Source organism: Squalius cephalus, assembly GCF_949319135.1.
Source record: "Squalius cephalus genome assembly, chromosome: 20".
NCBI classification, from domain to species: Eukaryota; Metazoa; Chordata; class Actinopteri; order Cypriniformes; family Leuciscidae; genus Squalius; species Squalius cephalus.
The window spans coordinates 6,899,169-6,971,257 of record NC_137141.1 but is presented as its reverse complement, the minus strand read 5'-3'; the positions used below and the strand labels follow the sequence as shown (position 1 = coordinate 6,971,257).

General features: G+C 38.9%; 1 protein-coding gene across 1 annotated transcript; it reads left to right on the top strand.

Annotated features, from left to right (window-relative positions):
• Positions 1-38,979: 38,979 nt before the first annotated feature.
• Positions 38,980-41,619, top strand: LOC307148270 (uncharacterized protein). The gene is made up of 2 exons (XM_079853668.1): positions 38,980-39,279; positions 39,911-41,619. Exons 1-2 carry the CDS (start codon positions 39,045-39,047, stop codon positions 41,125-41,127), a joined length of 1,452 nt encoding a protein of 483 aa, XP_079709794.1. The 5' UTR covers positions 38,980-39,044; the 3' UTR covers positions 41,128-41,619.
• Positions 41,620-72,089: the final 30,470 nt, after the last annotated feature.

The window sequence follows — 72,089 nt, the reverse complement described above, 5'->3', positions numbered from 1 at the left end:
TCATTAAAGTTGTTTGAATTGGAGCCCTATAGTGTTTGGTTAAGAGGGCAAATGCAAATTTGATGAAAGAATAAGGCTAAATTTACATATCTGCCTCAGCTCACACGGGGAGGGTAAACATTCTGTTTATCTCGAGTGTCATTTTATGATTTCAGTAGAATATAAAACTGACCTTGGCCTCGACCACAGCAAAAGACATCAGTGAAATATACTGTTGTCCAAATACAATTTGTTGAAGAGGAAATTGTCAACAGATCCTCAATAACTCAGCAAACACAAGACCAATTTGTTGGTATGGAAATACACCAGAACCAGTTAGACCAATCTTACTCTTATGGGTTTGTTGTATCTATATAACAACAACAACAATAATAATAGTGATATTGATAATAATAAAAACAATAAACCAATTGTATTTATATAGTGCTTTTTTTCCTCATATTCAAAGTACTTTCCAAAGTGAGTGACCATACGATAGCCCAGTAGGCATGGATTTTAACAGACAAAATACTAATTACTATGTAAATTATTAATGCACAGGGCAATTATAATAATATTATTTTTAAAAACAATAACAACAACACTAATAAACAATAATAATATAATAATAATGTGATGACTAGTTATGCTGATTACAACTTGTGCATGTCAATGCAGAAAAGGGAAAAGGGAGATACATAACAGGATAGCATTATCATGGAAAGAAAAGGAAATTTGAAGTGAAAACCAAATCTAACATCAATTACATCTCTTATAAACTCATTCAAAAGCAGCAGTAATTACACTGCAATTACTGTCCCTTTCTAACCACTATACTAACAAAGCATAACTTTGTAGATCCCTTCCTGAGTGGAAAAGCATACAATTTTAAGAAGGCATGAAAAAAGATGAGAATTTATGTAAATCATTATATTCAAATTCATATTTTGTTTTGAATTTCCAAAATGTATGGAATCTCATAAAATGTAGACAATTCTATCTGTTAATCTGCATATTATTGTTTCTTGTTTTCAACACATAATTGACGACCGACTATATGACTATAATCACTAAATCAAGTTTGAAACATGTTTGCTGTTTGATCAGCATCTTCAAATCAACCTCAATACATCTGAGACAAGCCTGAGGACAAACATCTTCCTAATAACTTGCAGTTCTTTAAAAATTTATTCCAAATAGCGGGACGAGTGAATGACTTTCACATGACTAAACAGGTCTTGTTGTGTTTTCACTTTATGCTCCAGAGTGAACTTCAAAGTAATGTTGCTCCGGTTCTTCAACCTCAGAATAGACACAATGACTGCAGGTGCAGTTCCATTATGAATCATATTCATGCTGACAGGGCGGTATGAGGTAACAGGTAAAAAGGTTCTATCACATTTACCTTCATTTGTCAGGAGAAATCTGACAAAAGCAGTTTCCAACAAAGCAAGAAAACAGAAAAAGCGAAACACAACAGCTGCTATTGTGCAGGTGTGTAAAGAATCTAATGCACCCATCTTACAAGTAAACAGGGGTCGAGTAAAATGCTGCTATCAGCTTCTATGTGTAGAACAGAAGTGTCATGTCTACTCAAACTAAGGACCCCCTAAGATTTCTTAGCCAAGATGATTTGGTAAACTCCACAAAACAATTATGTTTACAAAAATTAATAAATTCTGTCATCCCTCAAAAAAGTGTATAATAACCTTTGTCAAGGATATTTGGGATTTCATCATACACAAATAAGATATAATCACATATTATGCAAGTAGTTGTCAAGTAAGGTCACCTTTATTTTTTTTTTTTACAGTACTTATTGTTTCAAAGCAGATTTACAGTGATAACAGGAAAATAATGCAACAAAGTTTATTTCTGCTGTACAAAAGATCTAGAAGAAAATAGCGTTATAGTCCAGCTTAAGTAAGTTCAGTGATGGTTCATTTTTGTTGTAAAAAAGTTATTCATTTAATTAATTTAAATATATATATAGCCGCTATGGAGATAATAGTGATGTCATCGTCCAGCTCAGTTCAGTTCTCATATAATGGTGTCAATGCAGGCAGATCAGTAATATTGTTGAATATTATTAGTACAACACTGTCTGACGATAACCAGAATTGCATGTTCTTGAAAACATTAGCTATGTTTCCATCCACCTATTTTTATGCACATTTTTGGATATCGCATTAAAAAAAAGAAAAGCTGCACGGAAATGCTAAGATGCGCATAAATTCAAAAAATGCGCATAAAAACTGATGCGGATAAATGTTTTATCCGATAAGAAGACGTGCATAAACTACGGTGGAAACACAATTAACGAATAAACAAAAAACTCATCTGACTTCGCCTCAACAATGGATGTGATTGGATAACTGGACTAACCAGTGGAGCAATCACATTGCACCACATCTGAAATGTTGGTTTGGTCATTCTGAAATGCCTGAGCCAAATTCTGTCATCAAAATGATTTTGGAATAATGACCTACGAGAACTATCACACGATTGTGTTCCCAAGCACCAAGTATCTGAACGCAAGAGAACATGACAGCGTTTATTGGGTTTCGTCTACCTGCTCTGAGACGCAAGACATTAATTATGTAGGATAAAAGAGACACAGTGGTTTCCCCGATTGCAGCAACTTGAAGTACAGATATTTTGCACCAATTTCTCAGGAAGTAATGATCTTGTCTTGAACACATGGGATGGAAATGGTGAAACATTTTTTTTGGATGGAAACATATTGTCCCATTAATTGTTCCCAACAGTTATAATGATTACGCCCTTATATTTTTGCTGCAGTATGTAATCCAAATCACATGCATAATGACATATGCATGTGGAGGATTGGCATACCCATGTCTGGTGAAAAAAACGAAGAAAAAACCTTCACGAGAGCAAGTATAACACAGAAGACTGAGGGTAAAAAGTTCATTGTGTGATTCAAAGCCATAGACCACCCCTGGAAGAGCATGAGCTTGCTGTCATTCTGCTCTAATCAATCATGTAAGTAAAGACTTTTCATCAGTCTTGTTTTCATTTACTGCGTGAGTCATCTGCAGGTCATGACATTCTTTACAATATGACAAATACCTTCCAATGATACTGACAGTGGCAAATGTGTCATTCTTTTTTGTCATTTTCTTTTTCATTCTCAGACAATTCAACTCTGACAACAATTTGCAATTTCAGCATCATCTTTCTGTCTGAAATCTCACGGTAGTCAGAAGGCTCTTCTCTGCCTGTGGAATCCATTTGGAATTTTTAGAAAGATTAGAAACTTAACTTTCCTTCCAAATTACCATCTGGTCGCAATATCCTTTAAGTAACACAATTCAGCACACAATTGGGCACAGGGATTCTGGTGGGGCTTTCTAAGCCACCTGCTACACCCTATCACAAATTCACATCCCATAATTGCACCTATAATGACATGACCAAATTCTCTATCCCAGCAGTCAAGCTCTAAAACAATCTTGTAAAACAACAACAAAAAAGTCAAGGCAACGAAAAAATCTGGGTGTTTTCAACCATGAGAAACACCAGTAATGTGCCGCATCAATGTGCCAATTTACAGAAGAACGACTAAATAAAACTGTACCCCCCCCCCCCCCCCCCCCTCCCAAAAAAAATAAATAAAAAAAATAATAAAATAAAATAAAATAAAAATGTATGGACAAAGTTTGCATGTCAGGATAAATTACGAGAGTAAAGTAATTTAAATTTCTCAGAACTGCATTATTCTAAGCTATTATTTATTGAGGCTAACAGACACAATCAATTCTAATAACCTCAGACCTAAAACTTGAAGTCTGTACGTCTGTCAAAATATCTCCCAGGGGTCCCAAGCTTTACTTCCAATGTGTTGCAGTCTGTTCCGTCTGTCATTGTGTCTGTTAGCTTTAGTCACTCATAACTTTCCTTGACACATGCAGTCACAAAGCCAGCAATGAGTCCATTTCTCCAGGGTTATGGCTGGCAGGATTCAGTGCCTGCTGCTCTCAGTAGCACACAATGCTTGGCACACAGATGCATATAATAGCAAACTACAGCAATTACATTTATATTGTATACCAAACATTTTGCTTTAAACTATTTCTTATTTTAACCATCCTAACTTGTCAAAGACTTCAAAAAGTTCATATGTGGTTTGTTTAGATAAACTTTTACTGTAGTTGGGTTGAGTGTGTCAAAATGCAATGCCCAAAAGACATGTCAATTATGCATTTGGCCTAGTTGATAAAGAATTCGATTGGGAAAAACCAAGTCGTTAAATTGATGTCTTAAATACATATCCACAGGTCTTACAGTAACATATTTCAAAGGTCTCTATTAACTGTGTATATTTTTCTTTATTGTGCTTACAAATAAAATACATAAAGAGTTTGTGTATTTAATTCATTTAAACATTGCCTAAGATATAAGCAAATACTCAGTGTTTTGGTATTCTTTACTCTGCAAACATGTCTTTTAATAGATTAAGTCAGACAAAGTTATCAAAGCAAACCAGCTCAGTGACTGACAAGAGTGTGTGACGTTATTTTCTTTCCCTCTGCCCTGCACTCTGTGGATCTAGTTCATTGTGAGTCTGTCAATGGGCTGTCAAGGTGTTGTTAGGAAGGAGCTCTATTATTTTCCCCTCTTAAAGAAACATCATTTTAACCTGAGAAAGTCAACCACCCCAACAGAGGGTCATTGCGAAAAATTTGACCCTTGGAGCTAGGCCTTGGAAATTCACTTAAAGACGCATTAATCAATTGTCAAGTGTGTCGCCATAGGTTTGAAGGTAGATGTACTTTTCATTTTGCCACAACCGACCTAAATAGATATGAATCTCAAAGAAAAGCCGCGATTTAGTTAACATTTGCACATATAACTCTAAAGGCCTGTTCACACCAAGAACAATAACTATATTAGTGTCCACACCAGCAGATGATAACATTGTTTATTCTAAGCACTTGCTGAGGTTATGTTGTCTGCCGCTTTAAATGCTTGAGATTCTGATTGGTTGTCATTTTTTTTAGCTGGAAAAAATTCTAAAAAAGTGATTCCAACGATATTGTTTCACTGTGCCTTTATTTTTATAGTTGTGATGTGGACTATATTTCTATATGTGGAAGTATATCTCTATCATTATCATTATAGTTATTGTCCTTGTTGTGAATGGGCCATTAAGGTGTCATCTTACATCCTGCAAGCACATACTGGATGTATCTTGTAATTCTAACAAACTGCAGTACAAATTAAGGACAACATTACTGACACAAAACATAGTACTGGGATGAATATGAATAGCAAACCTATAATGGGTATTCAGTTATCTGTGTTTCAATTAATTTACTAGGCCTAGAAAACCAGTTACAGACCCAGTAGAGGATCCTCACACCTGCCAAAAAAGTTCCTGAAAACACCACACATCTATAAAGGTTTGTTAATGACTAATTAATCCAACTGTAAATCCCTGATATTGGAAGGTTGCAGGTGTTTGGCATTACTTAGTGATTCACAGAAGTCTAAATAGCATCTTGGAAATCTGCCATTTGTGTTGAACAAAAGCAACATCCTATAAAAGTCCCGAACATCTGTTGGGTGAATCAAGGTAGTCATGTATCTCTTGTACTTCAGTAGCATTAAGAGGCTAAACACTGGGTATCTGAATTACTAGAGACATTCCCGTTAGCAACTGCTTACACGCATCCAAGGCAATGCAACAATAGAAAGAACAACAATGTCTGATTAAGGCAACCACATCTAAACCATGCCATGGCAATGCACCTGGCAAGCCACATTCCCATCAATCTCACAATGCAATTCAATGAGATGGTAAAAGTAAAAATTCCTTTTTGTTCGGCTTCCTTTAAAGATGAAAGTCAAACTGAAAGCATATTCTTAACACTAATACTGCATGTTTCACTCCTGTTCATTCCTAATAAAGTTCATATAGAATCCTTCCTCATACGAACCCGATAGGATTAACATATATAAGACACCCTCTCATTTTATTAAGATTTACATAATCATATAAACAGTATACATGGTTTATAATAATGGTTATAGAAGTTCTGAGACGTGTTAGAAGAGTTGCCACGTGCCGATGCAGATTGATGGTGTTGATGGACAATAGAATATGACTAAATCAGAGGTGGACAAATCATTTTGCGATTGGCTCTCCTATTGCAAAATAATATAATATAGTATAAAGGAATGTGTATGGACATGTCATATGGAAAAAGAGGCTGAAAGGAAAAAGAACGGTGTAACTGAATCTTTCCCATTCATCTCAATGGCAGCTGCTCAGCCATCTTTGCTCATGGGTACAGTTCAAAATGATATATTTCTCAGTTAATCATCTGATCTGTAAAAGGCACATTTATCTGCAAAACTAGAAACTGTCCTGGGCTGCGTTTCTCAAAAGCATCGTGAGCTAAGTTGATCATAGAGACTATTGGCGGCAATGGTTCTGCGGCCTACAATGTTTTTGGGAAACACAGCCATGAGCTGAGCAGTCAGTGGCAGAAAAAGTTCATTTTACGCTTTTATGATCCCTCCAAAAAGGGTCTGTTGCTAAAAATATACCATAATATAATAACATTTTGTTTCACCGGTATAAACGGTTACTTTTGAAGGGCTGTCAATAGAGAAACAAGGTTTCAGCTCCCAGAATGGTGTAGTTACGGCATTTACCAGCAGGGGTTTACTTGAACATACTAACCAGCCAAACCCTGACCCCTTGCATGCTTTTAGTTAAGCGTCCATGGGCATCAATATGCCAAATTCAGCTACAAGATTATTTGAGCCTCAAGTTCTAGGAGATGCTCTAAAATAACTTTTAAATGTCACAATGGAGAAGCGAGTACACCCTCTAAAACATCGTTTACTGGGTTCTTAGTAAACGTTCCAACTATGGATAATATTTTATGTTCTTCAAAAAACAGCAAAACTGTTCCTGAAATATCTTATGCACCATGCTCCACTACATTTTGAACAATTCACTAACAATTTAATCTTATGTGTTAGTTTAGCTCAGTTTGATTGGACACTTATGGCAGTTGACCACAATAGAGCAAAGCGCAAGGCAAGTCTAGTGGATTTTTTTTACAGCGTGCCTAATGCAGATTTCATATTGTAATGTCAAATTGTCCATTTTTTTGATGAACCCTTATAAGAAAAGCACTACCAACGGCCTTTTCCTGTAGCACCATCTGCAAAGGCTTAAACTTGTATTATCAGAGGCACGCAATATGGAAATAGATATTGATTTCATGAATACTATTTTTCACTGGTTACAATGGTTACAATTATGACAGATCCTTTTAAAAAGACAATACTGAATGGAATAAATTTACATCTCAGGCCAAGTCTTCACTAAATGGTTTTTGAAAACGTTTTACGTTAACGTATAATACAGACGTTACAGCTTATTTGACTGCTAATTTGTTTGGGCGATATTTAAGAGATGTATGTAAACGACCGTTTATGCTCATTTATTAGCAACCTAGCGAGGCTCATCTGAGCAATGTTCTCACCACCTGATTGGCTGACCAGATACTTTTAACGGCAACGCAAATAGCAGGTAAGAACTACCCACACACACAGTGAAATCAGTGGAACCTGTGTTTGTAAGTTCCTGTGTTGTCAAATGTTCCTGTTTTTAAGTCCCCTGTGTCTACTTATTCAAATTTCACGGGCTTAGCTTTGAATGCTATATCTTACAGTATTCTTGTTGCAATGCATTCGTAATCAAACTATTGTAGGTAATCAGTTATTATCTTATGTGTATCATAATCTGCTGTAATTGCATTTGATTTTCATGTTCATTAACATCTTCCTGATATATTTATGATGAAATTTGAAATGACATGCTACAAATTCAGTTCAGGAGTACAATGCAGAAGACAATCTGTTTTTTAAATGTCTCATTCAACCTACACATGCATTTTGTTAGAAAACTTACATCTGCATTTGCAATATTTCTGTATTAGAAGCTTTAATGGAAAGGCAGTGTGTTTTGTCTTTTGGCTTCTGTAGTTTCTGTTCTTAACAAATCATAATGTATGTCAAGATGTGTTCAATGATGTAAAGTTTTGCATCTTATTAGTGATAAAATAAGTTAAAATAATAAAAAGGTAGATAATCTAAGCTCAGGCAACATATACTGAGTTAACAATATTCTTAGATGAGAGGGATAGCAGACACCTACACTGATGCATCTTGATAACTTAGATGAGCTTCAGAGTCAAAATAACTATTAAAATGCATGCCAGAATCATGACCTTATATTGTCATCGTAGAAATCAAATAATTGATGCATTGGTGAATCATTACTTTCAAGAGTATCAGCCTGTCGTCATAAAAAGTGCAGAACTTTCCTTTGTACCTGGCAGGTGTGAGCAGTAACTCCAGTTCTCTGAGAGCAGAGGCAGAGGAGCTTGTGCGAAAGGTGTTGAAAGACACTAAAGCTTGGGTGTAAATCCTGGTACCTCCCTCTCTGTAAACACAGGACCATTGCTTAATGCTCAGAGTGTCATGAGCTGAAAAGGGCTCGACCATTGATTAATGAGCACATTCTGGGAACATGCAAGAAAAAGGCATCACTAAAGCTTATTCACAGTTTCAACCCAAGGCCTTCAGTGTTCTCTGACGTCTGAGCTGCCAACGCTCGGCAGAAAAACTGAAAGTTATTTGGAAAGCAATGAATCTGTACTAAATACATTTGGATGATTCCTGTACCCCAAAACCTAACCTACTGATATTACATTTGACCACAGGGAATTCATTTAATACTGGGTGGATATATTGTACTTGGCATGAAACACCTTCCACACTGCAGCGGTTCATCCATGGACACACAGCAGTGTTGAAAATGCCTCATAGCTCTAGGTCTTCTGACAACCTTCTGATATCTGTCATTATACAGATACAACTAGCTGTTTTGTGGAAGCATTAAAAAATATTCACATTCACAATAATCTGCAACATCCGTTATCAATATAACAATGTATATCGCTTTACCGACTGTTGCATAAACTCTCACTTCAATTAATAAATGTATACTATCTCTCACTCTCTCTCTCGGTTTAGTGTAGGGTTTTCTTTTGATCAACCTGAGCAGGGACATTTTGGCTGAATATGTTACATGTATGTTGTTCCTGAGTGTGCTCTGAATATCAGGCCAAAATCCCATAGCAAATATCACTTTCACATATTCATGAAGAAATAGGCAAGATGGAAAATTTAACAAATTGAAATTGAACATCCCTTTTGTCCAGCTTCCTAATTAAAAGCAGTTCAATTTAGTAGCATTAAAATGTATCTATATTGATAAGTTCTGTAGTGTATGCTTAGCATGTAGCTATTTTAACTGGAAAAGTGTCTAAAAAGTGTCCTTATTATGCTTAATCTGTAAAAAAAATGGCAAATATGGATCGATGCTGTAAACTCAGATTTGAGGGTGACACCAAAATAATAGAGAACATATGGAAAGCACAATGAACATCAAATGTCTGAATGTTTTATATGAATATTCAAAAAAAGATTTAACTTGTAGATTATATTTCTGTACACTCTGTATAGATGGTCTGTAGAGCCACACGTTTGATGAAGGAATACCAGAATGGCTTGAAGTCATTTCTCGTCTGGGTGTGATAAAAACTATTTGCAGAAGGATCTTCTGACTTAATGCATATTGCACTCCAATACAAGAGCACTTGTTGTTTGATGTCTATGGTGATGTCTTTCAGTGCAAGGTTGCTGAATCAATCCAATTTAATCAGCCTTATTTCTGCTGGTATAAATGCCATTCCACAGAGAAAAGTCATGCCTGAGATCATTTTCCACATATCATTCACTATTCACTATATAAAAAAATTAAAATTGACAACACAATTTACTGTTAACACATCTAACCAAACCAAATCATGAGGTAAACGGCAAAATGATCATTCATTTAGCTTTTAATGGCACATACTGTATAGCCAGTGTCTGTGCTACACTTCCAATATTCTCTTGTCTGTTTTTATATGACTGCTGATAAGGCAGGTGGCTTGGTCTGTGTGTTTTGATGGGGATACAGCAAAATAACAGCTATAATAAAGCCATAACTCAGCATAGTCATTAGAAGAACGTTACAGCGGTCGTCACACCTGCTGCTTTCCCCTTTTAAATCAGACACAGGCTGTCCTTTATGGCCCAGACTCTCAGTTTAGTTTGGTGAGAGCAGAGAGGGGGTTTACACTGTAAAAAGCTGCACTGCCAGACAGTTGTTGACACATGGCTCTATAGCAATCATCTATTTTAGCGAGTCAATCAAAATCATGTTGTAGTTAGCAAGGCCTCTGCTGAGATTATTTCTTACTTTTTGAGTATTACATAGTCTTTGCTATGCAATACTATTCTTTTTTTTTAGAACATTTGATAACTGTAGATATTCAACTGATAGGACCAGGCAATTGCATGTGATTTTTTAGAACCATTTAACTGTTCTTTCTACTTATGGTTCTATTATTATTATTATTATTATTATCTTTAGATAAAATATATCATGAATCTATAATTGTCCACCTGATGTAAACGCTTTGATAAGTGGAGCTCAAAGAAGCAAAGGTTTTTGGAGTTGTCCTGCCCTCTTGTGGTAAGATTGTAATGTCAAGGCAGAATATTCAAGCGAGCAATTAATTGTTTTCTCCATTGTCAGATCTGCAGATTGAGCTAAAAACAGAACTGAGTGCAAACTATGTCATGTACATTTTTCTGAAATATCTTTACATTGAAAATCAATGGCATTTAAGCAGATAACATGGTGGACTTTAAGAACAAACCAACCCATTCATACACCCACTCACTGAGTGATCATTGCCAGTATGCCACAAAAGTTCAGGAACAAACATGTTTTATTTTTTCTGTCACCATAGGTACCAGCATTTCAATAAATGAGTCAAGCAAGTGAAATACTCACAGGTGTTAGTAACAATGACAGGCTGAGATAGACAGGCATTTATCATGAATAAATTTGACAGGGGTTCACAGGTTATCTACTGTATGTTATTCTACAAGACTCAGAGCACACCACATATTCACTGGCTTTGAACATTATAGTTTAAACATTGGTAGGGACTATTTATTGGTGTTATTTGGGTCACTGACATAAGGATTTACAAGGTGATGAATATATTTGTGTGTGTGTGTGTGTGTGTGTGTGTCTGTGTGTGTACACACACTGTTCAAAAGTGTGGGGTCTGCAAGATTTTTTGTAAGAAGTCTCTTATGCTCACCAAAGCTGCATTGATTTGATCAAAAATACAGTTAAAAGAGTATTATTGTGAAATATTACAATTAGAAAAAGCTGTGTTTTTAATATATTTTAAAATGGAATTTATTCATGACATGGCAAAGCTGAATTTTCAGCAGCCATTACTCCAGTATCAGGGTTTTTCCTGGTTTAAAATTAGGTGGGGGTGGTAAAATCCTGATCACGTGCACATACAAGTGTACTGTCTTCAACTGGCTGAAGAAAACACTTTTTAAAATACTCATTTGAGGTATTTTAATAATAAGATCTTTTTTTTTTTTTTTGAAAATGAACACTATCATTTAGGCCTACAGTGTTTCCCATAGGATTTTATGAGACTGCGGTGGGTGGACCTTGGTCTGGAAACCAGTTGAGCTTTTATTTTGGTGGAAAACGTCTCAGGTTATACCTGTAACCATGGATCCATGAGAAGGAGAACGAGACACTGCGTCCAAAGACTCTCTGGGGAAGGCCCCCAGCATGACCGGTGTCTGAAGCATGTGATTCAAATGCGACAATGACAATGGCCTGGGACAGCCCGTGACATCATTCTAGTGTGATTTTGAGTGAATAAGAGTACACGTTATCAGAGTACACGTTATCAACATTTTTGTCTGAAGGAGACGTCACGTGACCAGGTATGCCTGAAGCATGGCAGCGAGAAGCAGTGTCTCGTTCCCCTTCTCAGGGAATCATGTTTGCGTGCATAATCTGAGACGTTCCCTTTTGAATGGCAACCAGTGATGCGCCGGTCAATGTATAAACAAACCGCACCCGACCGACGTTTTCAACTAACCCGCCCGCAACTCGGACCGCAAAAAAAGAAAAAGAAAATATTGTACCCGACCCGCTTCCTGACCCGCATTTTTTAAAAGTAGTAAATGCTCATCGTAGCGTCTTAATATAACTTAATATATTCTAATTTTGTCAAGAATTATAAAAAATCGTCAATAAGCGCATAATTTGTACTAAAATAGTCTATATGTTTAGTTTTAAAAACAATTTTAAAAAGCTGGCTATGTCTATTTTGATATTTCTGCGCAAGTTCAGCAGACAGTGAGGTTCGGGTTTGTTCCGATCAGAGCTTGTGAGCAGAGAGCGCATTTCTGAATATTACGCTCCGCTCACTCATTCCGTAGGGTCGCTCGCCCAACCCAGAATGGCCTGCTGGTTCAAAAATATGTGGAATAAGGGCTGCCTCCGACTAATTTTTTTTTCTAGTCGACTAGTAGTTGTTCATTTAAGCCATTCGTGGACAAATCGGCCCTTTCTATTAATGTAATTACTTAAATAGGCTATAGCCTACAGGATAATAAGCGTTATGACCGCACGCATAAGGCTTGCCACAAAGAACCGGTTAAATTAATGATTATGAATGTGTCTAAATTAGCAAGGAAACATTTAATTGTTTAGTAATAAACTGGTGTTTTCTGTGTCGCTGCAAAGATGAAGTTGACGATGCGGACTCGCCATGAACGCCAGAGAGAAATGCACATTTCGGATTACATAATCAGAGAGTAGCCTATTTATTTTGTTTTGAATATTTTCGTTTAAAAGTAGACATTTCAAGCTTTCTGTAATATATAGCCTATATTTCTCAAATCTGTGAGGCACAAGCTGAGTTTCGGCGCCCTCCAGTTCACATGCAATGCAAGTGATCGTGCCGGCGCCTTATTACATTGTCTGCTATATATTTGCTTCTTATTTATTAAATACGGGCAATTGATTGATAAAACATTGATCAAAATTAAGATACAATTTATACAAAACGAAAATCTTTTAAAAAGAGTTTTCTATAAAACAAAACTTAATGAAGTCGTCAAAATCATGTTTTACCAAAAACAGCGCCGTTGCTAGGAGGGCGCCAGCGCCTCTGCCTTTCAGCGCCTCTGCCTCGCGAGTGGATGATAGCCCTGAAGACGCCTAGCAATGATATACCTTTAGTGGTAGTATACTTTTAGTTAAGTTATACCTTAAGAGTCTTCGCAGCGCGCTAAGAGACAATGTTATCGGAAAATGCAGCCCAGGTATGATGCGTATGATGCGTATGATGCGTAATGGAGATTCCAAAGCGCTCTTCTTTGGTCAGAACCATGGAGAGCGATTGCGGATTTACTTTTAACAATGCAACAAAATATTTAAAGAGCATCAAGCTATTAAAATCTATATTATGTATAAGCACAGATAATATAACGAACACGTTCTCATCTCAGGGCGTCGCACACCACTAATCCTACCCAAACGTATAATACACACGCACCCCACATCACTACTAAACCTACCCTAACCAACCCATGCGTATCCTATACCTCAAAGACAGGTTATCACAGCGGCCCAAGAGAGCCAACACACTTAATGTCACTGTCTAGGTGGAGCTCAGGAGAACGGAGACCTCAGCAAAAGACTCTAATTTAAAGGCTAATAAAGGAGCTGCCTACTGTCAGTGACACTATTACCCAAGGCCACAACCTAAGCTGCATGCCCATGCAAGGAAGAACCAGAGCGTAAATTCCTCCTTACCGGGGTGAGTGTTCTTTTTTTACAGTGCCTGTCCAAATGGCAGAGCTCACGGTCTGTTAATGTCAGTCTCCCTGATGGGCATGACCTTTAAAGCCGAAAGTATACTTTATTTTTTTACGCGTATGCGCACAGATGAAAGCACAGCCATATAAATTATACTTTTTCTATACACAGGCATTTGATGCATGTGCAGTTTTTAGCAATCTCTTGCCACGAGTCACAACCCACGTAAATATCTTTGTATTCTTTCATGCTTTCATTCTTTCACTTGTACAAATGAGGGTACTTTCTAACCTCTTGGCACTGAAGGGGGTGGATTGGAATCCACTGCTGATTCAATGTATATGTAATGAGTGATTATAATCAAGGTATTAATCAATATTTTTCCTTCTAAATATCACATGAATTAAATGACTTCTCTGGAGATTTTACTTTGTTAAAGAAGTCACCAGTGTGATTATGGAAATGTTCTTTTCATGTATTTTTTAATGTCTGTATTTGATATCTGAATGCAGTAACAGTGCTTGCTTATTTAGCTCGGCTTCCAGAAATGAAATAGGGACTTGTTTTGTGTTTGAGAAAGGTCTTCAACGTGTTAAAACATATAGGGGTCATTGAAGCCACTAGTTTAAGGGACCATTTCTTTGTTAAAGCCTTACTTTCCAGTTAGACTAAAGTGTTGCTCTCCTTGAGAGAAAGAACGCATTATCTTGATGTTTTGAGAAGACTCTCCTGTTTATAGTTAGAGCCTGGCCAAATCCAACCTTGGAAAAGCTGTGTGTCGGTGTGTGTGTTAGTTTTTTTGGTTACAGGTTAAGGAACCATTGGCATTATTGGAGAATGACTGAGTTGTTGTTCTGGACATGCTGGCACCCAGCAACCCAAATCTGAGAACTGGAAGGTCACGACATGCCTAACAGCGTCAGAGTGTCAGCTGCATAATCGATGGAGATATGCTTCAGTCTATCTGTATGTGTGTGGAAAATTACTATGTTTATCTATTTCTTAGCCAATCAGAAACTGCAACATGAAGCAAGGTGTCACAGTGTCTGGGTTGTGTTCCCTGGGTCACCACTAGATGTCCTCCTTCCCCACGGTGTCTGTCACATTCGAACTACATTCCCCATGATCCTTGTCTCTTCATTGCACTCAGCTGTCCCTGGTCACTCATTATTACACTCAGCCAATTCCCCATTAGCATTGTCATTTACCTGTGTATTTATACCCTGTCTGTTTTAGCATGTGTTACGGAGTCCTTGTTGTATATCACGCCACTTCTGTGTTCTGTTCCTGCCTGTTCTTGTTTTTGTGTCTCATGTTGGATTGCTTATTTGGATTTTGGATTTCTGCCTGGAGGACTACGATTTGGATTACCCTTAAGCCGTCCCATTTCTGTAACAAGGGATATACACTCACCTAAAGGATTATTAGGAACACCTGTTCAATTTCTCATTAATGCAATTATCTAATCAACCAATCACATGGCAGTTGCTTCAATGCATTTAGGGGTGTGGTCCTGGTCAAGACAATCTCCTGAACTCCAAACTGAATGTCAGAATGGGAAAGAAAGGTGATTTAAGCAATTTTGAGCGTGGCATGGTTGTTGGTGCCAGACGGGCCGGTCTGAGTATTTCACAATCTGCTCAGTTACTGGGATTTTCACGCACAACCATTTCTAGGGTTTACAAAGAATGGTGTGAAAAGGGAAAAACATCAAGTATGCGGCAGTCCTGTGATCGAAAATGCCTTGTTGATGCTAGAGGTCAGAGGAGAATGGGCCGACTGATTCAAGATGATAGAAGAGCAACTTTGACTGAAATAACCACTCGTTACAACCGAGGTATGCAGCAAAGCATTTGTGAAGCCACAACACGTACAACCTTGAGGCGGATGGGCTACAACAGCAGAAGACCCCACCGGGTACCACTCATCTCCACTACAAATAGGAAAAAGAGGCTACAATTTGCACGAGCTCACCAAAATTGGACAGTTGAAGACTGGAAAAATGTTGCCTGGTCTGATGAGTCTCGATTTCTGTTGAGACATTCAGATGGTAGAGTCAGAATTTGGCGTAAACAGAATGAGAACATGGATCCATCATGCCTTGTTACCACTGTGCAGGCTGGTGGTGGTGGTGTAATGGTGTGGGGGATGTTTTCTTGGCACACTTTAGGCCCCTTAGTGCCAATTGGGCATCGTTTAAATGCCACGGCCTACCTGAGCATTGTTTCTGACCATGTCCATCCCTTTATGACCACCATGTACCCATCCTCTGATGGCTACTTCCAGCAGGATAATGCACCATGTCACAAAACTCGAATCATTTCAAATTGGTTTCTTGAACATGACAATGAGTTCACTGTACTAAAATGGCCCCCACAGTCACCAGATCTCAACCCAATAGAGCATCTTTGGGATGTGGTGGAACGGGAGCTTCGTGCCCTGGATGTGCATCCCACAAATCTCCATCAACTGCAAGATGCTATCCTATCAATATGAGCCAACATTTCTAAAGAATGCTTTCAGCACCTTGTTGAATCAATGCCACGTAGAATTAAGGCAGTTCTACCAGAAAGACTCAGGAGAATTATTCCAACAAATCATACATTTATTGAAAGCTCAGAAAGCTGATAATCTACAAAGTCATTTGGCGTAGGCCCCGTCCATAGTGCATAATCCGAGAGTATCGGATCTGCAAATCCTGCCTAAAGATGAAGGCAGGGGCGCAGCCGACCCCCCCGGGGGGTATGGACAGGACCATCCTGGTGGTGGTGGGGAGGATGGGGGTAATCGTCGCTTCAGTATCTGCAAACTCAAACATGTGTAAGTACCGAGCTTTTATACAGTGAGCATAAGAATATGATTGGATAGAAGGTTGACGTAGTAATTGAGTCTTCCCGGCAGAACTTATGCTAAAGCTTTCATTTCTGAAGGTGAAAGGGGGTCAAACACAGTATGAGTATGGTGTTCCTAATAATCCTTTAGGTGAGTGTAAGTCAAGGGTGTCCTTTATCAGGGCAACTATATAGTATAGCAATTGTACCTTTACTTTGTAAATTATGGGAAAAAAAGTCTGCTTTTATTATATCTGGTATTTTTAAGAACTCAAGAACAGTTTTAAGTGCTTATGCAGATGATATCACAGTATTTGTTAATAATACACAATATATTAAGGTTTTGTCTGATGCACTTACTGTTTATGAGAGGGCTTCATCTGAGAAAAGTGAAGCTCTCTGGGTAGTTAAAATTTTTTCAGAGAAACTCCCACAATTGTCTGGAAACCTCAAATGGAGATTAGAAGGTTTTAAGATACTAGGTATTTATTTTGATTCTAATGAATTTAAAAATTTAAATTGGCAGGGCATAGAGGAAAAAGTATGCACCCGATTGTCTAGGTGGAAATGGTTGCCACCCCAGTTGTCCTACAGGGGAAGAGTTTTGGTGGCCAACAATTTGATGGCATCCACTCTGTGGCATAAATTCAATGTGCTGCAACCACCAGCAGCTCTAATTCAAGTGATTCAAAGGCACTTTTTGACTTTTTGGTCAGGATACCATTGGTCCGATCTGCTGCACTATCTTCCTATACAAGAAGGGGGACAGAGCCTGGTGGACATTAAGGCGACAATAATGACTTTTAATTTACAAACAGCCCAAAGACTGTTATACAACAGGAATTTTGCTTGGATGAACACAGCATCAGCCCTTTTGCGAAGGGTAGGAGGAATGGGACTCGATAAACACTTTTTTTATGCATTTACAGGAGTCTGAGTTGGTAGATCTTACCACCTATTATAAATATAGAGGCTTGGAAAGTTTTTGCTGTGTCAAGATCACCTGATTTATCAGCTGAGCCTTGGCTGTTGGGAGAACCCTTTCTTTTTTAACCCTCTCTTTTCTTCAAGATTTTTATCATCTACATATTTCCGTTTATAGTTGCTGGCTGCTGGATATATGAAGCTGGGCCATGCATTGAGTAGCAATGTGGAAGTAATAAGCCAAAGGACTGAATTGAAATCTGCAAGAGTGACCAGTTTGTTGCCGACATACGTGGGGAGTAAAGAGAGGAGTACAGAGATCTTTAGGACAACACAAAGATGATTCATGAGTGGACAGAAGGGCATGATTAAGTTTTTCCTTCACTTATTAGTGCTGTGGAGAATTGGGAAGATGATGATCACTGTTTGCTGACCCCAGTTTTGGATTAAAACCCCAGTTTTGGATTGTTTCGATTCAACTGGGAAGAAGGCCTTGTACTTGACTTGTGTAAAAGTGTCAAATGCCACTGTTTTGACTAGTGTTTTTTCAACAAAATGAAGGGATTTTCTTGGACTTTACGGGTGCTTTGTGGAAATGGTCCCATGATGTCCATGCCAAGCATATATCCAGGCTTGACTATGGGCACACTTTGTAGCCCACCTGCAGGTTTTAAGTTAGCTGCTTATGCTGTTGACATTTCTCACACTTTTTGCAGTGCTGCCATACATCAGTATGTATCGATAGCTAATAAGCAAATTCTAAAAGTCGCATAAGAGTTTTAAATTTACCCAAGTGACCACTCAGAGGGCTGTCATGTGCATAAGTTAAAATTACTTCCTTCAATTTTGCAGGGACTACAATGTGAAATCATTGGCCTTCTTTAGAGTCTGGAACACTCCTAAATAAAACCTAATTTTTAAGGACGCAGTGCGTTCTCTTAAGATCTGTGGTTTTCTGGCTCTTGGCTTTAACCATGATCTCTTGGTACTCTGGGTCTTTTTTCTGTTCATCCGCTATTTGAGAAAAGTCCAATGGCAGATCACAAGTGACAGAAGTAAAACCATGCTTAGCTGGTGTGTGTAACAACACAGCCAGTGATTCAGCCGCATCTCTCCTGGATAAGACATCAGGCACTACATTACATTGTCCTCTCCGATACCGTATAGTAAAGTGATACCCTTGTAGTCTGTTCGTCCATCTTTCCAGTCTGGATGAGGGTTTTGGATTTTGGAAAAGCCAGACTAAGGATGCATGATCAGTGATCACCTCAAAAGCTCTGGCTTCTAGGTAATGGTGCCACTTCTCTACAGCCCACACTACCGCTAGACATTCCTTTTCTGATGCCGAATAGGACTTCTCAACACCTCTGAGCAAACGGGATGCATATGCAATTACTCTCTCTTGTCCATCCACTTCCTGTATCAATACAGCTCCTAAGCCCACATCACTCGTGTCAGTCTGTACATTAAAAGAAGAATCAAAGTTAGGTGTACTTAAAACAGGTGCTCTGGTGAGTTCATCTTTGATGAGGTCAAATGAACGTTGGCAGTCGTCTGTCCACTTCACTTCTTTCCTCTTCAGTGCATGTAAGGGGGCTGTTTTAGTGGAGAAGTCGGAAATAAACCGATGATACCAAGCTGCAAGGCCTAGAAATCGGTGTAACTGTTTTAAGGACTTGGGAGTTGGGAATGTTCTGATTGCATCCACCTTGTCTGAATTCACCTTGACTCCGTCCACTGTGATAGTATGGCATAAGTAGTCAAGCGAAGAACATATGAACTTACACTTCTTGAGGTTAAGAGTGAGACCGGCCTTGTGCAGACTATGAAACACTTGTTTGAGATGGTGCAGGTGTGTTTGGATGTCTGGTGAGTATACAATAATGTCATCGATATAGACCATGCAACATTTGTTCTTGTGCTCTCTAAGAACTTGCTCCATCAGCTGTTGGAAAGATGCTGCTGCATTTTTAAGGCCAAAGGGAAGTCACAAGAATTTTTACAGCCCTGAAGCAGTAATGAAAGCTGTCTTTTCCATACTTGCAGAATCCATTTCAACTTGCCAGTATCCGCTCTTTAAGTCCAACGTGCTGAACACCTTGGCTCCTTGGAGAGAATCAAGAATATCCGTGATTTGAGGCATCAGATACGCATCGAGGTTAGTTTTTGCACTAAGGCCAATTAATGATTTTTAGGTGAAGCAACTCCTTAATCTGTTCTTCAATAAAATAATTTTTAGTTCTAGAAACTCTGTATGGTCTCTTTGTTAAAGGGATTTTTATCAATTGTTTTAATATTGTGCTTAACGAAGTTCGTATGACCTAGCCTATGGGTACATACTGAAGGCCAATCACACATGAGAGCTTTCAGTTGATTCTTTACCTCGATTGAATCATGTGAGTTTTCCACTGCTTTGTAGATCAGCTTCGACTTTTCCTCATCGTGAATCATTCCATCTTCTCCTTGTGCAGCATAAAATTGAACAGCAGCGTGCTCGTGCATTTTATTAAAACACATAGGATGACTAGAGTTAGCATCAGGCAAGTATATACGTGAAACATTAAAATTGATAGTTGGTTTGGCTTCTTTGAGGAAATCCAATCCCAAGATGACAGGAACAGACAAGTTTTCATTGTTCATCACATAAAATGTGACTTCACGTTTCACTCCGTATATTTCGCATTCCCAGAGTACTTTACCCTGAGTTTTCTGACTCTGGCCATTAGCGAGCATGAACGTTTGAGCACTTCTGGTCAAGTGCTCATCCCTCTTCCTCAATCTCTGCCATACTATTTGTTGCATCAAAGAAAAGGTGCTTCCTGTATCAATTACCGCATTGAAGTATTTCCAAAAGTAGTGGTCTGGGTTCAAACATTCCGACAGGCAAAGTGAAGCATTCACTGGAAATAAAGTGAGGTTTCGTTTTTCGTTGATCATGTGTTTCTCTGAAAACAATATGCGCTCCGACACGGAGCTTCATGAGAAATTGCGCTGTGTACTGGATACGCGCTTTGAAGCTTCAGTGTCACATGTAACATCACTATGTCATGCTTTTGTCCTGCTTTTGTACTGCTTAGCCGTGGATTGTGTTTTCTGCCACAGGGGGTAGTTTTTGTTGTTTGTTTGTTTTATTATTAAAAAGCTAATTTCTTTACTGCGATTGAGTCCTTGCTTCATCCCTTCACCCCCCAACCCTGACATGTGTAACCTTTTGAACACTGCTTGGTGCACCTTCCTCCTGTTGGCTCTCCTGCTGAGCAATGTCCTCCGCCTGCCTCACCATCATCATTGCCGTGTCTAAGGTAAGGTCTGTCATCAGCTGCAACCTCCTTGACAGCTCTTTATCTCTGATGCCAAACACGAGCTTATCTCGGATGTTATCTGTTTTCTGTGCACCGAAGTCACCACTCTCTGCTAATTCATAGTGCACGGATGAACATCTCTGCCTTTTCCCCTAGCCATTGTATTCATTGGTAAAAGCACGCCATCTAGAGGATGTTCTTTTTCAGGATGAAATAGTATTATAACTTGTTTAGCATGGCATCAAAGTCTTTTTATTCTCATCTTTCTCAAACATGAATGTGTTTTCTTCCTCTGGTCCCATGACTTGTATCTCTTGTACCTCACCATCCTCCATGAGCTTTGTGGCTATCCTGTACCTAGTGAAGCGCTGGTTGGTGCCATGCGGCCCTTTCTTGAAGTCTATCAAAAGTGAAGTTTGTGGGTGGAGCGGAACTTATTTATTGAACAGACAAAAGCTGTGTCCCAATTCAGGGGCTATATCCTCTGAAGGCCGTATTTGAAGGCCGATTGCGTCACAGCGGCGTGATGAAGGCAGTCCCAATTCGAAGGATCCTTCGATTGCGGCTTACCGTTATTGTTGCCAAGTCTGAGGTTTTCCTGCGGAATTGGGCTACTTTTAAGTTGTTGAGAAAAATGTTTACCCGCAGGTTGATTTCTACCCCCGTAAGTATAATTTCGGAGCTCCAACACCCCCAAAACATCCCTCAGACGTACAAATCCAGTGGAGAATTCAGCCGCCCCATGGAGAAAATCCCTAAGTGCAAGAAAAGTAGCCCCATGGGCTACTTTTGTTGCACAGACCTGGCAACCCTGCCTACCGTTCTTTTGAGACAGTGAAACTCAGTTCTTTCAGACAGTGAGGATGAGCTGATCGAGATATTTAGGAAGGACATGAAGTTTCAGAGAGACAGAGGAGGGCAGGGAGAGAATAAACAGATTGTTTTCTCTTCTTGACAGATTGGTAGAGAAATAAACTTTTGGTTTTGTAAATTAAAATTTGTAAATGAAACCAACGTATACATTATTTTTATGTAAGTTATAATTTGACAATGAAACAAAAAAATGTGTCCATTCTTTATTTTTTCTAATGCAAGTTAAAACTTGTAAATGTAATAAAAAAATAAATATTCTGTACATTTATTTGTCATGTCAATTAATTTGTACATGTTACAAAATAAATTGTTCTGTTCATTTTTACTTACAGTACTTTTTACAACTATTTACAAGATAAGTTACGTTTAAGATAAGAAAAACAAAATTCAATTTTTAATTAACAGTATACATAAAACAGATAGGAAGAAAACATTTTTCTGTAGACTTTTATTGAGCTGAGCAGGAGATTCTGGTGCAGCTGCTGTACTGGGATTGTCTGTATAATAGAGACCCTGGTAAGGCCTCTGCCAGTGGGACATCATCTGGGATCAGTGCATATTTCCACTGTCCACTAACAGGTTTGCAGGGTTGACTCAGGCGTGGGCTGCCAGTCACTGAGATGTTTGCAGAAAGAGGGACGAATAAATAAAATTAACTCACATATTCAACAATCAAACCATTTTAACACGAAAAACCGTTCTATGAGCTAAACTCTGCAGGACAGCATAATGCATAATATCTAATATCAAAATCTAATATCCATGTGGAAAAAGTCAGTTTTTCATAAGAAAGTACAATATTTGCCTCTGAGATGAAGTGGAGTTGAATAACAATCTAAAGTACTTAACATTTATTCTTTAATCCAGAGTAGAATGTATTGTCACATTGTATTGTCACATTAACAAATTGTTGCTAGCTGTGTTCCAGGAGTAGTCATGCCTCCTCAGGTTCGCGTTTAAAGTCTGTGTAGAGAGAATTGTGTCGTCTTAGCGGCCCCTAATTTAATAACAAATGATCTTTGTGACGGAAGTGAATCAATCAAAACTAACTTTAACTGGAAAATAACTTTATTAAAGAACTGCTATAAAGCCAAAACAATCTCTGCTACCTTAAATTATACGTTTATCTCTGTAAAGCTGCTTTGAAACAATCTACATTGTTAAAAGCGCTATATAAATGAAGATGACTTTACTTGACTTGACTCTTACTCTGAGCTATTTGTATTTGCTAATTAGGGTGTCAATCAACACATCTAATTACTTCATCTCTATGACTCATTCAGCAATCCTGATTCCCATTGTTCCTTGTGATTCTCTGATGGACACTCATTCCTGTTACCCAATGTTCATTCCTGTTACTAAATGTTACTTTTAAAAAAGAGTTAAACCATTGTTTTGTTTGGTCAATTTATATATATATATAAAAAAAAATGTAATAACGCGAACCGTCAGGACTGACGTGAAAGTTTCTTCATGTTAGTCCTGCTGAGTTTCTTCTTACAGTCATTTAACTGATTTGAATAATAACAATTGATAATGTGATATGTATGTCAGTTTAAAGAGGTTTTTTTTCTCTTCTTTTTTTTCTTCTTCTTTTGTCTAGATGTAAACTGACAGAGTGTGTCTGCTTCCCACACAAGGCTAGGAAGACTATAGAGCCATCAAGCAATTGATTTCTCTTGTGCAGTGATCACTTCATATCAGGTATGTTCGTTCTAATATAACTTGGCTAACTAATATCTTTAAAGTGGTTTCTGACGAATGTAATGCCATTACGTTTAAGTTTCCACCCTCTACAATGCAAGTAAATCACTCGCATATGCGACTAAATCTTCACTCTGTGCGACTAAATGTCTGTCATTAGCCATTGGCTAATACATTCTTAGATTTTACATGCCTGTGTGTGTTTTAGAGGCTAAGTATAAGTTTAGCATAGATATATTTTTCACTTGCTCGGTGAACACTCTGACTGAGTGCTTGAGAGTTTATCTCTCTGTCAAGCTATCTGTACTATTTCAATTCACTTCAATGTACAGCGTACCTGTATTTGACTGATTTATTTAACTTCTAGTGTTCACTAGTTGGTATTCTTTTCTGTTAACTAAAGTTCATTGCTGTGTAACTTCAATGTTAGTACTTGGGCTACTTGTAAGTCGCTTTGGATTGAAGTGTCAGCAAAATGAATAGATGTTAATGTAGCTAGCCTAAAAGAAGCTTAAATTGTTACCATTTTCTGTTTACTAATGTTTTAGGGAAAAAGAGTGACAACCCTCTATCACCCAACTACATCCATCTATCTTCAACCATGTTCCATCCCCGGAGAAGAGAGGAAGAATGCAGAAGTTAGATGTGTTCAATAGAAGAGCAAACTCCAAAGAATAGAGCAAGCAGCAAAGTCATAAGCTTCAGCAGTAACACATTCAACAATTCCTCAAGACAGCAAGCAAGCATCCTACTGCACGCCAGGTGAAGGAATCAAGCATTACCCACAAAGAACTTGAAAAAGTATATATATATATATATATCAGTGTTGTGCCCGTTCATACTTAAAAAGAACTAGCTCAAAGTTCAGTTCACACAGATGATAATGAACTAGTTCACGTTCATAGTTCTTTTTTTTTTTTAAATGAACTAAGTTCACATATCTAAAAATGAACTAGTTCACGTTCATTTGTTAAATTCTTTTTAAGATAGGTCACTATCTTACTAAATAGAACCTCTTTACCAGTGCTTAATTTGTAAAGTGTGAAGTCCCGGCGACTCATAACGGGGGTTGGAGGTAACGGAACAAAAAAAAAAAAAAAAAAAAAATAATTACACTGCCTACGTAGCTTCTCTGCAGGGACAGCATGCTGAGTGGGTGCTAGATCATTGACGGGGAGCTGCGCAAAACTTGGTCACTAAATATTTAATATTCAGTTATGTTAAAGATCACAATTAAAGTTTTAATTTTATTAAATTGAACAAGCGCAACATTCAGCATTCAATCAAATAGGCCTATTCTAAAAGATGTAGGCTATTATTAATAATAATGTTATTTCAACACAATATCTCGTTATTTCGAAATAATATGTGTGCGTGCATCTGTAAATCCGGTGACGCGTGTATTGATTTTTATTAATAAACAAGTGTTTTCTCTAAAAGTGTCGACTCGGCTGCAAAGATGAAGTTGACGATCGCCATCTCCATGTGAACGTGCTTATAGAGAGAAATGCACATAAATAAGCCTAATGGATTAATGAGTGAAACGATCGAGGCTAACAGCAATCTCAACTCGTACAACAAGCGCGCAAGTCATGTGTCACAAACATTGAACACTACACATACAGTAATTATTATTATTTTTTTCATTTAGGCAATTCATTTTAGTGACACAGGAGGTGCCGGATCCAATAAAAAAGGTTCCGGATCCAATTTCGGAGGTGACGGAACATGTTCCGGCTCAAATTAAGCCCTGGTAAAACCTGACTTTTCAAATGAGCGTGAACGTGAACTGCGCGTGCTGCTCATTCCTGCCAGAGTGAGCGCCGCTCTCGTTCACGTTCATTGTATGAAAAGTGATTCGTTCAGTTCAGCGTTCGGCGAAAATATGAACGCGTTCAGTGAACGTCGTTCATTGAACGCGTTCATGAACAACACTGATATATATATATATATTTATATATACTACGTAACTAATACTGAAACACTAATTTGAGGCAACAAGCACTAATGACTTGTTTATGACTTGAAGCATAAGGTTGAGGACTTGCAACGCGACTTGGACTTAACTGTCTTGACTCGAGACTTGACTTGGGACTTGTCTGTACTGACTCGGGTCTTGACTCGAGACTTGAATGCAAAGACTTAAGACTTAATTATGACTTGTGTGATGGATTTTAATTAATCAACTTTAATTAATCAACATTTGTTTTTCTTGCAGGAACAACATTCATATGCTTTTAAATGTTTCCAAACTCTTTGGGGAAAACTTGTGACTTGTGTGTGTGTGTGTGTGTGTGTGTGTGTGTGTGTATAAATAACAATTAGGGAAGTGAAACTAGACAAATGACTAGTTCTCAAAACCTTGTGATAAATAATCACAAAAACAGAGTTTGCTTGTGCCAGTGACAGAGGGAAAAGGTTGGGGCTTTTGAACCAATTGAACCAATCATATTGAAGGTGACATGTTACTCTTATTTGTTTTCTCGATTCTATAAAAACTGTTGTATCTGTGTTTTACGGTGGGATTCTCAATGGAATTTGCCTGAGATCCTCCGACCTTGCTTCTTGGGAGAGATTCCCTGAGAACTGCTCGGGAAGATCTCGTGGCCGTGATTAAAGCTTTTAAAGGACATTTGCTGAGGTCTGTTTGTCGATTTATTCCTGCGCAGGAAGCTAGTTTAGGAAGCTAGTTTAGGAAGGAAGCTAGTTTAGGGGAACAAGTTAGTTAGATGACTATTATTGAATGGGGACGTCGATTTGTAGACGAGACCCAGATAGACTAAACGTCGACAGTAGACGTTCGGGGACGTCGATTTGTAGACGAGACCCAGATAGTTAGGTTTAGGGAAAAATCTACCACACTTGCAAAACAATGTCTTGGTCCCACCTCTGCGTGAAGGACTATAATGCGTTAAGAGCTTGCTCAAGTACTTAGGAGCTAAACCAATTAGTGCTTTTTAAGTAATAAGCAAGATTTTAAAGTGTATGCGATATTGTCTTTTTAGCGCAATTTTCCACCGGACAAAATTGCGATTGTTAACTCATGATTTCTGTTCTGTCTGTGCGTACCAAAATTGTACTTCTATCTACTCCTCAACCAGACCACCTAGAGACTTCGGGTTTTCGGCATTATGTTAAGGAAGGTCTAATCTCGGGAACGCACATAAAAAATCCAGGAAAAGATTTACTATCTCTTACGCCGCCTTCACACTGGCAGTTGAAATCAGCTCCGTAATACGCAATAAGCCCCCAGCGGACGTCGTACACAACGGTGAAAAGCGTCGGAAGCACTGATCTATATAGAATGACATTATATATATATATATATATATATATATATATATATATATATATATATGTCATTATATAGATCAGTGGTCGGAAGCCTCGGAAGCGAGTATATTTAAATATTGAATTATTTAATTGTATTAACTGCATAACGTTAAAACATCATGAAAATAAAAAAAAATGACATGACAACTAATCGTTATAAAATCATTATTTATTTTATTAAAAGTTAAGAATCCAGGTTTGTTTATCAGTACCATAGCAACGCTAACTTCCGTTGGGATTTTCGGATAGAAACCGTCCGTAGCCTTTCGCAAGAGTTCAATTTTTTGAACGCATCCGGATGGCCAACGGACACGATTTTTTGCGCACCGCACTCGTTCGCACCTGTTTCGGACCCATTCGCATGCGGTCTGCGAATCTCCATAGGAAATGAATGACTTCCGGTCGTTTCGCTGCCGTATTCGGAGCTGATTTCAACTGCCAGTGTGAAGGCGGCGTTAGTGTTGTGATCCCATGACGTCAGAAAATTGCGCTAAAACACTCACTGAGTTTTTATTACTTGTTTCATATTGTCACTTGTCATTGAGAGCATAAGTTGTAATTTTTTAATAGTTTTAAGATTGAAAAATGTGGTTTTACAGATGCTGGAAATGTGGCTTTCAAATGAAAGAATGGTATCAAAAAGGACACCCAGGTTTATAACTGCAGGGTTGCTGCAGACTTTGTAAAATCAAATTTAAGACTTTTTAAGATCTTTTTAAGACTCAAACAAAGAAAAAATAATCAAATTTTTGCGCAGCAGAATAAACAGCCATAGATAGAGGGCCCTATCTTGCACCCAGCGCAATTGACTTTGTACACCGACGCATGTATCATTTCTATTTTGCACCCGCGCACACCGGACTTTTCCCTCCACAGACGCACGTCGGTTAACTAAGAAATACACTTGCGCTCCCCGGGGCGGTTCAGGCGTGTTCCGGCGCAAACGTTCCCTCATGCTATTTTGCAGGTTTAGAAAACAATTCCGCCACTGACCGAAAAAAACTAGTTTAAAGTCAGTGGCGCGTTGCGCATGTTATTCATATGCTATTTTAAGGGCGCATGCTTGGCCATAATCAATGTAGCGTGTGCACAACACGCATACACTTTGATTCTCTCATCTACACACAGACGCAGCAGTTTTCATTTTTGCAAATCATAGCCTACATTATTACGATAGATAGATAGATAGATAGATAGTTTATTATAAAAGCATACATCTAGCTTACACATTTACCCAAATTATCATGCGCCTGTTTAACCGAAGTTAATTTGGGTGTGTTTCTCCATCCCCAACGTCCCTGACGAGAACATCGGTCTCCTCGGCTGTGAACCGCTCCTGGCGCGCGCCTGGCAAATCCGCCGAAATAATAGGAATCCGCTATAGAACAAGCGCGCCTGCTCTTAAAGGGAATGTGAGATGTCGCTCTGATTGGTTTATTTCACGTTACGCCCAAACCACACCTATGAATAATGAAGCTACTTCAGACCAACCTATTTTAGATTTGCGTCGGGCGCAAGAGTCATTTATCCCGCTGGTATAATAGCAACAGCGCCCAAGACCCGCCCACAAAGTTACTTGAGTTTTGCGCTTGATACTTGCGTTTCAGATCGTTAAAATAGGGCCCAGAGTCTTTATTGTCCCATAGGGATAATCCCATTTTATCTTTATATTTCATTTTGGCTTTGGTGATGTCGTTTTTGTCTGTCTATTGAGTAGTTTGAGAGTGGCCCAGTCCTTCTGCTTGAAAGCTTTTTGTTTTTGTTTGAGAGTGAGCTTGATATGGGGGGTGATCCAGGGCTTAGAATTTGGGTATCTGATGATGTTCTTTGTCAGAATAGTTGTGGTGATGCAGAACTTTATGTAGTCCGTTATTAGTGAAATCCATTCATCCAAACTTCCCTGAAAAAACGTCCCAGTCGGTGCAGGCGAGAGAGCCCTGCAACTGTGCAATTGCATCCTCCGACCATTGGGTGATGCTGTGCGTTTGTGGCTTGATACGTTTCAGTTCCGGTTTGTATTGCGGGAGGAGGAACACGACATTGTGGTCAGAGAAGCCGAGTGGAGGGTGGGCCCGAGCGCTGAAGGCATCAGTTATATTGCCATAACACAAGTCCAGAGTGTTCTCTTTTCTTGTGGGAACATCCACGTACTGTTGGAAGGACGGCAGTACATCAACGAGGATGCATTTATTAAAGTCCACCTAAAATAAACACCAGTGCCTTGGGGTACTTGGCTAGCATGGAGTTAGCCACCTCGGCTAGTATCTCCGCAGCTACCTTGGTGTTAGCACTAGGAGGGATGTACGTACAGGTGACAACCACAGCGGGGAATTCCCTCGGGAGGTAAAAGGGATGCAAGGACAGGGTCAGCATCTCCACGTCTGGTGTGCAGGCCCTATTATGGACTTTGATGTTCTCACACCACCTGTTGTTAATGTAGACACAGACCCCACCACCTCTCCCCTTGCCTGACTGGCTAGTTCTGTCAGCCCTTATGATGGTGAAATGATCAAGACTGACCTCAGTGTCTGGAGTCTCCTCGTCCAGCCAGGATTCAGTCAGAGCGATGATACAGGCTCTCTCCTTCAGGCACTTGCCGTGCAACAGGTCCATTTTATTCCGGAGGGAGCGGACATTCGCCAATATGATGGAGGGGAGAGGGGGTCTGAAGGGACGCTTCCGAAGTCTGGTTCGCACTCCGCCTCGTCTGCCTCTTTGCCTCAGTTTTACCTCCAGCGGTAGTGTGATCACAGGCTTCTGTTTGCACCGGATGGAGGACCGTAGCTGTAAAAGATCCTCACAGCTATAGGTGAGTAGTCCTCGGTCGCTGGTTTCTAGCGCCAGCACCGAGTGGATGCTAATAGTCCAAAATATTATAAGTGCGATTCCGATTGCTTTGTAGAGATCAAACATTGTAGACAGACGAGACTTAACAATAGACAGGAGACAGATTTCACAAAAGACTTCACAATAGCACGAGACGCTAGGCAGTTATAAAACCAAAACAAGTGGGAGACAGAGAGACATGAGACCGCTATGGATCACAGACAAGTGACTTGCAGATCAATAGGAAGTGCTAAAACAGGCCATTAACACAGGTTTAACTTATGTAACCATTTTTATTTATTTTTATTCAACTTTATAAGTTTAATAGCATCAAAACAGATATAGTCTTCATCCATGTTACATGTTTCCACTACTTTGTTGACTGAGAACCCACGTTCAACGGTTGCTTGGCCATTGGGAGAGAATCAGCAGCTTTTTTTTTTTTACAAAAGCCCAGAGCTCAGGTGATGAGGTGCTCATGTGCTGATGCAAAAACATGAAGTCAAACTGAAGTCCTTGAAGCTTGCTACTCTGGCATCATTGAAGAGGAATGTTTCAAACTGCTGTGCAATCACATCACCTGTATTTAAAAAGAGTCAATATTGGCAGTTACTTACACATTTGACATTATTACTGTTGAGAGCAAAATTCATTTGGAAACAGTATTCAGACTATATTGAAAAGTACTTCAAAAGGCAGAATGAGTAGAAATTTCCAAAAATGTGATGTACAGGCGTATACAAAAACAATCTCTCTCAATTATGACCGACTAGAGGTGTGTGGGGTGTCTGTATCCCTAGAAACCCTGCAGTCTGCCTGTATTTTCTTATTTGGCTGAGTTCTAGATGTTTTCTGAATGTTTTTATATATTGTGTATGTAACCCTTAGCCAATAACAGCACATAGGGTGTGACTCTAAAAACGTAGAGACCAGATGCACAAAACAGGAAGGGCCAGTTTTGAATGTTGTCTTACACACCGGAAACGACATATCCTGCTCATTTTGCCTTAAACTTCAATCAAGCGTAGCGTTAATTCTGGCAGGTCACGTTAGTCAAGCTCGCATCAGCTGACTCTCAGCTGATCCACATCTACCTATAGGAATACGACGCCTATCACCGTATACATACATAAGCTCTTTCAGTATTATCAGCAGCTATCCGTTTCTCAGGAGCTAATTACCCTCCTCCATCCCCAGCTCCTCCTCTCGCCCAGTCAGGATTTGGCATTCTGATTCCCCTTGAATCAGAATAAATTCTCGAATTATGTTGTACTTTAAAATCTTGAATTAAATATAAATATTAAATTAATATTTGCAAACATCCATGTTTGTTCTGTTCTGTTTACCCCAAGGGGGGTTATTGCTGCTCTCCCTGCTCTTATCCATGCTGGGCTGCATGGATGCGCAGGGAGTTCTCACCCAGAACGGAACCATACTGCCAATCCAAACTGTATGCTAATTGTCAATCGTATTTGACAGTAGTGGTCCTGACAGAAATGAGGTATAATGAATTACCTGCATTTTTACATGGACTATTAAAATAGGCCAACACAATATAGCCTATAAGAAATAACATATACCTAGTATTATAGTATTATTTACTGGCTGTTAGACCTGACATCTGCTTATCCAGTACAAACATCTGGATGAGGCCCTTTAATTTCTGCAAGCACACATCTGGCTCAGAGTACATTTCTATTTGGGTCCAGACACACCATGTTTCAGACCAAGTGATACTTCAGTGGACATTTATCCAGAATCTTCTTGCAGATGTTTGCAAGAGCAATCCCACAGTCTTTCATGAACTACAGCTGACTAAGCTCGCCTACTCTGCTTTGACTCCCTGACGCTACCTGTCAAAAGTAGAAACAAGCGATCTGTGCAAGATATTTAAAAGTATATGAACAAGCTTATTCCTACTGAATAAATTCATAACAAAAACATGTATAACTAATAAGAATAGTGAGTGGCACACCTTCAAGGCAGCTGTGGCTCCCATTCCAATATCCACCGCCTTTGGACTGACCCATAGGCTCTGATCGGTCACATCAAGCCTGACAAGCTTTGACACAAAAACAAGAAGGATGTCCTGCTGGAGGAAGTGTCGGAGAAGGCTCTGAGAAAATATTTAATTGAGTAGTATTGTAATTACAATACAGAATTAATGACCTAGTGTCTACAGAGACCATTCCGTGTGGATACATTCATTAAGCAACATGTAAGCAATATAGCAGATATTTCAAACAATAGATGGATATTTAACCCTCTGGGGTCGACAAACGCGCCCGCGCATTTTGCTGGATTTTCTTCACATTGTAGCACAATAAACTTAAATTACTCCGTCATTTATGGTCATACAGAAAAAAGAAATATAAAAAATATTTTTTTTTTTTAGATTTTTAAATATACTTTTGTATGTGTCCACTTACTATCAAATCAAAATATTGTGCTTTTGTAAAATAAAGAAAATAAACAGGGTGTGCTTTCTGCCTCCCCGTCGCAGTGAACTTTTTTTTCTTGAGCACGTCTATAAACTGAAACCAAACTCAGCGAATACTTGTCACACATTTATGAGCCATATATCTTTATAAACATTTAAGTGTGTACTTTTAAATGATCGGATTCAAACTGAAAACAAATATTCTCTGTTTAAGTAATTAGTATAAAATCAACAAGATGTCCAGCTTCTCAAACGCTTCCTAATTATTTTTAATTTGAACACGCCCACGAGCGCAAAAGAGATTGACATGCAAATCTCCACATGGAACGAGATCGCGCTCATTACCTCAAAAACAAAGCACGAAAAAACTTCACAAGTCTCTGCTTACGTCGAGTTTGAAAGACGTGCCTTGAGCTTACATTGGATTTACCTCAGAAGAAGAAGAACGCGATTTGAAGACAAGAAAGATGTAAGGTAAGAAATTCTTACATATTAGTTTGTTATTGTTGCATAAATTTCACATTGCAGTTGAACTGTTGCTAGATATATGGTGAATATTATAATATTTAGACCCGTGTTACTGTGTTTGTGGATATCTGCTCAAACGTAAATATGTATATGGTAACCATAATGTTTTATATTTGAGTGTGATCGCGTTTGAATGTTTGATATTTTGGATCGCGATCGCATTTGAAAAGCAAAACGCACCAAACGGCTTCATGTTTTTACTATTATCTCATTTCATATCATCATAACGAATGGAAACATTTGAAGTAACATGATAATCAATATATTTTTCTCTAGCTTAGTTGTTACTGAAATCTTTTGGAAGATTTATAGGCTGCTATAGGTTATTGTTATTATTATTTTATGCAGCACTGCGCATAGCCTATGCCTACAAGGCACAACAAACCTGGTGTTCATTATATTATATATTGTTGGAAACATTTGTGTGTGTGTGTGTGTGTATTCTGTGAATTTTGAAAAGCAATTTTAACCAGACAAATCTAAAAATTATTCCTAAAATCGTGCAGGCCTTTCTCTTGATATCAGTATGTTCACTTTTTTTTTTCTTTCAGGCCCCAGATGCCACTGAGTCCTGCTGACTTCAACATTCACATGAGTCTCTTTACATGAACATGGTAAAGTGAAAATCAAACACCTTGGAAATGAAAGGTATGTACAATGTTTTTAGGAATGGCAGAAAGGTCTCTGTCTTTGGATCATTGTTTTCAATAAGTGCTTTTTTGTCATTTGTTGTGTATCTTTGGATTATGTTGTGTTGTAAATAAATCCAAACAATCAAAAAGCCATTCTTTTTTTAAATCTCCTCATTCTTTGTGAAAGGTTGCTCAGAATGATAGGGCCTGATAGCTCCTAATAGGGCCGTTAGGGGAGGCTCTTTGTCTTTCTCAGGTGTGAAAAGCTTACATATTAATGACCTCCGCATAAAGCTTTCTCACACAAAACACGTCGTACAAATTTTAAATCAATATATTGTCTTCTCTGAATGAGCAGTCAAGGTGATTTTCACATAGTTTTGAAGCAAATATTCTAGGCTACGTTATACAATTTTCAAAAGTCTTGTGAAGAAATAATCAGTATGGGTTTCATGGCCTTATTTCAGGTAGATTTTTTTTTGTATTTTCACAAACCATGCATACATGTCATTATCTCAAAACTACAAACTTTTACATACATGCTGCTGATATATTATTGTAGCAGAGTTTGTGCTGAATACAGTGTAATTAGACTTTAGCCATGAAAATGTCACAAGTAACAGAAATAACCACAAATGTCAGAGCATGTCAGAACACCTCCAGGGCCCAGAAAACAGCTCAGACCCCAGAGGGTTAAATATATATTTTGAAGCACTCAAGATACATTGCAAGTGTACACAGCTTCCCACAATCTAAATCTGAGCTCCACCAAACTGTTCACTGTATTCTTGCTGTAGGAGCTGCACAAACTTCCAGTTAACACTGGGCCCATCGCATTGCTCTTTTGTACCCTCCTACAGAGAAGATAAAACAGGATACATCAAACAACAACAAAAACATAACTATAGTTTGTAAACTTTCAAATGATTTAATATTTGTTGTCTGATATACAATACAAATTACAGAGGAACAGAAATGTAATAATTTGCAACAAGAATATTTTCAGAATTATAAGGAATGATCAGACCTTTATTTTGAAATAATGAACATGATAAATCATGAAAGACTGTTAGAAACCTCAGTTTGTTTTCATGCCAAGAGTTAAAAAAATAACATCCATTCTAATTTGAGAAAAAAAGGTCTTAACATTTTTTAAATATAAAGAAAAAAATAAAAACAATCCCTCATTTGTGACATGCCTGTGTTCTATCGGCATGTATTTTGTATTTGTTAGAGGTTGACTTCATATCAAAGGATGTCTACTTCATAATTTGTATGAAATTTATGGAAATATTTGGTTCAGATTACTCAAATAGAGCCTAGATGTCATCTAGTGGATAAGTTTGGTACTGCACCCAAAGAAAATCTGACTAAAAGCTCATATCAACCTAATATTTGGAACTTGAGTCAAACATGTTTTGTAAAACATATGTATCTTTGGCTTATCTTGAATTTGTCCAATAAATCCACAGCTGTGGAATGGCCCTGGAACTGAGAACCATTGTAGAGGGAGCAAACGTACATTCCCTTTTTATCAGTGGTCCAGTGCCTGACATGGAGATCTAGTTGTTTGTTGTTTTGTTCATGCTTTCGTCGAATATAACGGCAAACGATTCGTCATTATCGGACTGTGACTGTTGAATCGCTGATCGCTGATCGATTGCTCCTGTCTGCCTCGCTGCCTGCTGTGAGTGTGTTTGTTTGCTTCGGTGCTGTAAGCTCCGTCTTAGCCTCGTATTTCTTTGTTTTGAACCATCATTTACTACCATTTCTAGTTGTTTATACTACTACATTTTACCCAACATCTCTGATTAAACTGACATCGCTAGCTTCTGCTATTAGTACTACTAGCACAAAACGCTAGTAATTCGCTAGCCTGTTAACGCGCCACCCGTGCGCTCGGCTATTTTTATTTATTTATTTTTCTCTCGCGCGTCTGCGCCTTTGAGTTCATAAAAGCTCAGGTGAGTAAGAATCAGTCAACAAACATGGTGAGTAATGTCTTGTCCTGTTATTGTCACCTGCACTTCATGTCACATGTTTAGCATAGACTTCTCTGTTGGCAATATAGGATTTATATGTGATAAATGTAAGGAGACAGTTAGGTTGACAGAGAAGATTTCAGAATTAGAAACACGCATCCAAAATTTAATTGAGGATAGTAAGAGTGCCAGAGCTTCAGATGTTTTGGATGCGCATAGCATAGTGAACACTTTACATGAGTCGGTTCCGGCTGAAGTAGAGCCTGTGCAGCCGGGCAAATGGGTGACAGTGAGGGATCGCTCTAGTCGCGGATCTAAAAACCACTCTTCCGTTCCAATAACCATAGCAAATCGATTTGCCCCGCTCAGTGAAACACCCACTGAGAATGATTGTGCCCTAGTTATTGGCGATTCTATTACACGGAACGTGAAAATAGAGACACCAACCACCATAGTCACATGTTTGCTGGGAGCCAGAGCGCCTGACATCAAAGCAAATTTAAAAGTGCTGGCTAATGCTAATCGTAAATTCTCTAAGATCATTATTCATGTCGGCACTAATGATGTTCGACTCCGCCAGTCGGAGATCACCAAAATTAATATTAAAGAGGTGTGTGAACTTGCAAGTACGATGTCAAGGACTGTAATTTGCTCTGGCCCCCTTCCTGTTCGCAGGAGTGATGAGATAGTTAGTAGATTGTGTTCGCTTAACGGTTGGCTGTCGAAGTGGTGTCCGCTTAATAATATAGAATTCATAGACAATTGGAAAAGTTTTTGGGGCAAACCTGACCTGTTGAAAAGAGATGGTATTCATCCCTCCTGGGATGGTGCTGCTCTTCTCTCTAGTAATATGGCTCATAGTCTTAGAGCTCAAACATGACAATCTGGGGCTCAGGTCAGGAAGCAGACAGACTGGCTTAACCGACTGTCTGCTAGCGGCCTCGCATCACCAAGGTCAGATAAATCCCATCACATAGAGCCTCTTTCACCTAGCTATCATCATATAGAGACTGTGTCTGTTCCCCGAATTTGGAAATCCAAAAAAACGTTTTAACCCATCTAAGGTTAAAAATTTAATTGATGTTCAACAAATAAAAAAACAGCTATAATACAGATGAGCAAATGCTAAAGCTTGGGTTGCTGAATATTCGATCGCTTACTTCAAAAGCACTCATTGTTAATGATATGATTTCAGATAATAACCTAGATGTGCTGTGTTTGACAGAAACCTGGCTAAAACCAAACGATTACATTACTTTAAATGAATCAACCCCGCAAGATTACTGTTATAAACATGAGCCTCGTCTGAAATCAAAGGGGGTGGTGTTGCTGTAATTTATAGTAATAGTTTCAAAACCACTAAGAAATCAAGTTTTAAATATTATTCTTTTGAAGCATTGGTGCTTAATGTAAAATATAGTGTAAACGATAAATCACGTTTGAGATTTGTGCTGGCTACTGTATACAGGCCACCAGGGCACCATACAGACTTTATCAAAGAATTTGCGGACTTTCTATCAGAATTAATATTGACTGCAGATAAAGTACTAATTGTTGGTGATTTTAATATACACATCGATAATGAAAAAGATGCATTGGGATTGGCATTTAAAGACATTGTAAATTCAATTGGAGTTAGACAACACGTGTCAGGACCTACTCATCGTCGTAATCATACTCTAGATCTAATATTATCACACGGAATAAATGTTGATGCCGTTGAAATTCTGCAGCAGAGCGATGACATCTCAGATCATTATCTAGTCTCATGTAATTTGCATTTAGCCAAGGCTGCAAAGCCAACTCCGTGTTTCAAATATGTGAGACCTATCACTTCTGCCACTAAAGATTGCTTTATTAATAATCTTCCTCATCAGTTTCATCATCTCAGCATCCCAGATAGCTTAGAAGAACTAGATATTATAACAGAAACGTTTAACTCTCTCTTTTCCAGCACTTTAGACACAGTTGCTCCGTTGCGCTTAAAGAAGATTAAAGAAAATAATCCAACGCCGTGGTACAACGAGCACACTCGGGCCCTTAAGAGAGCAGCCAGAAAAATGGAGCGCAACTGGAAGAAAACAAAACTAGAGGTATTTCGCATTTCATGGAAGGAGAGCTCAATTACTTACAGAGAGGCTTTAAAAGCTGCTAGATCTGCTTATTTTTCAACCCTATTAGAAGAAAATAAACATAATCCTAGGTATTTATTTGAAACAGTGGCTAAACTAACGAAAAATAAAGCTTCAAGCCCAGAAGTTTCCAAGCAACACAGCAGTAATGATTTTATGAACTTCTTCACTTATAAGATTGATAATATCAGGGACAAAATTATAACTATGCAACCGTCTACTACAGTATCGCATCAGGCAGTGCATTGTAGTCTCCCGGAGGAAAAATTTTATTCATTCGTTGCTATAGGAGAGGAAGAATTTACTAAACTCATTAAATCATCTAAATCGACAACATGTATGTTAGACCCTATACCAACTAAGCTACTGAAAGAGATGCTTCCAGAGGTCATAGATCCTCTACTTAATATCATTAATTCATCTTTGTCTCTAGGATACGTACCAAAAAACTTTAAGCTGGCTATGATTAAACCGCTTGTTAAAAAACCGCAACTTGATCCTACAGAATTAGTCAATTACAGGCCGATCTCGAATCTACCTTTTCTGTCAAAGATATTAGAAAAGGCAGTATCCTCACAACTGTGTTCCTTTCTTGAGAGAAATGATATCTGCGAGGATTTCCAGTCCGGATTTAGACCGTACCATAGTACCGAGACAGCTCTCGTTAGAGTCACAAATGATTTGCTCTTATCATCCGATCGTGGTTGTATCTCGCTATTAGTGTTACTCGATCTTAGTGCTGCATTTGACACCATTGACCACAACGTTCTTTTAAATAGATTAGAACATTATGTTGGCATTACGGGAAATGCACTAGCATGGTTTAAATCATACTTATCTGACCGTTATCAGTTTGTAGCAGTAAATGATGAGATGTCTCATCGATCACAAGTTCAGTATGGCGTACCACAAGGCTCAGTACTAGGACCGCTGCTGTTCACTCTGTACATGCTACCCTTAGGAGATATCATTAGGAAACATGGAATTAGCTTTCACTGTTATGCCGACGATACTCAGCTCTATATTTCTTCAAAACCTAACGAAACTTATCAATTCACAAAATTAACGGAATGCATAGCGGATATAAAAAATTGGATGACTCGTAATTTCCTACTTCTAAATTCTGAAAAAACAGAGTTTCTAATTATTGGACAAAAAACTTCCTCACGTAATAACCTAGAATACTGTCTAACACTCGATGGCTGCTCTGTTAAGTCTTCGTCGTCGGTTAGGAACCTGGGTGTGCTCTTTGATACCAATCTTTCATTTGAAAGTCACGTGTCTAGTATCTGTAAAACTGCATTTTTCCATCTTAAAAATATATCTAAATTACGTCATATGCTCTCATTGACAAATGCGGAACAATTAGTTCATGCGTTCATGACCTCAAGGCTAGATTATTGTAATGCTCTACTGGGTGGTTGCCCTGCACGCTTAATAAACAAACTACAGCTGGTTCAAAACGCAGCAGCTCGAGTTCTTACCAGAACCAGGAAGTATGACCATATTAGCCCAGTTCTGTCAAAACTGCATTGGCTCCCTATTAAACATCGCATAAATTTTAAAATATTGCTGATTACTTACAAAGCACTAAATGGTTTAGCTCCGCAGTACATGAGCGAGCTCTTAACGCATTATAGACGGTTTCATCGGACGCACGCGCGTTGCCAGGGTTACGCGTTGGCCCGAAGTTAACTTCCGGTCTGTGTTTGTTTATCGGTAATAATAGACATTCTCTGGTAATAATTATGGCGCCGACTACGAACGCAATTAAAATGAAGGTGATGAGTAGACTGAAGTTGGGCTCAGGTTGTTGTGCTGTGGGATGCAACCTGACCTCTGGAACAAATACATTATCGAAAATAAAAATGTTTCGGTTTCCTAAAAACGAAGGGAGACGGCGAGCTTGGATCACCGCTGTGCGAAGAGAGGCTTGGCAACCAGGCAAGAATTCAAGGATCTGTAGCACTCACTTCGTTACAGGTAAGAAACTCATGATAAGCAACAGATAATAGCTAGCTGACCAGTAACAAGCCTGCAATAGTTATGTGTTTAACTAAATTGATTACTACACACGTAGCTGTAACATTGTATACATTAATTTTACACAGTAACGTTAGCTCAATGTTAGTTGATACGCTTTAGCTATGATTTAAACTAGTGTTATGATACCTGATATCCATCAAGCATAAAAGCCACAATGTTTTTCCATCAATGCTATACAAATAACCTACATTATTTAACTAACAGTCACCTTTGGCTTGTTCTCTGGGGACATAACAAATACAATAATGCATAGCTCTTCTGATGAAGCTTTAAATTAAGTATTATATGGACTTTTACTACATTTTCACTGACGAATTTACTACATTATCACTGATATGTTTTATCTGTAAAGCTGGTTTAAAACAGTGTGCATTGTGAAATAAATTTGACTTTGATCTAATTTCAATGTACTAGTAGGCTACTAATATTTTTTTTAATCAATACGTTTTAGTCAATATCATAGAAATGCACATGAAACCAGAAAAGTTATGGATTATGCAAAGCATGTATGTATTATGCTAGCAAGGTGCAATACTGTCAACACAAACTGTGTCTGTCTTTATTTTAGGTGCGCCATCAGTGGACCCATGCCATCCAGATCATGTTCCATCAATTTTCGCTCATAAAAACACCATTGATGGTTCACAGAAGTTGGAGCGATACCAGAGGAGACAGAGGAGACCATCTGTGGTTGAGTCTATGGATTCACCTTCCTTAGAGGTCACCCATGCTGACCCTGAAGAAGGATGCACTGCTGTGGGTACAGATCTGTCAATGGCAGACATTGACCAGCTACAAAATGAAAACACTGAATTAAAAAGAAAAATGGCTTTACTGGAGAAGAAACTGGAATCTCAAGAAAAACGACTACAAGATCATATGTTTGGCAGTCCGTCTGATTTTATTTTAAATGATGACAAGCACACTCATTTTTACACTGGTCTACCATCTGCTTCTGTGTTTTTCACCCTCCTCACTTACCTGACAACAACATGGAACGCATCATCAACCATACTTACCCTTCCCGAGCAGTTTCTTGTGGTCCTGATGAAGCTTCGTCTAGGCTTAACTCATCAAGACCTCGCTTTTCGCTTCAGAGTGAGTTGTGGAACTGTCTCAAACATCTTTCATGAATGGCTCGATGTGATGGCTAAAGAGTTACAATGCCTTGTCCGGTGGCCATCCAGGAAAGACATCAGAAGAAATCTCCCCACCCTCTTCAAGACTACAGGTTTCCAACAAGTTAGATGTATAATAGACTGTACTGAAGTGTTCATTGAGAGGCCAACTAGTTTGCAAACACGGGCAGTCACATACTCCCACTACAAATCACATAATACTGTGAAGTTCCTTGTTGGTATTAGTCCAACAGGAGCTTTTACATTTTTATCAAAAGTCTGGGGTGGCCGTGCTAGTGACAAGGTTATAACAAAAAATTCAGGGTTAATTGACCTTCTTGAACAAGGAGACCATGTAATGGCTGATCGAGGCTTCAATTTTCCCGAATATTTTGCCACCAAATGTGTTCGTCTTCATGTACCAGCATCTACAAAGGGAAGAAAACAATTGACAGGATTAGAGGTGACACACTCTAGAAAAATGTCCCGAGTGAGAATCCACGTGGAAAGGGCCATAGGAAAACTGAAGTCATTCAGAATTCTGCGGAACACCCTGCCAGTCAGTATGGTCAAACGGAGAAATGATAACAGTCTTTGCACAATAGATAAAATATTAATTGTTTGTGCAGCACTTTCAAATCTGGGGAAACCACTTGTACCAAAATAAAGCAGGACTTAACCACAACTTAAAGGGATAGTTCACCTAAAGACCCTCATGTCGTTCCAAACCTGCAAGACCTTTGTTCATCTTCGGAACACAAATTAAGCTATTTTTAATTACTTAGGCTGTCAATGGAGGAACAGAAAGCTCTCGGATTTCATCAAAAATATCTTCATTTGTGTTCTGAAGATGAACGAAGGTCTTACAGGTTTGGAACGAAATGAGGTAGAGAAATGAATGACAGAATTTTCATTTTTGGATGAACAAACCCTTTAATTTGATACTTTTACCTACAGGATTACATTTTTTTATTATTAAATATATTAAAATACCAAACACATGCATTGCATTATCATATTTGTAGTGTTGAACTTGTATCACAATGTTTCAAATGGATTGTAACTATAAAATGAAATGATATATTCACTACCAACTATTGATTAACTGACTTATTGATTAACTGATTTATTGACTGATGAATAAAGTACTATAGACTACAATTTCCGTTTTTAATGTATTTATGTATTTGATGTAAAAAGTGAAAAAGGGCAGGAACAACCTATGCTTTAAGGAAAAAAAAACCCTCTTTTTCTTGTAAAAACTGATTTCAGATCAGCACTATTGAGCTGCTTTTGAGACAATTTTCATGTAGCTGTCACTCAACTGCAGTCTTCCCTCTACAAATTCATCCACAACTTTTGGCAGCATGTGTTTGAAGTAAAAGCTACGTAGCCTTTGCATATATGTGGAGACAAAAGCATTGTCATGAGGCACATCAAGTTCCAGGTGCTGTGCTGGGGTCCAAATAACCAGACAGGATGTTTTCAGCCCGAGACAGTGCATCCCTAACTGTATCTGCCTGTAGTAACCTCTGGGGCCTTTAGGGTTCACAATGTACTGCCCACCCTCCACTCTGATGTCTTGGTTTGTGCCAGTGAGTGCATCATTAAGGGATGAGCAAGCACTGAGTGTGATAGGGCATTTTACCTCTAGCAGCTTGTCATCAATGATACCATCAGGGCTTGCTGCAAGCCATGGGTCTCCTGCACACACCACCAACCCTTTGTCCACCACTATGCAGCCCCTCTCCCTAATCTGATCCTTAGCAAGACCCTCGCTTTCCTTCCCATACCTTGTGGCCACATTCCCCTGGAACTTTGGGTAGAGGTGTTCAGTGAGAAACTTAGCTGGGTCAGTTGTCTCACGCTGAGGCACCTTGCTGGCTGTGCTTGCTGTTATGCGTAGCTTGCGCGCATCATGCCAGAGTGGTTCTATGCTCTGTTTTCTAGTGTTTCTCTCTAGTTCCACCACTTGATCTGGGTTCAGTTTAATGAAGGCATCATAAAATGCTGTGCACTTTGGACAGCTCAGAGCACTATCATGCTCACTGTGGGGCTGAGCTAAGCTGCTGAACACGTTGAGTTCCTCTCCCTGAGCATCCTGTTCTCCCTGACTGCTGGTGAAATCCTGACTACCTGACTCGGAGGCTGTGTCTGTCTCACTGCTGTCACACATGACGGAAAAGAGAGCACAGCCTGGCACAACTTCCTAAAATAAATGGTGAAAAGATCTTACCTACACTGCCATATATATATATATATATATATATATATATATATACAGATGGTGCCCAACCAGAATGAGACTTTTACCGCCGCCGTTCCCGCGGCGGCAAAATTGGGATGTGTATTTGCTGCCTTTTACCGCTGAGTGGCGCTGTAATCACAGACTTTGAAAAGTGTCAGTTTATTCTCTTTATGACGTAATCTGCCGCGGCAGTAATCTGAGCTGAGGTCACAGATAAATTCAAGATAAATATTGTGGTTAAACGAATTCAAATTCATTAAATTTAAACAAAGTAGACACACGTTACCATTGTGTGCCCAGTTTTTCTATAATTTAGAAAGGCTATGTCAATAGGTTACTTGTCATTTACTTTGTGTTATTTTAATGTGTTTGTAGATTTATTAACTGAAACATAACAGTGAAATAAATTAAAATAATTTACCGTAAAATTAAAACATTTTCAGGACTTGCAGTTACTAACCGATGTTAGTCGGTTTAAGCATTCTTTGTTATATTCAGAATTAAATAGGCTTACATGTTGTATCAATTGAATTCTTTAATAAATAATCAACCACAATGCCTATTACTGCCGCAGCAAAAATAAACCAGTCGAATTTCAAAGTCGTTCGCGAAATGACTAGGCTATACCGGGTGCCGCAAGTGACAGGGCAAAACAGCAGCAACTGCGGCATTTTAAAAGGTAAATTTCCTATCTGTTTATTTAAAAAAAAAAAAAAAAACATGGCGCAAGATCTTGTAAAAAAAAAACCGTTTTTCATTATTTGAACAAAAATGAGACTGATTGGATATGTAAAAATATAAACAAACAAAGCAGAGAATAAAACAAACTTTTAGGGAAAAAATATAGGCCTATTATGCTACAGCAGAATTGGTTAACATTAACGAAAGCAAAATATGTAAAAATACATTTCAAACAAACTAAAACAAAACAAATTCGTGGCCGAGTGGTAGGCTATAACTTACATTTCAATAATTCAGATGACACGGGTTCTAATCCCGAACAAACATGGGCTACTTTTTTATTATTAATGCAGAGAGATTTGAGAGTTCTAAAATATTGCTACACCATATTGTTTTTTTCTCCTATAGCCTATATTAAATATTTTATATTTATAAAATAAAATTACCATTAATTTCCATTTTACATTAGGGACAATTTTTATCCAACAGAATGGCTGAATTAACATCTGCATAATAATAATAATAATAATAATAATAATAATAATAATAAATAAACAGCACAAGGTCTTGTAAAAACACTTTTTTTATAATTTTTTTCGAGACAGTAAATTGCCAATGTTAAAAAACATAAGCAAATAAAAAAAGAATATAACAAACTTTTAAAACAGAGAAAATAGTAGACCTAGGCTATTCAGACGATAGCTCTGTGGTCAATGCATTAACAATAGCCTCTCGGAGCTTCAAACGATCTGAGATCGAATCTCAGTGTAGCCGACAGTGTTTGTGTTTTTCCATTCTTGATGCTTAAATATGCATCTGTTTATTAAAGTCAATCATCTTGTTTAATTATCAATTTACAACATAAATTTGCTACATTCCAGTTGAGCCGCTGCAAAGACGACACATCTGATGAGGAAGACTGTCAGCCGATTGCACCAGAAAATTAAGATGATGAAGCTCGTCTTTAATCTGCTAAAAAGAAATTTGTGTGTGAATCATTCACGAGATTGAGATGACTGACAGTGATACCCGGCCATAGCAACGGAAGACATTTTTCAAAACAGATCGAACAAATCAGAAAAATACTTTCAATACAGTATTGCTTTCAATTAAAAAATAAACAATGAAAATGTAAAAGAAAAAGAAAATTAATTAAGTTTGAAAACCCATCGCACATTTCAAGGTATGAATAAAGTGTCGGAACAGTTTATTTATTTAAACAGGGTTGCATCGATAGAGTTTATTCCCTTTGTGATGCAAAATAAGAAACACAATCTTATTCTTGCAACATTTTAAATTTCTATTGTCAAAGAAATTGCAGCTAAATTAAAAAATTAAAACGGTACAAAACGAAAAAAGTTCAAAAGCAACATAAATTAAGAACAGGCGTTTTTCTTTGCCTCTCTCTCGCGCTGGATATTTTTTTAGTAAGTTTGGTCTCCCTCACTGCGCGCGGCGGGTCTCTCTCGAAATTAAGCATTTCAGCATAAAAAACACCATACAGCTGATAATACTGTATATGTCGCTGTGTGTCATCCACACAAATCACGAAAGAAAAAACTGTAACAAATAGCTTTTGTTCCTTCAAAGATACAACATGCCTTGCTGAATTCACCTCACAATAAAACGAGGTGGGTCGCGAATTAAAGAGCTCTGTATCTGCTAAATTGAAATTGTGTGTGGAAAACCTTTAAATACAATCAATAAAACTACAATATATAATTTAATAAGATATAGGGCCTACTGTACATAGGCTATGGACTTTAGGAGATTTTGAGATTAATCCTTAAAAGAATTTTGCCTTTGCCTGCTCATCAGGCTGGCTCCGACACTCTCCATATGAAAGACGGAACATTAACACCTCTGTCCTGCACCCCCACGATAAAGCAACTATTGCCTTCTCCAAACCCCCCACAGGCTAGCTGAGTTTGCAAAACAAAACAAAGAGTTTGCCACTCGTCGTGGTTTGCCAAAACACTTCATTATAAACTTCAATATTTCATTCAAAACAATCTCAAAACGCTTTGTGACATTTTGAAAAGCCGTGGATGCATTACTGCCACTGGAACCATGAAGGCAAATACTGGTTCTGATTTTATTGTTTGTCGTTTAAACGTCATATATATATATATATATATATATATATATATATATATATATATATATATATATTTTTTTTTTTTTTTTTTAACAGAACTGCTTTTGAAATTACGATTGGAATCATTATAGGTTACAGAAGTAAAGTCATTGTATAATAGGCTATTTGTTCCTTAGTGTAAAATGGAAATGCATGGTGATTTTATTTTGTAAATAGGCTATAAGCAAAAAACTATGTTTTAGAACTAGACAAATCTCTCTGCATCAACAATAGACTATAAAATGCATTAATAGGCTAATATAAAAATATCAGTAATCCAAGTTAGTTCGGGATTCGAACCCGTGTCATCTAAATGATCGTAACGTAAGTTCAACCACTCGGCCACGATTCACTCGTTGCGACATGGCCTAACGTTCCAGTGTGTCTTCATTCAAATGAACGCGCCGCCGCGTTTGTCGAACACTAATTCAACATGCCAGAAAAAAACCTGGCTTTGGAACAATGCATAGCGCCACTCGTCGTCGTGTGCCAAAAAAATTACAATAATTTAGTTTAATTTATTTCAGTGTTAATGTTTGAGTTAAAAAAATCCTCTACAAATTAAATTAACACAAAGTCGGCTACAAGAGTCCTTTATAGGCTAAGTAAAAAGCAAAGGGCTTACAGTCTTAATATTTAGGCTACTTTGCTTAAATTCGATACATTTATTTTCAGTAGGGCCTAATAAATTTGTAGGGATGTAATTTCAGTATGCTTCACCAACGCTATGTATTCAATTAAAGTTCCAAGAGGTCTGGTATATATTTCCTTCCCAGCTGACACAAAAAATCACAACTTGTGCTTGCTGCGAACGCAAGTTATTTAAGGTGTCTCAACTGTACACAGTCTACCATACAGTGTGAATTCGTTACAAGGTTTTATTTAATTAAATTAATGTGCAGCAATTTGTACAAATAGAGTCTATAGGCCTACTATACTGTTGTAGCCATTAAATAATCTCATTTAGTATCATATTTGTTTTACAAATACACATCTTGCTTGTTGCACGCACACATATTATGTCAAAAAAACGAAATATTATGTTGAAATAACATTATTATTAATAATACATCTTTTAGAATATTTGATTAAATGCTGATTGTTGCGCTTGTTCAATTTAATAAAATTAAAACTTTAATTGTGATAATTAAAATAATTGAAAATTAAATATTTAGTGGCCAAGTTTTGCTAATTTAGGCTATTATATAGGCTAGTATATGCCTATTGCCTATATTAAGTAGGTCATATTAAGACAAGGCATATATTAAGTTATTTTAGCTGTTATGAGAAAAATAAATCTAACGAAATCTAAAATCTAAATCTAATAAATCTAAAAAAAAATTCTAACGCCAGTTCAACATGCCAGAATAAAACTTGATTTTTGAACGATGCGTAACGCCACTCGGCCTGGTGTGCCAAAACACTACATTTTAAACTTCAATGTTTAATTCAAAACACTCAAAACGCGTTGTGACATTTTTTTAAAGCAGTAGCCTAGCCTATACATTAAGGGCATTGAAACCAGGATCTTAACTAAAACCCGTTCCGCGTAATTTCTGAAAAATTATACCACACTACTCCATGTATTTTTTTTTTAAGGACTGCTTTTGAAATCACTATAAATTACTATGCAATTGTATCGCTCACGAGAGCTCTTCGTTTATCTAATTCCTCAATAGAATAGTAAAAATATTCAGCGTCATTGCTCCTAATATCGTCTCTATTTTTAACTTTTGATTCTATTTTTTTCAGTTCTAAAATTGATTCTATCTTTGGTTCTATTCTGTTGTAGCATAATAGGCCTATTTATATATATGAAAAATATGCCTATCAGGCTTAGGGTTTTATATTTAACCCACTTACATTTTAAAATACGGCTATTGCTGCTGTTTTGCACAATGTCCCTTTGCGCCACCTGGCGGTCATTTCGGGAACGACTTTGAAATGCGGCTGGTTTATTTTCGCCGCGGTGATTTCGCCGCGGCGGCTGGCGCGGCGGTAATAGGCATTCTGGTTGGGTACCATCTGTATATATATATATATATATATATATATATATATATATATATATAGTACTGAATCTTTTACATTAGACTAGCTGATTTGTTAGAGATATATGAACTATAACTTACTTTCAGGGCTTTAAAAAGCTTTTTTGGTGACCCATCTGGATTTAGTGGGGGAAGGCAGAGGGGAGCTTGTAGCTTGATCTTCTTGCCAGGTTTCAAGAAATCACACTGAGCTACTGGTTGTGGATCAGCCTGAAAGGATATTTGAAATGTACATTATACATAAATATACAGTACAGGTCAAAAGTTTGGACACATTACTATTTTTAATGTTTTTGAAAGAAGTTTCTTCTGCTCATCAAGCCTGCATTTATTTGATCAAAAGTACAGAAAAAAAATGTAATATTGTGATAAAGTATTACAATTTAAAATAATTGGTTTTCAATTTATTATACTTTAAATGATCATTTATTTCTCTGATGCAAAGCTGAATTTTCAGGATCATTACTCCAGTCAATCACATGATCCTTTAGAAATCATTCTAATATGATGAATCATTATCAAAGTTGGAAACAGTTCTGCTGCTTAATATTTTTTCATAACCTGTGATACTTTTTTTTTCTGTATTTTTTATCAAATAAGTGCAGGCTTGACGAGCAGAAGAAACTTCTTTCAAAAACATTAAAAATAGTAATGTGTCCAAACTTTTGGCCTGTACTGTACATGATAATACAAATAATTAAGGAAAATTGTTGTACAAAATACCACCAATTGTACACTGATATTTGAAATAGGATAACAGGAATTAGTATACTAGGATATGGTTATTAAATATAATAATTGTTAAAATGCTCCCCTTTTTAGTCACCCGTGACCAAACACTTGGTTTTGAAGTGACAGATGGGCCACTCTGGAGTCCATCCTGAACACACTGCTCCGCAGCAACCAAAATTGTACCCACATGGCTACACACCTCTCCATTGCTGTATAGATACAGATAGACTTTTTATCAACGGGATAAATGCAAGTATTGAAAAAGTGTACCTAAATGCTATTGTAAAATGTAATGTTAGCTAGCCAGCCATACTTACCCTGCCATGCAGTTGCAATGCCCACTCTGGATTTCGCCGGACTTCTTCGCAATGATCCAGGCGGAGTAGCTCTTTGAATGCGTCTGACCCGCCTCGATTTCCCCGTAAACGACACAGGTATTTCCATCCGCGTGTGTTAGAATTTTTTTTACTTTTCCGGAATGAAAATAGTTATAGGCATCCAAGCTGCGATATGCCTTGAACGCCTCCCTGGTGTACACACATTCCTTCTCGACTAAGTATTCAAAAATATTTACCTGACTGACCTCCGGTAAATCAGACAGGTCTGTAGAAAATAATGTTTGCCTCAAAATTTTGTTGAACGGATCTGGTAGTGTAACGTTGACACATTTAAGTTTGGCCAAGTAACGGCTCTTTTCTTCTATTGGTAGTCCCAAACAATACTGGCTAGACATACTTGCTAATGTAATTTGCTTGTTACTTTCTACAGATGAACTCTGTTGTTATTGATTCTACCGGAAGTTAAGTTTGGGCCACAAAAGCGCGCATGCGCAGTAACGTTTGTTTATGTTGTTGCCGTTGAAACCGTCTATAGTCCGTCACGTCTATTGCGATCTCAAAATTCCGCCAGTTGATAATGCCTAGAATATCAAAATCGACTGCTGGCGGTAGATCCTTTTCCTATTTAGCACCAAAACTCTGGAACAGTCTTCCTACCATTGTCCGGGAAGCAGACACACTCTGTCAGTTCAAAGCCAGATTAAAGACACATCTCTTTGACCTAGCATTCACATAATACAATATAGACTTCTATAATTTAATGTTAGGCTGCATAGATTAGGTCAGCCGGAACCGGGAACACTTCCCATAAATCCTGATGTACTCGTTACATCATAAGAAGAATGGCATCTACGCTAATTTTAGTGTCTTTTGTTTATCCAAAGGTTTTCCCGCAGCCTGCCGGATCCAGGCCGTATCCAGATCTGACGAAGGACCTTCGCCTGGACCGATGACAACGCAGTGCTGAAGTGCCAACTAGTCTCTCCCTATGGAGGATCCCTCTACCACTCTACAGATAAGGCGTTGTCGGGAAAATTCGTTTCGCGTTCCTACCCCAAAGCAACAAAATAAAATAAAATTCTTTATCAAAATTTATAAGGAAAGACAAGTACTTTGTTTAGGCTTGGCTTGTAGGGAATTCCAAACCTGCGTATTTTCAAACGCACATAACTATAGAACCCATTCTAAATGCGCATGTGAACGCCATCAGCGTTTCTCACAGGTTCGCGTTTAAAGTCTGTGTAGAGGGAATGGTGTCGTCTTAGCGGCCCCTAATTTAATAACAAATTATCGTTGCGACGGAAGCAAATCAATCAAAACTAACTTTAGATGGAAAATAACTTAACTCTGCTATAAAGCCAAAACAATATCTGTTACCTTAAATTATCCGCTTATCTCTGTAAAGCTGCTTTGAAACAATCTACGTTGTTAAAAGCGCTATATAAATGAAGATGACTTGACTTGACTTGACATTAACTTTTGTGGTCAGTTGTCTTTTAATAAATGGCGCAATACCAAATCTGGCTATGTATGCCATTTTATCTCAGCCACAGGTGAATGACTTTGCATGCTCCGGATCGGGAAACATTGCCTTGAAAAGAGTGTGGATATCGTCATTTTAACTGCAGAACCCAAAGCACTTCAGCCCTCAGAGTACCAGCCTGTGAAAAACTTGATGAAACACTTGGTTGAACACCGTGATTCAGTCCAACATTACCAGTCTGTGATCCAGCAGGAGTTGATGGAGTAGCTTCTGATTTCATATGGGACTCCACTACTTTAATTCCCATGGTCCCAAGTTTAAAGGTTTTTTGGCACATTTTGCAAGTCACCTCAAACTCGTTGCTAGCACCAGCTAACCATTCTCTATACTTCACATCTTGGAGCCAAATTGCGCTGAACTTGCATTTACCCATTTTCTTCTCCGGTCATCCCTTCGCATGCATGAGACAGACGTAATACGCTGCCGACATAAATGCTGCGAGTTGTCACATGAACAAGCAAACCCACAAAGAAAGAATACTAAAAATAATATAATGCTAATTAGATAGTTTGGTAAAGTATTTAGATATGTCTTAGTCAAAGTGTCATCTTAAATTTAAGACCTCTCATGAAAAAAATACTTTTTAAGATTTGTATGGCCTTAAATTTAAATTAAATCTGATTTAATAACATTTAATTTAAGACTTTTTAAGGGCCGGCGGGAACCCTGAACTGATGACAAAGACTTGATAGAGCAGCCATCAAGTGTTAGACAGTATTCTAGGTTATTACTTATGAAGATTTTTGGTCCAATAATTAGAATTAGGAAATTAGTAATCCAATTTTTTATATCAACTGTGCATTCCTTTAACTTTGTGAATTGGTATATTTCGTCAGGGTGCGAAGAAATATAGAACTGTATATCATCATCAGCGTAACAGTGAAAACTAACGCCATGCTTCCTAATGATATCTCCAATGATATCTCCCAAGGGTAGCATGTATTGTACAGGATAAAAAATGCAACGGTCCTAGTACTGAGCATTGTGGTATTCCATATTGAACTTTTGATCGATATATAACACCTCCTCATTTAATGATACAAATTGGTAACGGTCAGATAAGTATGATTTGCACCATGCCAATGCATTCCACCAATTTTCAAGTCTATTCAAAAGAATGTTGTGGTCAATAGTATCAAATGCATCACTAAGATCCAGTAACACTAATCGTGACCAACAACCATGATCGCAAATCGTTTGTAACTCTAATGAGAGCAGTCTCGGTACTGTGATATGGTCTAAATCCTGACAGGAAATCCTTGCAGATACAATTTCTTACAAAAAAAAGAACATGGTTGTCAGGATACTGTCTTTTCTAGTATTTTTGACAGAAAAGGTAGAGTCGAGATCAGTCTGTTTGGTGCGTATCCTAATGACGATGAATTAATAATATTAACAAGAGGATCTATAACTTTCAGTAGCTGAGTACTGTAGGTATAGGGTCTTGATTTTTGTTGATTTTGATGATTTAACAAGATTAGACAATTCTTCATCTCCTATAGCAAAGTATGAATGGAAGTGTTCCTCATGGGGTCTATAGCATGATGTCTGATGTGATACTGTAGTAGATAGTTACATGGTTTTAATTTTCTCTCTAATAGTATCAATCTTGCAAGTAAAGAAATTCAGTCATTACTGCTGTGCTGTTTTAAAATCGTCTGAAGTTGAAACTTTATTTCTCATTAATTTAGCCACTGTATCAAATAAATACCTTGGGTTGTGTTTGTTCTTTTCTAAAAGAGCCAAGAAGTAAGTTGATTTAGCAGTTTTTAAGGCCTTTATATATGTAATACCACTTTCCTTCCACAGAATGCGAAATAGCTCTAGTTGTTTTTTCTTCTAGCTGCGCTAAATTTTTCGGGCTGCTTTCTCGAGATATGTTGTGCGAACACAGGGAACTGATGCTCAGGCACCTCAGCTATCTGGGATTTGGGTCAACTGGGAGAAGGGCAAGCTCTCCCCTGTGCAGAGCATCTCTTTTCTCAGTATGGAGTTGGACTCGGTCAGTATGACGCTGCGTCTCACGAACGAGCTCACAGTCAGTGTTGAACTTCCTGAATATGTTCAAGGGAAGACAGCGGTTCCACTGAATCAATTTCAGAGGCTCCTGGGGCATATGGCATCTAAGGTCAGGGTGCCCTTAGAACAAGTGTCGAACAGAATGGGCTGGGGCACTGTATTCAAGAAGCACAGAGTCTTGGGCTCCTAGAAAGGAACACATCTTCAGGGGCATATCAAATGCCTGGAGTTGCTGGCCTAAACCGGTGCCCTGCTGCTTCAGGGCAAGCATGTGCTGGTCTGTACGGACAACACTGCAACATTGTACTCTAGGGCATTGTACTCTCACGTCGCATATAACAACTCGTCCGCCATCTCCTGCTCTGAAGTCAGCAGTGGCTCAGGTCACTCCATGTCATTCACATTCTAGGCAAGCTCAATTGTGCAGCCGACACACTCACGACAGCTTACACTCCTGGTAGAATGGAGACTCCATTCCCAGGGGGTCCAGCTGATTTGGAGTTGATTCGAGGACGCCCAGGAAGACCTGTTTTCTCCCCATGAGAAGGCAATCAGCTTGCAAAGTCAGTGCTAATTGCTCAGATCACAAGCTGAAGAAAATGACTGGACAAACGCAGACAATAGGGGAAGCCAATGATGCACCCTGAATCGTGACATTATTGGCCCACCCGGACCTGGTTCTCGGACCTGATGCTCCTTAGGACAGCTCCTCCCTGGCGGATTCCCCTAAGGAAGGACCTTCTTTCTCAGGGACAGGGCACCATGTGGCTAGGGATGTCCCGATACGACTTTTTGCAGAACGAGTCCGATACCGATACTTTCATTTTGGAACTCGCCGATACCGATACCGTAACTGATACCTGAATTTTCGCTGCATTTGTAATTTTTAAATGTATTAGTAGATAAACCAAAATAATATAAATCATATTAGTTGGCTCAATTTGTTCATCAAATATATATTTCTTTCTGTTATTTTCATGCTTAATTAAGCCTGCTAAAATGCATTGAGCTTCTGTTACTGTCACTGTTCATTCTATTGCTCTATCTTTCATTTAATAGCACAGAACATATTTAGAGCTGCTTCAGCAGGGCTCAGTGCTGAGGATCGGGTCAGTGGTTCAGATGTTTGTCAAAACCAGTGAAATATCAATTATTTAATCCAATTTTGATACTACAACAAAAACTACCAGCCTAATTAATGTGAATTTAAAACAAGTAAGCAGTCAGTAACAAAATAAGAACAAACAATCGAATTACAAATAGGACAAATAAATACAATAGAACAAAGAAAGACTACAAATGAAATAAACAGTGTTTTTAGAGTTTTTCAGGTAGATCTAACAGGTACAGACATTTGAATAAAGTAATCAAATGTGAAAAAAGCATATTCATTTCTGTATAAATTATATATAGATGGATATTTTTGTAAAGTTGAAAAGGGTAGCCTATTTAGTCAAGAGCAGTGAGTATTTCTTTGTCCTTTGTTTGATTAACATTAAAACACAGAAGCAGGATTATTAGACTGCTGCCCCTTTAAGACCGAACGCACGGACCGCATTTGAACATGCTACGTTCATTTGAGATATAACCGACTTTGTTTACTATAGGATACTCGCCAAGACGGGCGTTTTTTACATAATTTTGTGTGAATTCGTCCGTACAAGCGCAAGACGTGAAAGACAATAATTCAGTATTTCGCGCACTGAGACGCTGGTTTGCGGGGCGCGCGCTTTGGATGTTTGCGTTCATGGACCTTCTTGACCTGCCCACGTCCTGTAATAATGTAGGGAACCACTCGTTATACTTAAATCAGGTAACAGTTCATGTTTTACTTTACTTACATATACGATTTAGTTTTCATCCAAATAACATGTGCTGAGTGAACGATCAGCAATCAAGAGCATTCAACATAAGTGCGCTCTCTCTCTCTCTCTCTCTCTCTCTCTCGTCAGTTAACGTTAATAATAAGCTACATGCCTCGTTTTATTTTCTTTGCCATTGACATCCGACTGAACAAACTTTCCACTGTTGTCTGTTTAAAGGGATGTGCTTGACCAGCTCGCGCGTCTATGCCTCAGTTCACCTCGACAAAGCACTCGCGGCGGCCAGTTTCGTTTCGCAAAATGTACGTGGTATCGGTGCGTGGTATCGGCAAATTTTTATGAGTACGAGTATATGAGGACAGTATCGGCCCGATCCCCGATGCCAGTATCGGTATCGGGCCATCCCTACATGTGGCACCTCTGGAACCTCCATGTGTGGCTTCTGGATGGGACGCAGTGGACTTAAGTGGCCTACCACCGGCAGTGGTGGTACCACAAGCCAGAGCTCCCTCTACTAGCTTATGGTTTGAAGTGGAGTCTGTTCACTGAGTGATGTTCTTTCCCACAGGGAAGATCCCCAGAGATGCCCAATCAGTTCTGTGCTTTCCTTTTTGCAAGAGAGGCTGGAGCAGAGGCTGTCCCTCTCAACCTTGAAAGTGTGTTGCCGCCATTGCGACAAGCACGACCTGATCAGATTTCTGTGATGCGCCAGGAGGCTGAATCCTCCCAGGCCGCGCGCCATCCACTCCTGGGATCTCTCTGTAGTCTTTAGGGGGCTGCAGAGAGCTCCCTTTGAGCCACCGGAGTCATTCGAGCTTAATATCCTGTCTCTAAAGACAGCACTCCTGACCGCGCTCACATCCAACAAGGACCTGCAGGCATTTTCGGTCAGCAAAACTTGCCTTGCATTCAGGCCGGCCTTCTCTTACGCGATCCTGAGACCACGGCCCAGATATGTGTCCAAAGTTCCCACCACTCCCCTCCGGGACCAGGCGGTGAAATTGCAAGCACTGCCTCCAGAGGTGGCAGACCCAGCTCTTGCGTTACTGTGTCCTGTTCATGCCCTGCACGTTTACATGGTCCGCACGCAGTTTCAGAAGCTCTGAGCAGCACTTTGCTTTGGAGGTCAGCAGCAGGGAAAAGCCCACTGGATAGTGGATGCCATCTCCTTGGCATACCAGTCCCAAGGTGTTCCCGTGCCCCTTGGGAGCGAGGGCTCACTCAACTAGGAGTGTTGCCTCCTCCTGGGCCTTAGTGCATGGTGCCTCTATAGTGGACATCTGTAGGGCTGCAGACTGGGCGACCCCTAACACCTTTGTGAGGTTCTACAATCTCCGGGTTGAGGCGGGTTCTTCCTGTGTGTTGGGTACAAACAGGTAAGTTGCGGGAAGACTGGCTCTGTGTCTTGCTTGCAGCACCATTCCCCTCTGGGAGGGGATCAGAGTGCCCTTTGTGCTCTCCATGAGAGTTCCCTAGCTGGCGAACCCTGAATTAGAGTATCCTTCAGCATCCTCTGGCAGTCAGACTTGGTGGAGGAGCCCATGCCAGGCCCAGTACTTGAGTGCATGTCCAGTCGGTCAGCCCCTGTACTGGACTAGGTGTCTTATATGTAGTGTTTCCGTCCTGGTGATCCCATGTGCATTCTTCCACAGTATGGTATCCCTGTCTATTAACCTGTGTCTTTCCCTTGGCAGATCTTGCTCTGCCCTATCTCTGTGGGATTCCCTCCTTGTGATCCCATATGTGTATTCTTCCACGGTATGGTTTCCCTGTCAGTAAAACCGGTGTCTTTCCCTTGGCAGATCTTGCTCTGCCCCGTCTCTGCGTCTGTAGTAGCTCCATCCCTTTTTCAGGCGGGACCTACCAGCCCTCATCAGCACCTCTCATCACACCCTTCATAAGCAGTTACCTTCCACACCACAAGGGTCTGGTCTCGCCGTTCTATACTGAACCAATACCTGACCACTTACCTTAAGATACTTACCTGTGCATCGAACTGTCCCGTCCTCCGTTGTCTTCATTATTCTTTGTGTCATCAGCTGCCAGTCTTCAGTCCTCCAGTCACTTCTCCGATCCCCAACATTCAGTCATCTTCAGTCTTCTGTGATCATCCGTCTACCAGCCATCCAGTCCTCCAGCCACTTCTCTCCATCACCTACAAAATATCAGACTTTCATTCACATGCCAGTATCACCAGAACTATCCCATAAAAAAATCTTGTTCAAGTCGGGGCTTTTTCCCAATTACTGGCTTCATTATCAACTGTGTCCTTGCTGTGTACATAACCTAGAATGACAATTATATAAGCTATAAATTCACCACATCTGCACGTTACTGATGCATGGATCACGATTATATCTTATCGGTTATGCTTATATATAAGTAATGTAAAATAATATTCCAAATAATTGTGGGTGAATTAGACATATATAAATATGTTAAAAAAATAATAATAAATAGACTCTCATTTCCCAGTAAAACACAATGAACATGCGTCACTGTTTTTCTTCCATTTTCAACAACAATGTATATCTCTTCAATGAAAACCAATTAAGGAAAACACACACTAGTGGGCACCGCTGAGTGGTGAAAGTGACTGACAGCTCTCCTTGCTGCATCAAAACCCTTCGAAAAGTAAGTCAGGTAAGACTAAGCCAGTTTTATTGCTAGCTGGGTGTGCTCGGTGCACACAAAATCTTTTGGTAACATTTCGCATAGCTCCATGGCTAAGTTCATGTTACTGACATTATTGTGGACTGCGCAAAACACTTGTATGCCCCATTACTTGATTATCTGAGAAAGACGGTCAGCAATGTTGGCTGCAGTATGTCTCTCTAGCTTCATAGATGTACACAGCACTCAGGCCTTCAGCTTCCAAGTGTTGGTGATGTAGTGGGGGAAATAACGCAACATGGAGACTACTGTTGTTTAACAACATACCAACAGTTCAGCTAAAGAAATGTCTTTCCAAAATTACTTTCAGTGGATAAAAACTCCATTAAATTAAATTATGTGATCCAGTACCTTTATACGGTGAGTACCTTTGTAAAGTCTGTAAGTCTGTCTCTCACAACCTCATAGTATCTAACCTGATTAAGGTCTATTACAGATTATAATTTTTAACATAAATTCATAGTTTATTATTTTAACTCCAAAGAATGTTTCTGTTTTACACAAATTAAAATTTGGTTTCTTTTAGTGTTATTTATCAGAAAAAAATAGACTTGCCAATAAGATGAATTATTGTAAACCTACTTTAATTGACATGTGAGTTACAGATGTATGCTCTGGAAAGCCATTCAGGTGAGAACAGCTATGGGAGGCACTATTTCCTTGGCTCTTGTATTTATTTTCAATTCAGGATTTATAAGCTGCCATCTGCTGTTGGGTGTGCTCACGCTGATTATTTACCCAGAGAATATATAGCAGTGAAAAATTAATGCGTGCGTCTACTGAGCTCTGTCTGTCTGACCCCGTGGTCACTGGCAGAATGAGAAAACAGGGTCGTGGTGCTGTGAGATGAGGTCAGCATTTGAGGCAATGTGGAGAGGGTTCTGATCTCAACTTGTGACATCACCTCTCCACCTCTATTAGCCCTCTTAAAAGAGCATATATGAGGCAGGAGATCCAGGAGATGGTCTAATGCATACATTTTTTGCTTGAATTAAAAAAAAGAAAGGTTTTGTCCAGCAGATGGCAGCAAAGCATGTATGCTTTAATTATATACTGTAAATTGCATGTCAAAATATGTGAATGTTCATAAGTTTACCGCACCGAATATAAAAACTGGAATAGGATTTACTTGAATAAAAACAAACTAGGAAACAATTTTTTACTCAGTTATTGTGTTGCACTTTATTTTACAGTACAGGCACTTATGTGTACTTACAGCGTTCTTACCTAAGAAAGTACTGGGTAATATAGGCAACTACATGTAAGGGTCAGGATTAGTACCTAGTTATTATGCCGTTATTTTAATCACCATAATAAGTACATATTATGTACATGTGGAACAGGACTGTAAAATAAAGTGCTACCAGTAATTGCTAGATAATTACAAAGAAAAGGCAACTAACACGATGATTTAAATGTGAAATTCCCAAGACTGAAATAGTATATTATTCTAAAACGTATTCCAGTAATCTGTTTTATTTACTACTTTTTTTGTTGATTTTTTTTTTATTTTTTTTTTTATTTTTTTTTAGTGTAGGTTATTGGTGGCCAAGCACTTTAAAGGGTTAATTCTCCCCAATATTAAAATTCTGTCATTAATTACTCACCCTCATGTCGTTCCAATTCCATAAGACATTTGTTCATTTGCTCATCGTTGCTCATTGTTCATTTGCTCAAACCAAAATTGGTTTACAAAATATTAATCTCCAACACGCATTCATGCAACAACGTCTGCTCTCGCATCAGTACAACATGCATGCATCGTGGTGTTCCCAGGAAAGCACGTTGGAGATTCATGGATTTTAATGGATTTCATCAAAAAAGATCTTCATTTGTGTTCCAAAGATGAACGGAAGTATATATATAAGTATAACATAAGGGTGAGTAATTAATGACAGAAATGTATTTTTTGGATGAACTAATATCTGATCTGTAACTTGTTGTTAGCATGCAGGTACATTTGTGCACATCTTTTTTTCATAAATGTCTTTTTTTCACATGACTCAGTTGTGTCTTAGAGAATGGAGTATTCTTCTACAGTCCCAAGAAATCTGTGGTTAGCAATAACTGTAAAGTTCATGTGGAAAGATGGTGTCCAAACAGATGGTGAAAAGGATCCCTTAGCCTCTGGCAGGGAGTCCATACTGCCCTGCCAACAGATTAAGTGGTCACAAAAGCCCCAAAATGAAATTTCCGTGTTTCATATGAAAGCATAATTTCCATATCCGTAAGGTCTCTGTTAACCACTTGTCTAAATATTCATAAATCATCACTGAATTCCTGCTTTTATTTGAGAAGTATGAACTTGAAGAACATGTGAAGCTCTTATTGACTGTGAATTCTTGCATATTATTAGGGGCCAAGCACCGAAGGCAGAGGCACCTATTGTATCTGTTGCCATTCTTATTATTAGAGGCCAAGCATTGAAGGTGATTGTAATTGTTGTTATTCTTCCGTTTCTTCTTCCGCTCTGGGAGTCTATGGAAGCCTATAGAACCGCTTGCGGGAAAGTTATGAAATTTGGCACACTGATAGAAGACAGTCTGAACTGTCACCATAGCAAATTTGGAGTCTCCAACTCAATCCCTCTAGCGTCACCAACTGTCCAAAGGTTCACTCATGTTTATGCTAATAACTTTTGAATCATAAGGGCTAGAAAAAACAAAAACAAATTCCCTATGATTCCTTAGCTCAAGCCGATTCGAATGCACCCTAAAAATATATAACAGAACTATGATATGACCTTTCCAACGTGATTACGTATTGCGTGGATGGTACAAGATGGGCATTTGTGGTTAAAAAGTATATAATTTTTTATTTTATTTTTAGAAAATGACTGATCGTTTTGCTAGATAAGACCCTTATTTCTCGACTGGGATTGTGTCGAGCCTTTGAAGCTGCATTGAGACTGACATTTGGACCTTCAAAACGTTGGTTGCCTTGCCATTGAAGTCCATTATACATGTATGGAGATAAATCCTGGAATGTTTTCCACAAAAACTGAAGAAAGAAAGACATTGACATCTTGGATGACATGGGAGTGAGTAAATTATCAGGAAATTTTTATTTGAAAGTGAACTAATCCTTTAAACCACTATGCCTGGAGCAGGAGGACCATTCGCAAGCGGTTCATACCCAGGACTTTTTAGATGCCTAATGCACTACTCAAACAATTCATTCAGTGATTTCTTCCATGCCAGCCTGAGCAAGCAGGCGAGGGCATTCCTGCCAGCGAACTGTCCCCATGAGGAATTTGTCACATATGTGGAGTGGGTGCTGATGAATTCACCATCGGGCCACAAGGAGGACACTCCCTACTCCCAACTCAGAGCCCAGCCTGACACCACCCTGTTGGATTTAGATGATGTCTGAGCCCACCACAGACAGAGAGTCAGCGCAAGGAGGAGCGATTGAGCCCGAGAACACGTCTGACCAGATGAGTGAGCCTGCTACATCGTTTGCCAACGTGGGAGTCATAGTGGAGTTCGAGGGGGTGGATAAGAGCCCCGCCCACATTCCCACCTCCGAGAGTGAGTTACGGGACTGTGGATTTGGGAACAATGGAAGAGGATGATTCCCTGCCTCTGCTGATCCTGCCCAACACTGAATGCATGCCTTCATCTTCGCTGTTCCCCCCCAGCCTCCCTCTCCCTCTCCCACTCCCACAGATCCTCTTCCAGAATCACATGATTCCCCTGCCCAGTCTCTGCTGCCTCCTGTTAGCCCCTCTGCTCCTTTCTCCTTCTGCTCCACCAGGGACCATCAGCCTTACAGCTCCACTGGGCTCCCCCAGACCACTGGCTCCGCCTGGGTCAGACGTTGCCCTTCCTATGCCACGGACCTACAAGCCGTCTGATGCGCTTTGTTTCTCCAACCCTATGGCTCCATCTGGCTCCGCTCTCCGTCTGGCCCACCTTTGCCCTCAGTCACTCCAGTTCTGTCTCAGCCCTCCGGCACCCTGGTTCCACCTCAGGGGGTCGTCGGTGCAGATCCATCGCGGGCTCTGAAGCCTTCACCATTGACTCTGTCACCATCAGTAATCCTCATGGCCTCGTCAAGGAGATCCCCGCCATGGCTCCTCCCTCCTTTGACACCGCTGTGGGTCTCTATCCTGGCTGGACTCTAGGGTTCCACCTGGCTCCTCCCACCATCTGCTCCAACCAAGTTTTTCCTGTTATCACCTCCCCCGGTTTCCTGCCCTCTCCACCAACTGCACGTCCTCCACCGGAGCATCTTCCCTCTATTGGACTGGCGCGAGATTACGCCTTTTCGGGAGGGGGCGGACTGTCACAGTTTTGTTCTGTTTGAGTTAAGTTTTCTGTCTTTGCTTTTTTCCTGCCTTTTTGTACCGTAATTAGTTCCCTTGGTTTGTAACGCGTTAAACAGAAAATATTAATCACAGAAATGAATGCATTATTTCTGAAAGCCCTATATTTTATCTCTTAAAACTCATCTTTTATCACTAAAATTACATATTTAAATGTTTTTTCCTTGAAAAAAATGTGTCATGCCTTAAAATAGCTTGAATGTAACTCTGCACCCTTGCCTCATTTAGTATATCTGGTTCTATGAATATGCAAATTAGCCCCACCTCCACTCACTCGCAGCAGCTCAGATATCCACTTGTTGATGATCACATGTTGACGTGATTGGTTACAAGGTAGTTTGTGACCTCAGAAACACCAGAAATTTCAAACCGCATTTTTTTTTTAAAGATGCTATTTAAAGATAAATTTGTACATGGTTTGTCTTAAAGCATATTAAAAACACCACATAGACATATAAACAACATTAAAGGGGTGGTTGATTATGATTTCACTTTTCTAACTTTAGTTAGTGTGTAATGTTGCTGTTTGAGCATAAACAACATCTGCAAAGTTACGACGCTCAAAGTTCAAAGCAAAGGGAGATATTTGCTTTTAAAGAAATTACTTTTTAAGGACTACAACAAACGGCTGATAGAGACTACACGACATTCCTCCCGGGTTAGTGACATCATTAACCCTACAATTTACATAAACCCCGCCCCCTGAATGCGATTTATAGATTATCATGACAGAATATGCTAATCAATGACTTAGAAGATAACTACACATAAGGTACATAAATTCATCAACTAACCATTCAGAAATGTCCTGTTGCTTCTACATGTTGTCACTTCTTCTTGAGTCTCTCCATCATTGTCTGACTCCGGTTTGAACATAAAAGGCTAAAATATTTGAAATTTCCAGTGCATGTCTGTGTGAGGTAAAAGGACACGAGCTCTTGAAGCTCCGCCCACTGTGGCGGTTACAGCAGCTCATTTGCATTTAAAGGGACAGACACAAAAAACGGTGTGTTTTGCTCACCCTCAAAAAGTGACAATTTTAACATGCTATATAAAATTATCTGTGGGTATTTTGAGCTAAAACTTCACACACACACTCTGGGGCCATCAGAGACTTATTTTACATCTTGTGAAAAGGGCATTATACCACCCCTTTAAAAGCTGGATTTCCACCACAGGGGGACTTTAACATTTCTTTGAAATTAATTTTGAATACCATATATATATATATATATATATATATATATATATATATATATATATCTTTTTTTCTTTTTTTTTTTTAAATATAGACACTACTTGTAGATCAATTATTGTGCTATTTGGCATGAAATCACAGACACTGACACACACAGGGAATTATAGCTTTTACACACATAGTGAAACACCTCTGTATAAAAAGTTGGACTCCATTCCCCACCTCCCAAATGAGGAGACCTCAACAGGTTATATCCTCACCCTCAGCTGGGATTGCCATTTCCTCTTGCCTTTGACCTGCTCATCGCATGGCCGAGTCATACAGGAATCAAGATGAGGAAGAACAAACATGAAGACCGGGAAAAATGGGAAATATGTGTTGCAAGTGCTGTTCAGCTGTGCTGAGCTCAAGTGGACTTTGCCAATGACAGAGGTTTGGAAAACTCATCACCTGCAGCTGGGCCGGGGCCCCAGTTAAACATGGGTGGTCACCAACAAAACGTCTCCAAATAAACGGTTTTGCATGATGCGATCACTATCTGATGTGAAATGTTGAATTGTTGAATGGGGCCCAGGCAGTGGCCTAATGGCCACTTCCCTGTTGAAAGATAAAATTATGTATGGCACAACTGAGTGCCATTTGATGACCGCCAGGGAAAATAAAGATGAACAGGGCAGTTTGTGTGCGAACTTGTTGGGTTGGCTGGACTTGGACTGAACGCTTAGGATATATTTGGAATGAAATAATAAACCCTTTAAAGCCATGGGGGTACTGTATGTCTTCGGCAGAATGTTTGTTCTTCCTTTCTGTCATTTGCTGACTCACAGGCTACCATTTAGAATAAACAAACACAGATAAATATAAATTAAACTGTGTCAGACTGGATAAAAAATAAAAATAAAAGCAGAAAAACCTGTATCCTTATGTCTAACCAACGAATGACCAAAAAACTCAAAGCTATTTTCCCTGTTAATCCCGGTAGCAGGACGCTTGACATGCTTTTTCTATTATTATTTTCCCTATCACATATTTTAGTAGCTATTCCAAAGCTTAAACACCAAAAATTAGATCCTGTAAAAACTATTTTGAAATTGGACATCACCAGATCTAGAAGGAGTATATGGATGCAACAAATCAGCCAAATACTAAGGGGCCAGGCTATTAAGTGCTTTGTAAACAAACAATACAATTTAAAAATCAGGTCTATACTTAACAGGTTAGCCTAAGCAAGGAAATTTAAATAGGTGTAACGCGATCGAATTTCTGTTTCCCTTTAAGAAGTCTGGCAGCTGAATTTTGTACCAACTGTAAACGAGAGATGGAGTGAGAGACACAGTAAAGTGAATTACAGGAATCTAGGTGAGATGTTACAAATGCATGAAACACAATTTCAAATTTGTTCATGGATAAAAAGGGCTCTATTTTGTATTAATGTGAAAATGATAAAAGCGTTTCTAAACAGATAGGACAGGTCAAATGATTAACACCAGAAATTGTGTTTAAATATGTGCTTAACTGTTAAGATTTAAAAGCACTAAAAAAAGATTAAAAAATAAATAAATAAATCACACATCTTTCAACATCTTATAAATGGGTGATAAGTCAACTCAACACATCCCTTTAAGATGAATTACTAATAATGTCCACTAGATGTCAGAAACATCAACAGAAACTTGTGCTTTAATAAAAATGGCATTTGAATTTCCTTTCTGCTGATTGGCTCATAAGTAATGCAATTACTCCTTTTAGTCCCTCTTTGGCAAAGGTGAAATACAGCTGATATAATGCCTGTACTGTATTTTGATAAATTCCATTATAATTCGACCTACATTCCAATAGCTTGACAGTAATGGCACCTCTGTGACCAAGTTAACTATATATAAAATAAATAAACTGTATTTTGCAGTTGATATAATATTGAATCCAGTAAATGCTGATGAAATTATATTGAATCAGGATTAGACAAAAAATCAATGAATGAAATACATTTTCTAAAAAGTGTAAAAAAGAATGTGCAGGCAGGAACTCTCTCTGCTCTAATTAGAATAATTAACCTTAGTAATGGATTCTCCTGAATCACAGCTGTATGCTGCCATGAGTCTATGAGAAACAGTTGAGATGCGGTCTTTAAAGACAATTGGAATTTATTATAGTGACAGAGCTGAATTTACTGTATAGCATTTGTAAATTACTTTCGCATTGCAGTTGTTGTCATTTGGAATAATTTAGTGGTTGTAGGAACTATTGTATAGATATTAATATAGATAGTAGTGTAAACTTGCATGTTTTAACATTCATAAATGTTTGTGATTGTGAAAATTGTTGTATTCGGAACTGTTACATTATTTATGTTTCTTAATATTATTGTAATCTTCCTTATTACATGTTTTATAGCTTCCACATATTTAATTAGTTTCTTTTGTGTTGTTCTTTCAGCTTTTGGTATTAGTGTATAGTGTAATTAACTTTGTAATAGTGTAAAACACAGAAGAACAACACACATTTATACTCATGCACACATGTACCGTATAGACACAAATATACATAGTATCTTATTTTTGGAGCCGAAGCAAAGTCTTTAGGCCAATATTAGGGCTTCTCTCCAACATTATACTGCTTGGCCTCCTATCAAACCAGCTTTATAATATTTAAAGATTCTCCAGAGCCCACAAAGTCAAAAGAGCAATGGAGGGAAAATCACGAATATCCGCCAACCACACACACACACTCACTGCACATCCTGCTAAACTGCTGTAAATCTTTGGGAGAGCAGAAGTCCATGTGGAAGATACAATCATCTAAGACCAATAAAGCACACATCTCTCTAAATGCAGCAATCACATATCAGCATGTCAGACCTGTCATTGGATGTTTGATGGTCCTCTCTTTTCACTCAACATTTATATATCAGATAAAGGTCAGAGAGCAAAGCACACCGTATCAGATGCTGGCAGCAAATGAGAATGCAGTGCCTCATTGTCTTTTTTGACCTGCTGAAATGTTCAGAATTAAAAATAAATGTGCACAAAGGAAAACATCCATGAGTTGTCCATGAAGATGAAGTGAATGATGAAATGATTCTTATGTTCATGGTGGGTGGTGAGTGGTGATCTCGCCTAAAACACATTGCATGGAGGTCATTAATCACTTTGTATGTGAAGCCAAATGGCCCATTCACTAATATGACACTAATCAGAGGCTACTTTCCAACAATGTCTCTGGTATATCCACCCTTATGAAAAATGTATCTTTGTATCAGTCCTAAGTTTGTACAATGTGCTTTAAAACATAAAAAGGTGCCAGCGTGTGACCTTGTGCGGAGAGATTCATCATTATGTGACCAGAATTCCATCCTGACGCCCATGTGAGAAATGTCATTTCCGGCATGTTCATTCTGACCTGCAGGTTCATAATGAGGCCTGTTTAAACAAGTTCTGTTTACTGTAAATATCCTAAGATAGCCTCATTGCCTGCTGGGCTCCTTTGAATGACAACTGAAAATTACTGTTTGGGTATGTAGTAATGTGGGGAGCCTGAGTTATTAATGTGTTGGTACACTTTCCACCGAACGCAACTGATGTGTGGTGTCATGTAAGGGCACAGGAGAGTAGTGACTGCATGGCAGACAGGGTGGGGGGAACATTGCAGAACTGGTCTGGGGCCAGTGACCTCAGCACTCTCTGGTGTTATTGGCCCAGATCTGATGGCTTGTGCGGTTTGGCAGGGCTGTACAGAGCTGGGCCTTGCCATGACAGTGTTATCTATTAGCTGGTTTCTTCTGAAGGAGAGGTGATGAAAGCTGAATAGCCTCAAGCTGGGTCAGCCGATGGTGAGGAGACTGCAGCGATTGTAGCACATGGTGGAGAACGTGGGCAGATTCTGATGTTTATTCGGAGAGAAAGCTAGAGTGTGTTTGCAACAACATTTACATCATTAGTCTTGTGGGTGGTCTCTTCTGGCCGAGCGTCAACAGATACATGCCCCGTTATGGAAAGGATCAGCGGAGCCTGGATTCAGGCCCCTGAGAAAGTATTGACAACCAGCAAGAGCATATGTTGCTGACAATTTTGAGTTTGATTGACACAATTATATTGGATGTTGGCCTTTGTAGGTCTGCTTGTACACTCTAAAAAATGCTGGGTTGTTTTAACCCAACTTTGGGTCAAATATGGACAAACCCAGCCATTGGGTTAAATTTTTACATTACATTTTTAACCCAACATTTGGGTTTGTCCATATTTGACCCAAAGTTGGGTTAAAACAAACCAGCATTTTTAGAGTGTATGCAGATTTTCCCTGTCCAGATGACGTTAAATTACAACCAGTAATTCCGCACTCTAAAAAAACACTGGTTTAAAAACAACCCAATTTGGGTTGTTTTCAACCCAAGGGCTAAGTAAATATAGAACAGAACACATGTTGGGTTAATTTTACCCAGCAAATTGGGTCGTTCTTTTAACCCAGCATAATGGGTTTAACCAATCATACTGGGTTGATTAATTTTTACTATAGTACTGGCTTTTTTTTCTTTTTTTTTTAACTCCAAGCAACCACTGGTTTGATATTTTATATAGTTCTGAATACATATTGCATACATTTAAGCTTGTTTAACAAATATTAGACAGAAAATATTTATATTAATATTAAATATTCAGAAGTAATTCAAGTGTATTCGACCAGTCTCTGTTGTCCCGTTTACACCGTAATGCGCTGGATCTCGTGTTCATGTTTAGCACCTGCGTTTCCCTCATACATTGTGACTGACTCCATAACCTGTCCATAAACAATCAGTGTACAGTTCTGAGAACATATTTTAACTTTCTAAGCATTTATATTCTGTATCTTTTTTAGAATAAAATGATGAAGTGTTATGCAAGGCATCAGGCGTTTCCATCACGCGAAAAGACGCAACACTCATTTAGGTGACTGACATTGCACCCCTGTATGTAGCTTTGCATAAAATGAAACGATATACAGAACAATAACAAATTTATAGATACAAAACATTTACACAAACCTGTATTTTAAATAAGACACGCACCAATTTGACGGAGCTGCACTGCTCTCTCCTGAAAAGGTCTCAAAAAGCATGCGATAAATAACTAACGATAAATAAATAAATGATCTGACCCAGGATCTGGGTAACACAAAAACAACCCAAACACTGGGTTGTTACGTCTGACCCAGGAGCAGGGTAACACAAAAACTAGCCAAACACTGGGTTGTTATGTCTGACCCAGGATCTGGGTTACACAAAAACTACCCAAACACTGTGTTGTTACGTCTGACCCAGGAGCTGGATAACACAAAAACTACCCAAACATTGGGTTGTTACATCTGACCCAGGATCTGGGTAACACAGAAACTAGCCAAACACTGAAAAAATAAGACAAAAATTGACCCAAAAGGCTTAACCCAGGATTTGGGTAGAAAATATAACCCAAGATTTTTTAGTGTAGTACATCATTTTACTGTTGATTACTTGTGTGATCTTGTCCATGTAGAGTAATGGGCTTTTATTGTGGCTTGTACGATAATTCCTCAAAAGGGAGGTTTAGTGTCAGTGTCTTTGTTATGTGACTTGTTTATTTCAAATGCACAGACATCCCTCACCTCCTCTGAAGACATTTAAACACAGAGCAAGAAAAAGAGGGAATGAAAGAAACAGCACAGATGAAGACGTAGATCGGAGCATATGGATGCCATTTGTAAGAAGCGGTGAGAATGTATAGGCCAGTCTGCCCTTTGGTATCTCTCTATCCATCTGTTTTCACATTACTTGCAAATTATAGCGTCCTCCAGACCCAAATGAACATAAATCAGCACCACGAACGTGCAGAAGTTTTCCCCGCTGTCATAAAACAATGATTTAGGGTCGGCCTTGTGAAAATATGCCGCTGCGAATTCGCCCCTGCGCCCCAGCAGTAGGAACACAAAGCACCATCTCATCGGAGTAATTTATGGCCTCCCTGGGAGATGTGGATGATTAGGGTCTAGGCCACCAACAGGCAGAAAAACAGTAGGAACTCCAATAAGACCCACTGGAAACCGTGGGTCAAATTTATCAAACAATTCAACAAAATCAATTTCTGTTTGGAAAGAGGTGAGCAAGGGGAGATATATGGTGTTTTTAGTATACCGGAACATCCCAGGAATATTTGCTCACAGTGCATTTGTGTGTTTTGGAGTTTCAAAATTAAATAGTCGTAGCTGAGGACATGTGATGTATTGGACGCCCTGGAAGCCAAATAAAATATACAATTGGACGATCCAGGATTTTAGGAAATAAAATTGAATGTTCCAGATATTTAGGAAAATGAGGTCACCATAAAATTGTTCGATTTTTGGAAGGGAGCACTTTTCATGGACTAAAGATGGAGGAGTGTTTTGAACACTCACAGACACACAGTGCCTGTAGAAACGTTCTGCCATGTGGATGTTGTCTCTGGGGGGGCCGCTGCATTTACAAGCCTCCTTGTTGGGCAGGAGGTGGCAGGCTAAACTTCACAGGACCTTCCTGGACCATGGTTATTGTGATTAGCCTCATGGTCCTGCTGAAAGGAGGAAATGCAGGGCTGAAAACATGCTTGTAATAACAACCAGCTACATTTATAGAGGTGAGAACCTTGTCAGTGCTAACAAGGCTCTTCACTCACAAAACCAGTGTGTGTGAGTCCTCCAAAAATAAACACAAGCTCCTAACAGCAGAAACAAATTTGTAACACCATGTCCTAACCAGATGTGATGCGATAGGATTCCAGTGACAAATTATTTGTCTGTCCACACTAGATGCAATGCGACTGCAAGATGCGTCAAAATCAATTAAAACCCACAGCCAATCAGAACAGCGTGTGGGCGGAGTCTCGCGGCAAGTGCACAGCACCAGAGAGTAATCTAGACGGCACTCGCTAGAAAATGGATAAGTACATAATCAAATTCACAAATATTACACCATTTAAATATTAAAAATACATCGGCTACTGAGTTACTAAAACAATCTTTGTCAAAGAATACACTTGTTATAGTTTGAACGTTTTTGATTCCATTTGTTTAATTTTAAGATCTGAGGTGAATTATGCATTGTTGCTTTTACGGCTACAAAGCTGGAGCACTAAATGATATTTAAAGTCACATTACACGCTTTTAACATTAAATAAAACACATAAACAGTACTGAGATTATCATTGCCACACTTTGTGTTTGTTGTTCCAGCGCGACATCACAGAAAAATATAAACCGTTTCTAAAATAGAATCGTCGCGGCTGGTTAGGACAAAAACTCTGATTAACATGGAAAAGATACCCTTTATCTCGTCGCGTCACGTGTAGTTAGGACATGGTGTTACATTTATTCATATACTGGTCACTTTTATCCAAAGCGACTTACAAAGAGGAACAAAAACTATTTGTTGAAGAGTCAACAATATTTATAATGTAAAATGCTGGGGTTTTTTGACAACTAGATTAGGAAGCACGCTAGAGTCATATGATGAATCATTAGTCATCATAACAAAAAGGGGCTTAAATCTGGTAAGCTGTTGCATAGGTGGAGAAAGCGAGATGAATGAGAAGTTCACCGCTGCACCACATCTGGAGCAGAGCAAGCCATCACAATAAAGTGCGGGTGGAAGATGACTGACCTTAAACAAATGGTAATTTCATTGCGAGTGGATACACATGCTAAACATCTTATTCTAGGCTTGTCATGTCTGCATCCACCTGAACTGCTGCTGCTGCGGTGCAGGTACTGTTTTTAGATCTATTTTAACAACTGCTGCCGCAAGTCCCTGGACGGTCATAGGTTCTGTGTGTGAGGGCCGCACAAGATGTCCACAGCTTTCTCTCCACCACAGGTGTCTCTCTATCTCAGCATACATCTGGACAATGTTATCTGATGCTGCCTCCTTCACTTCTTTCTTCAAAATAATTCAGCAAGTCTCCTCTGCGAGATCCATAGATATTTCTGGTATTAAAAAAAAAAAAAAAAAAAAGGATCAATTATATCAATGCTATAAAACATACTCTACATAATATGACAGTTATTAGCAATATGCGCTATTCTTCCATCACAGCATTTTGACAGAGCTGTAAAACAATAGCTTGTTTGCACGACGTCACTGCTGTGGCGCAAAATGCAGATGGAGGGCAGGAAGCGATTTTCTACATAGAAAGCACTATCACAAACTCAAAATGCCTATGTTTTTCATTGTTTATGGTTGCTCAAATCGATCAAAACAAGAAACCACAAGGAGCTTTAATCGTTTACCAAAAATGGTCACCTTTAATGGCTTTTTGTGTCTGTTTATACTGAAATTAATACTGATACCTGCTTACCTTATGTTTTGTTTTTTACTTGGCTAAATATTCACATTCTTCATGGTATCGTTTGCAGGGAAGATAAGCTATGTTATCGCATTGCATGATCATTTGGTGTTTTCACTACAAGTTTTGTAGAATTACGTTCAAAATGTTGATCTGGTTAGCGTGAAAACAGTGGCACGCGCTGGGCGCTCGCTGCTGCTTCAACTATCATATGGTAGAAATGTCCAAAAAAAAATGTGCTCAACAAGCAGAAGTCGATCCATTTCTTTGTTGGAATGGTGTAAATGTAACTGAAGTTTTATTGTTGTCATTGTAAATATTCACTTTCCCATATGGCAACGGGGAAGAATTGGAGAGGGTCATTGTTCTTGTTGTTGATGATACTTTATTGATCCTTTAAAGGAAATTGCATTGTCACGGCAGCTTCAACACACAAAAAACACAGCACAACACTTAACAAACAAGTCATTTCCAACACTGTACAATATAAAAATTAAAAAGAAAATATATTTAAAAATGAATAGGAAATAAGAACTGGTCGCTAACATATTAAGATAACAAAAAAAGTGCAAGTGATGATATAAGTACAAAACTAGACTGTACTAGTTATCATATATACAGTTAACCACCCTAAGGGCGTGGAGTGGATGTGAGGAATTGTTCATTATCGATCTCAGCTTTGAGAGTACCACCTCATGGACCGTGTCAAATTCAGTCCTTACAACAGATCCAGCCTTCTTAATAAGTTTGCTGACTCTGTTTCTATCTCCCATACAAGCACCCTTCTTGTACACCGTCTCCATGCGGCTCTTCCAGTCCAGCTTGTTATCAAGCTGCACACCAAGATATCTGTGGCTGGAGACCATCTCCAGTTTGATTCCCTGGATGGTGATCGGAATTGATTGTGTCCTCTTCCTCCTAAAATCTACAACCATCTCCTTGGTTTTTGAGATGTTAAGGTGGAGATGGTTGTGGTCACTCCAAATCACAAAGTCCTTAATTGTTCTCCTGTACTCCTCCTCCTCGCCTCCCTTAATTAGGCCGACAACAGAAAATTTCTGGAGGAAGCAGCTGCCAGTATTGTGCTGGAAGTCTGCCGTATAGATGATAAACAGAAAAGGGGCCAGAACGGTTCCTTGCGGCGCCCCCGTATTACTCAGGATAGTATTACAGACACTATTCTGCAGATGCACATACTGTGGTCTGCTTGATAGATAATTCATGCACCACAGGACCAATGATGAATCCACCTGAATCCTCCTCATCTTCTCATACAGAAATCGAAGCTGGATCGTATTGAAGAAATCAGTTTGAGAAATCAAAGAATGTGAACCTCTCAGATGTATCAGGAGTGTCCAGGTGTGCGCATGGGTCATCGTACCATGTAAATGAATGTGTCATCTACACCCACATTGGGCTGATATGCAAACTGTAGAGGATCCATGTGAGTTGACATGTTAGCCTTGATGTAAGAGAGGAGCTGTCTCTCAAACGTCTTCATAATATGTGAGGTGAAGCCAATCGTTGTGGTCGGAGGG

Coding starts and splice junctions, on each gene's coding strand:
- LOC307148270 (XM_079853668.1), top strand. CDS start 39,045: ATGGCGCCGACTACGAACGCAATTAAAATGAAGGTGATGAGTAGACTG. Junction 39,280..39,910: donor TAGCACTCACTTCGTTACAG/GTAAGAAACTCA, acceptor TCTTTATTTTAG/GTGCGCCATCAGTGGACCCA.